A 71,736-nucleotide genomic window follows, 5' to 3' on the forward strand; every position below is an offset into this window, starting at 1 on the left:
TATATTTTTTACATATTTTCTGATTATGTTGATTTTTTATATGGCTTGAAAGATTCCAACACCTCCTCTAAGCAGAATGCATCCATGCTGTTGTTATCATAAATTTTCCCTGCAAAATGTATATTTTTGTGGTGGAGGGGTACCCCATTGCCTTAAAAAATATGGCCGCTCCCCTCGGGGACATACAGTCTCCTTTCTTCCTTGTCTATCTCTTTCTCTTTTTAGTGCTGCACATTATACCTCATAACGCGAAGTTCCTTAGCTGTTACTTTAGTCAGACTGTAGCTGCAGTCAGTAAACACAAGCATGTTCTTTTCGTATCTACACGTACTCAAAGAACACGCCAACATTTTATTTTAATTTTATTTTTCCATCTAAACAAATTAGATGGGTTATGTTGGAAATTTATATAGTAATGGAGATTAATGTTTCAGATGAACTACCATGAAAGCTTAAATAATATTTGGAGTTGTGGAGTTGTAAATATTATTTTAGTTTGGTAGAAAGTTAAGAAAAATACTGTGAGAAATTTATATAGCTAATATGCTTGTGATATATAGCTAATATGCTTGAGAGTTATAATATGCTTGAGAGTATATAGCTATATGCTTGTGATATATAGCTAATATGCTTAAGAGTTATAGCTAATATGCTTGAGAGTGTTAATGCATGTTTGGATATTTTCATTCGTAAGATTTTGGGGCATTTTGAAGTTATATGCTTCAAAACTACACTTAACGTGCTTGGAATATGCTCTTCTATTTATGCATTTTGAAGCTATATGCTTCAAAATTACACTTAACATGCTTGGTATATGTAGCTGTATGCTTGAGATTATTGAACTACATATATGTATATTATTTATATTTATTCCTTGCATGTTTCCATGCGTAAGGAATATATAAATATATATATGTATATAATTTTGCATACAGTTACTGACTCAATATATATTTTCTCCAGTGATAGATATATCAATCAGGATATATCTTATCTTTTGGAAGTTGAGTTTTAAATTACAGCAACTTCCATGTAACTTCTCCAAACAGATATATTTTGCATCTATATATACTTGGAGAAATGTCTGAAAAAGGAACATGCAAAAACTTGCATTTTAACTGAGATTTTCACAGTACTGCAATTCTACAGGAAGTTCTTAAACAAAGCAACTTAAGAGTTTCATCATCTTCTTGTATCCCATAAGATTAAATCTTGAACCTTGTTGCTTTATATAAGGGAGATTTAAAGCTTATAGGAAAATGATCACACGCATGAAGATCCTGTTTCCTCAGTTCCCTATCTTCAAACACTCCATAAATCTAACAATCTATAAGCTTTAAAATCTGTTTCTGAGGAAGGATGAGTTCTGGACTTCTGGACTTTGCAACCAACTTCCCTAAGTTGGAGCAGTTTGAAGGCGTGGGCTTCCGTAGGTGGCAGAAGAAGATGAAGTTCCTCCTTGCGGCTCTGAACGTTGCATACGTACTAAGCACCCCAAAGCCGGAGGAACGGGAGGATGAGACTCTCGAAGCTACTCACCGGAGACTCAAATGGGAGAATGATGACCTTTCTTGCCGCGGCCATATTCTAAACGGTATGTCTGACACCCTCTTTGATATTTATCAATATGAAGAATCCTCAAAGGACCTCTGGGATGTACTTGAGGCAAAGTACATATCTGAGGATGCCTCCAGTAAGAAATTCCTGGTAAGTGAGTTCAATGATTATAAAATGGTGGACAATCGTCCGGTCATGGAACAATTCCATGAGATTGTCAGGATACTTGGACAAATGAGGCAACATGATATGAATATAGATGATTCCATTGTCATTGCCAGTATCATTGATAAGTTGCCCCCTTCCTGGAAAAAGGTACAACGTACCTTAAAGCATAAAAAGGAAGCTCTTACCATGGAACAGTTGGAGGTTGACCTTCGGGTTGAGGAGGGAATCAGACTGCAGGAAAGTAAGAATGCAGGCAATGCAAAAGTCACTGGGCTTCAGGTTTTGTTATAAACTTTGTTGATGAAGGCAAATCAAGTGGGAACCATAAAGGGAAAGGGAAGCCAGGAAAAGCCACAAATTCTTCAAAGTTTAAGAAGAAAGGAAAAGGAAAAGGAAAGGCATCTGTATCATGCTGGATGTGCAACGGTCCACACTTTAAAAAAAAAACTGTGAAATCTTGAAGAAAAGAAAGGCACAAATGGAAGGTAAAAATTCTGGTGATCATGACCAGGGAAGTGGCCAATGGAAACAAGGTAAAACAATTAATCTTGTTTCTGATAGTACTGAACATTTCATTGCTATGATATCTGAAATTTGTGTCATGCAGACTGATGACTCGTGGTGGGTTGACACTGGGGCAACCAGACATGTCTGCAAGGATATAAATCTATATAAGATTTATAAAGGTCTGAATGATGGTCCGAGCCTGTACATGGGAAATGATTCCATGGTAAAAGTCAAAGGCATTAGACAAGTTGAATTATTGCTTACTTCAGGAAAGAAGTTAACGCTCACAGATGTGTATCATGCCCCAGATGTTAGAAAAAATTTAGTTTCTGGCATTGTATTGAACAAGTGTGGTTTTAAGCTTGTGTTTGAAGCAGATAGATTTATTTTATCTAAGGCCGGTACCTTTGTAGGCCAAGGCTTCCTATGTAACAATATGTTTAAGTTGAATATCAATAATATTGTTGGTTCTGTGTATTCAGTTTGTACATCTTCATTATGGCATTTTCGTTTATGTCATGTAAACTATAAACGCTTATGTGAGATGGCGAAAGATGGATTAATTCCATCCTTTGATTTGAACATTGAACAATGCAGTGCGTGCATGTTGAATAAAATAACTAGGAATCCTTTTCCTAGTATAAAAAGGAATTCAATCTTACTTGAATTAATTCACAGTGACTTGTGTGATTTTCATAGCACCCCATCTCTGGAAATAAAAAATATATAGTCACATTCATTGATGACTATTCAAGACTCTGCTATGTGTACCTCCTGCATTCTAAAGATGAAGCGTTAGAAAAATTTAAAATATTTAAATTGGAGGTAGAATTGCAAACTAGTCAGTTAGTAAAAATATTACGTATTGACAGAGGTGGTGAATATTATGACCCATTATTTTTCCAATCTGTTGGTATCATTCATGAGACCATAGCTCCTTAGCTCCTTATACACCACAACAAAATGGTGTAGCAGAAAGGAAAAATAGAGTACTCAAAGAAATGGTAAACTGCATGTTATCAGTTTCCGGTCTGAGTGAAGGTTTCTGGGGAGAAGCCATGCTAACTGCATGTTATATTCTCAACAGAGTTCCTAACAAAAGAAATAGGGTAACTCCCTATGAACTTTGGCACAAAAGAAAACCAAACTTGAATTATTTGAAAGTTTGGGGATGCAGGGCCGTGGTACGGTTGCCGGAACCTAAACGGAAGGCTCTGGGAGAAAAAGGCATAGACTGTATTTTTATAGGATATGCAGAACACAGCAAAGCATACTGGTTCTATGTTATAGAACCAAATGACTTTATTTCGGTTCATACCGTAATAGAGTCCCGGGATGCTATCTTTGATGAAAATCGTTTTTCTAACTAATGATTTAATTCCTAGTTCTAGTGGGTCCAAAGTTAATGATCAAATTTATGATCATGCAGTTCTACATGAACCTGAGCTTAGAAAAAGTAAAAGAACAAGAAAAGGAAAAACATTTGGACCAGATTTCCAAATGTACTTGATAGAAGGATCAAGGGAGTCTACAGAGACTAAAAATCTATATTATTTTAATATAGAGGATGATCCTAATACTTTTGAGGAAGCCATGAATTCTCAAGATGTTGCTTTCTGGAAAGAAGCAATAAATGATGAGATGGATTCTATAATGTGGAATAATACGTGGATTTTAACTAATCCACCAAATGGTTGTAAACCAATAGGCTGCAAGTGGATTTTCAAAAAGAAAATGAAAGTTGATGGTACCATTGATAAATTTAAAGCCAGACTTGTCGCACAGGGCTTTAAGCAGAAAGAAGGAGTTGACTTCTTTGAATTGACACTTATGCTCCGGTGGCAAGAATTGCTACTATTAGATTGTTAATTGCCATTTCGGCTATACACAATCTAGTGGTTCACCAAATGGATGTTAAGACTGCATTTTTAAATGGTGAATTGGAGGAGGAGGTTTACATGAAGCAACCAGAAGGATTCATGGTTGCAGGCCAGGAAAATAAAGTTTGCAAATTGATTAAGTCACTTTATGGCTTAAAACAAGCCCCTAAGCAATGGCATGATCGGTTTGATCAAGTGGTGCTAGCTAATGGGTACAGAATAAATCAGTCAGATAAATGCATCTACAGCAAATTTAATAACCAGGGACAAGGGGTTATTATTTGCTTATATGTAGATGACATGTTGATTTTTGGTACTGATTTGGAAAAAGTTAAGGAAACTAAGAATTTTCTTAGTTCCAGTTTCTCCATGAAAGATTTGGGAGAAGCAGAAGTTATTCTTGGAATAAGAATAATTAAAATTCAGGATGGTGTTAGTTTAACACAATCTCATTACATTGAGAAAGTGTTAAAAAGATTTAATCACTTTAGTGGTTCCCCAGTTTCTACTCCAATGGATCCTTCATTGAAGTTAATACCAAATGAAGGTGATCCAGTCCTACAATTGGAGTATTCTAAAGTGATAGGATGCCTGATGTATGCAATGACAAGTACTCGGCCAGATATTGCTTTTGCAGTAGGGAAACTGAGTAGATACACTAGTAATCCTAGTGCAGTACATTGGATGGCATTAAAAAGAATTTTAAAATATCTGAATAAAACCATTAATTATGGTTTAAAATATTCAAAGGATATTTCCATCCTTGAAGGATATTCTGATGCCAGTTGAATATCAAATCAGGAAGATTATTCCTCAACTAGTGGATGGATATTTCTGCTTGGAGGAGGTGCTATCTCCTGGGCTTCTAAAAAGCAAAGTTGTATTTCAGACTCAACTATGGCATCTGAATTTATTGCATTGGCAGCAGCATGCAAAGAAGCTGATTGGCTAAGGAATTTAATTCTTGAAATTCCAGTTTGGCCAAAACCGATGTCACCTGTTTTAGTACATTGTGACAGTGCTACTACACTGGCCAAAGCATATAACAGTGTTTATAATGGCAAGTCAAGACACATAGGCTTGCGACATAGCTATGTGAAAGAGCTCTTAAGTAATGGTGTTGTAGCACTAGACTTTGTACGGTCCCGGTTCAATCTAGCGGATCCGTTTACAAAAGCCTTGGCAAGGGACATGGTTTTAAAAACATCGGAAGGGATAGGTTTGAAACCTGTTGATAGTCATGAGATGAAGGAAAGCTCAACTCACGCCTAAGTTATCACGTTAGGCCTTGAGTTCAATGTAGATGATTACTTCATTTATTGGTGGCAAGTACTATATTAAAAGGTATCCCTAAAGTAAGTACTTTGTCTGCATTGTAGTAGAGATGAGTTTTACTCTTAACTGATCTTTTGAAAAAATGCTTGGTGCAGGGCATGAAATAAAGGATCAGCCTATGTGAGCATGAAGTGTGGCCACTTCAACAAGTTTGGGTTTAGCTTGGAATTCTTATGAATGGATACGGACACATGACCTTTAATAGTGTCAAGTTATTTTGAGTTGTAGTTACTGTAAAGCTTGTGTGTATTATATCTACGTTTGTTCAAAGAGACTGCGTGATTCAAGGTTCGTCCATTACTGCAATCCGAATTTATGTACCAAATATAATACTATGTGAAAGTTCAATCTCTAAGACACTTTCATTTATGCATGAGTTTTGGATTTATCTTGGTAAAGTATTAGTCTTTACTATATAAATGGAGGAGGAATGTTGGAAATTTATATAGTAATGGAGATTAATGTTTCAGATGAACTACCATGAAAGCTTAAATAATATTTGGAGTTGTGGAGTTGTAAATATTATTTTAGTTTGGTAGAAAGTTAAGTAAAATACTGTGAGAAATTTATATAGCTAATATGCTTGTGATATATAGCTAATATACTTGAGAGTTATAATATGCTTGAGAGTATATAGCTATATGCTTGTGATATATAGCTAATATGCTTAAGAGTTATTGCTAATATGCTTGAGGGTGTTAATGCATGTTTGGATATTTTCATGCGTAAGGTTTTGGGGCATTTTGAAGCTATATGCTTCAAAACTACACTTAACGTGCTTGGAATATGCACTTAACCTGCTTGGAATATGCTCTTCTATTTATACATTTTGAAGCTATATGCTTCAAAATTACACTTAACATGCTTGGTATATGTAGCTGTATGCTTGAGATTATTGAACTACATATATGTATATTATTTATATTTATTCCTTGCATGTTTCCATGCGTAAGGAATATATAAATATATATGTGTATATAATTTTGCATACAGTTACTGACTCAATATATATTTTCTCCAGTGATAGATATATCAATCAGGATATATCTTATCTTTTGGAAGTTGAGTTTTAAATTACAGCAACTTCCATGTAACTTCTCCAAACAGATATATTTTGCATCTATATATACTTGGAGAAATGTCTGAAAAAGGAACATGCAAAAACTTGCATTTTAATTGAGATTTTCACAGTACTGCAATTCTACAGGAAGTTCTTAAACAAAGCAACTTAAGAGTTTCATCATCTTCTTGTATCCCATAAGATTAAATCTTGAACCTTGTTGCTTTATATAAGGGAGATTTAAAGCTTATAGGAAAGTGATCACACGCATGAAGATCATGTTTCCTCACTTCCCTATCTTCAAACACTCCATAAATCTAACAAGTTACTTGTTAGAAACTTACTAAAAATGCTAAGATGAAAAATAATTGAGAGTATAATGACTTAAATAAACCATATTTTAATTCATGGTGCTAGATGAACAATCAATATCAGTACATGTATTTAATTTCTGCCTAAGTTAAAAGTCAGACATTAGGGGCAACTCAGTTTCTGGCTCCACACGGTTTTATTTAGACGACTCAATCCAGACGCAACTCATCATCCTTTTTTTTTTATATGCTTATGCATGAACAACAAACAACATAACTCGATCTGCTAATAAAATGAGGATTCTCATGTTTACCATTATGCTTCTTCTCTTCTCAAATTTATTCAGAATAAATAATGTCATGCATGCGTTGGGTCGATCAGTGTCTTCCGGACCAAAAGTCTGTGCTTCTCCAGATACGAAGTGAAATCACTTACGATTCTTCAATTTCGATATTTAGGATTAGCCTCGTGCAATCTTCAGAAATTTCCGAGTTTTCTAAAAACCCAACCTAATTTGCGGTTCTTAGATCTTTCCAACAATGCTATTAGTGGAGAAATTCCTAGCTGGATATGGGGAATCATATCGGTAATGGGCAACTCCTTGTCCTCAATCTTTCTCACAATCATTTGACACATATGAATTGAAAGAACCAATGGAATACAATTCTCTTCATGGCCTTGATCTAAACTCTAATATGTTCAGTGGAATGATTCCACGACTACCACCCGAGGCTCAGTATTTAGACCTCTCCAACAACAATTTCTTTATGATTCCTCTTGATATTGCTGATCAAATCCCACATGTCCATTTCTTTTCCATTGCAAAAAAATAGAATTGGTGGAAGGATCTCAACTTCCTGGTGCCGAGCAGCCAATCTTGAAGTGCTTGACTTGTCCTACAACGCTTTGCATGGAACAATACCACCATGTCTGGTTCATTGGATCTTAGTCAAAATATGTTGGAAGGGCAACTTCCTCCCTCCTTGGTGAACTGCACAGAGCTTAAGGTTTTGAATCTTGGAAACAACAGATTGACTGATACCTTTCCTTGCTGGCTAAATATATTGTCAAATCTACACATTCTTGTGTTGCATTCCAATCATTTTCATGGGAACATATCTTGCACCAAGCTTGGGTAAACAACAGTTGGCCAAGCTTACAAGTCATTGACCTATCCTCCAATAATTTCAGTGGAAATCTACCAGCTGAACTATTCTTGGAACTAAAAGCTATTCTGGTTGATAGGAATGAAGAAGCAAATTCAGAGGTTGACTACTTGTACTTCGAATCTCGAGGATATAACATTTACTATCAAGACTCGGTCTTACTTTCTCTGAAAGGACAAGGTTACACTATAGAGAAAATTCTGTCTATCTTCACCTCTATTGATTTCTCAGGTAACCAATTTGAAGGGGATATACCAGAGACTGTTGGAGAGCTTAAACTGCTTCATCTTCTTAACATCTCTCTCCTCAATCTCTTGGAAACTTGAAAGCTTTGGAAGCATTAGACCTCTCATTCAACAAACTAGCAGGAAGTATCCCAGAGCAACTAGAGAGCCTAACCTTCCTATCCTTCTTAAACTTGTCATACAACCATCTGGTTGGAAGGATCCCACAAGGCAAACAATTTAGCAATATTGAAAAAATCGCTAGGCGCCTGGGGACCGCCTAGAGCGCCTAGGCGGGCGCCTAGAACGCCTAGGCGGGCGCCTAGGTCACCTAGGAGGCTGGGCGCCTAGGCGCGATTTTTGCAACAGTGCAATTTAGTACCTTTGACACGATCTCATTCATGGGAAACAAGGGATTCCAACTTAACGTATCTTGCAATCGCATTAACAAACCAGCATCTTCACTACCAAAATCGGAAGAGAAAGAGTCAACTTACCATGGTGATATCTACGCAAGCATTGCATTAGGATTTGTCGTGGTGGGTCTAGGAGGAATATTTTTGCCATTTCTGTTGTCCAATAAATGGATATTATATTATAACAAGAAGATTGATGAAGTACTTTTGAAGGTTTTCTTTCGGAGAGGTTAGGGGAGAAGAAAGAACTCTCGTTAACAAAATCAATCAAGTCCAATGGCTTCATCCAAGTTACTTTGTTTTTATGTATTAAGTGTGATTGTTAAACTTAGTGTGTAATCATGGATGTCTAGTGACTAGTGTGGTGACTAGTATTTGGTTTTATTGGGTCAAATGTGATCATTGTAGTAATTTGGATTGATTTGTGACATCGTGTATAATGTTTTCACTCCTAAATTTACATGTCTCATGTTTCTTTAATGACAACCTATGAAAGAATGAATTGTATGTAACAAAATGTTATGGGAAAGAATGAAGTTCAAACAAGTTACTTAAACATAGAATACATGCAGTAAAAGGTAAAAATCGAATATGCCTCCTTGCCAATAAAAGGTAATTCGTTTAGTAAACCTCATCAATACCTAATGGTGCGTTGTTACATTATCTAATCTAAAAAACCTCATTGATGTAGCAGAATACAGTACATGAGAAAAGAAAAAAAAATAAAAAAAATAAAAAAAATTTGCCATTGCAGAATAAAATACACCAATTTGCACAGAAACACTATATGACCTTTCCGTATCTGCATCACTAAAACTAAAACATTTGTTGATGAAGCTCAGCATCCTGCTGTGCTAGTTCTACCATCATGGCCTCATCGAAGAACTTGTTGATGGATACGTCCTCGCTCATTCCCTGACAGTAACAAATATTTTTTAAAAGGAGTAATGTGTATTTGTTAATGCGACCAGGTGATTACTATCTATAATGCATATATTGTTCAAATTCTCCGAGGAGTGAGGAGTGAGGACGTGGGATATCAAACAGTAAATTCTCATTAAAATAATACAGTAACAGCTGAACAAGGACCAAATTAGTAAATTGCATAACAGATCCAGCCATGCATGGTTAAGTAGATACCTTTCTACGCCTTGTCTTCACCATGAATTCGCGAGCAAGGTGTTGAATTGGAGCAGGCTCAAGTGGACGAAGAACAATGCTCTTATCCAGAGGATCCCCAGGAACAATACTCCAATGATCAAAAGCGGAGACGCAGAATGCCTGCCCTTGTGTGTGGTACCTCAGGTCCGTCTCAAAACCAAATGATTCAATAACAGGTAAAAATGCCTAGAGCAAAGAGAAGGAAAGACATTACACTTCTGTACCGGTCTAATGCATGCAATAAGTGTCTCCATAGCATCTAAGTATGTATCCCTAAGATTTTTAGAAAGCAAACCTTGACAATGTAGGCAGGAGTTCCTGGTTGAGGAACATCTGCTGTAACGTGTCCACGCCTGCGTGACAAGACTTGGAATATAGCAGAAACGCAATCTATGGGTGTCTGTATCTGAAATAACAATTACCAAAAAAATAGTTTTAGCATAAGACATACAACATATAGACAAGACAAATTTTATAATTTCCATTTCAAAAGATTAAATCCAAACAAGTTCATGCTACATCTATACAAGTAACTGAACTTTGTAGACTATACAGGGACATGACAGAGAGTTTACATGATTTGTGACTGATGTAACATATAAGCTCATTATAGAACCGTTAGATTTTCAACATTCAAGTCCATGATTTCAAAACTTCAGTCTCTATTCAATAAGATGGTGTATATACCATGGAAAGATTTTACAGGTTTTGGTAAATTAAGCAAAGTTATCACATAAGCTAGTAAGTAAAACAAACAAATGATAAGTATATTATATTGTCACTGTTAGGCACTTCAACCACAAAGCTATGGTAGATTTATATACAAAGAGCACCACATAGGCACATAATCTAGAAGTGGATAATGAGAAGGTTTACATGGACTGGCATGCAAATAACAAGCTCTTCCATTGGCAAATACAATTGCTATGCAAACAAATCTAGGAAATAAAGTCATTAAATATTCAGCTTGTTCCTATGCAACATCAAAGTTGTAGTTTTGGTCTAACAAAATATACCTCCACGTAATATACAGGTTCCATAAGCCGTGGGGTAGCCATAAGGAAGGATGAGTAAGCCACCCGTCTTGCTGTTGGAATGATCTGGCCTGTTCCACGGTGCAATGGCTCAGGTGCAATCTTTGCATCAACTATTTTGAATTTGACACCTCTGATGGGCTCATCACAAAGGGGTCCTTCTCGAGCACCCCACTGAAACCTGTTAAAAAGAATTTAGTCCCATTTCGAGGTAAGGACCCAAAATCATGAAATATGAAGATGAAATAGTTTAGGCTACCCTTGTACAACAGAATCCTTAACAGCATTTAATAAGCTCTTGTCAACTTCACTTGAAAGGGTATCATCCAGCAAAATGTTAGGTCCCTGTTAGTGCATTGAACCATCAGCCAGCAACACAAACCTCATCATAAGTGAGATCACATCATATAAATATAATTAAAAGCAATTCCTTACTGAAAGTTAAACTATATTAGAGGGAAGGCAATTCTGAGATCACATTACCTGCCTATCAGGTCCAAATGCCCAAATAGATCGTGCAGCAAGCAGATCCCAGTCATACTTTGTCTGAAAAAAGTCACCAAGTTTCTTTCGCGGCCAATCTATACTCACAACACCATTCTCAATGTCCTCAGCAAGTCCTTTCTCTAGTGGCTCAGCAATCTACGGAATTCCAAGTACAACAAGTGAAGTGGGAACTTAAGTTTTCAAGGATTAATAATCCATATATCAGTGCCAAAGAGTCATACCATAGTGATTTTGTTTTTCTTATTAGGAGTTTCAGCAAAGCACTTCATTGAAGAAGACTCCACCACTGTTTCGCAAAAGGAGACAACTGGATCAGCAACCTACATTTATGGAAGAAGGAACAAATCAAGCCATGAATTAAGGAGACATTCGACACAGCGAACAATCCAATAGAATGGGTTTAAGAAACACCTTCACTTCCACTTCAGAATATAGCTCTCTAAGGTCCTTCATTATGGAATCTAGGTACAGCTCTCCAGTACCCAAAATTGTGTGCTCTCCAGACTCTTCAACCTTGGTGATTGCAAGAGGATAGCTCTTGCTGATTTTCCTGAGGCCCTCCACCATTTTAGGCAATTCGCTCGGATTTAAAGGCTCAGTTGCTGTTTTCACCACTGGAAGAGTGTTGAACTGAAGAGGCCGAAATATGTATACATCGTCATTATAATCAACATTACAAAGTGTTGCAGTTTTCATAATTGAAGCATCAACACCTTCAATCAGAACCCATGAGCCTGGAGGAGCCTTGCTTATAGGTATTCTGTACCGGGCTTGGTATACCCACAACTTTGTTACTTCTTTTATGGTCATATCCTCCTCATCATCTGGTGAATACCCTTCTCCTAGAACACGTAGAGTTTGCCCTGTCATAAGTTCTCCACTATAGACCCTACCAAAAGCATCAAAAACACTGCAATCTGACTTGGGATAAAGTTTAGTCACATTAACCATTAAGGGGCCAGCAGGATCACATTCTTCCATTGCTTGATAAATTACGGAATCCTTTGGACCAGTATATGTGTGCTCGACCTTCCTAGCTGCTGCTGCTTTGGCAGACGGAATGTGACGCACCAGCATATCAGTAAAGCCTGTGGCACTACCAAAAACAGCGCTACAAGCAAGCCTCAGTAAGGGTCTAACATTTAGCCTGTAAGCTGAATTTGGAAGGGTCACACCAAGCTCTGCCAAAGTTGCTTCAACGCTCTTTTTATGCTCTCCAATTACTTGACTGTAAATCTTATAAAGGGGCTCGAGCACAAACTGCACAAAAGATCTTTCCACACCATTAGCAGGTTGTTTCTTCTTGAAACTTCTGCTATCACTATCAAAGTAATAATCTCCCCAAAGCCGAGATGCAAATTTGTCGGCATCAAAAGGTATTCCATGTAGCTTCACATAAAGCTTTGCAAAAGACTGGAGAGTGAAGGACCATCCAGCAGTGGCACTTGCAAAACAAACATTTCCAAGAGCAGGATCAATGAATTGGGCATTTCCAGCTGTGGAAGATGCTGCAGTGATATGGGTATTGATAACTTCAATAGTATGTCTCAGCTTAAAGTAGGCATCCTTGGGGGGTAGTTTTAGCTCAGTTATCAGCCTGTCAACCTGAATGACCAAAATTTTTTGAGAAGAAACTACAGTTATTAGGCAGAGAGAGAGAGAGAGAGAGAGAGAGAGAGAGAGAGAGAGAGAGAGAGAGAGAGAGATCACAATATCATAGAACTTCAAGTGCTACAATGCAGAAAGAATAGCTTCAAATCACAAATCGGCAGAGCATACCTTATTAATTACAACAACTATGGGAAGGCGATCTTGGATTGCATGTTTTATAGCCCTCTCAGTGTTTACCTGTTAACATGTGGAGATAGAAAGATTTATCTAGAATCATTTTCATCAAGACATCAACAAGCAACAACTATGATAATAAGCAAATATGTCAAGTGATAAAACTCACAATTCATCTAACTCATACACAGAACAGACTAGAGCAGCTAACTGGCAACAAGAAAGACAGTGGAGATGAATATAAATGGTTAAGGTCCAAATATATGATCAATCCACCCGGGACTTTAAAAATTCTACTTTCCACCTTAACAAGTTCATGGTAGTTTAGTTTTTGCACCAACTCAAATTTAAATATTGGATGCAACTCCTTAAGATAAATTAAGGCAGTAATTAACCATGTAAAATAAGAAAGAAAATATTTGAGAAATGCAGAAATTAGGGAATAGAATGTGGATAAATTAAATAAAATATACTATTCAACAGAAATTTGAACTATCTGCCATAAGAAACATATGCTCTAGTACTTTCGTGAATGAACAGAAATTACCATCACTCCTTCAACAGCATCAACAATCAAGACTGCACCATCAGCAAGTCTAAGCGCAGCAGTCATTTCATCCGAGAAGTTGACATGACCAGGGGTATCCATGACGTTACAGAGGTATGACTTGGAGTTACTATCTTCAAGCACTAGCGTCATTGGAACAGCCTTGATTGAGATCTTCCTTTCTTGCTCATCTATTCTTGTATCAGTATACCTCATATGCTTCTCACTGTTTTGGTCAAACGTAGATATGTGGTGAGTCTGCTCCACCAGCATATCCATAAACAGTGTCTTCCCATGATGCAAGTGCCCAACCAAAGCAACATTCCGTACCAGCGACGGGTTCGACATGAGACCAAGAAGAAACTGCGTCGAAACATAAGTAGACGAATCTTTGACGCCCAATTCGAACTTCAAGTTCTTAACAGGCTTGATTATTGGTTGCTCAAGGGGCTGTTCATCTTCATCCATCACCAATGTCTCAACTTCTTCCCCATAAACCTCTTCTGCAGTAGGATAATACTTCTTGTCCTCAGCAAGCACAACTTGATTATCCATATCAACATCATCCGGGCTCATTAGCCACCCATTCGAAGCTCCATTTTCGCGCTCACCATCAGACGCAGCCTCGTCAACGTCGTCCCTGTCAGGCAGCTCCTCATCTTCGTCCTCCCGGTCGCTATCCCGGTCGGACTCAATCTCCGGTCCAATATAATTACCGAACTCATCATACAAACTATCATCCATAGCTAACTAAGGAAACCCTACCTAACACAAAGAAGCACTAAAAATGAGGATTGTATAAACATTAAACCATTCATAGCCAATATCTAAATAGATGTAAAATGTGCTACCTGAAAAATGAACCGGCGTACTAGCTCGCCGCAAGCAAGCTTACTTCGCCTTCTTCCGAAGCTGTTTCCGATGCGAAGCGCTTCGAGTATTGCCTGGAATCTTTCACTGAAGATTGCTAGCTGCGGAAACTAGGGCTTGGGTTTTTAGAGGAGATGGCGAACTGTGTAGAGCAGGTACTAGGAAGACAGGGGTTTTAGTATGTATAAATAAAACGTCGTCGTTTTTTCTGGTTAAATAAAATTAAGAAAACATTACATTTTTTGTCCTAGGCTCCTAGCTCCAATTATGTCCATCTACATTATGCTTACTTCTCATATCATCTCATATCACCCATTTTGTGATTCGGTTTTTTTTAAGAGTAAATACCCAAAATGGTCCCTCGACTATAGCTAAATTCATAAATTGGTCCTCAACTTTCAATTTCAACCAATTAAGTCCTTAATTTTGTAATTTTGACACAATTTGGTCCTTTGTCAATTTGACCGTTTGTTGACTGTGATTTTTGAAGATATATATGTAATTTCATGGTACATCGTCGGTTTTTTAAGGTTCTGGTTGCATTTCTAGACCACACTGTTACATTTGAATCCACTGCCGAAAGCAATCTACCAAATCCGGTCGCCTTTCTTCATCCTCCCTTTGGATTCAATGTAGTTGAGTTCGTACCAGAGCGAAGAAGACGACGTGTTTCCGAACCAGTGCAACGTCATCCTGGAGGCCTCCACGTGCTCCAACGAGAGCTGAAAAATCTTCTAGAGATCGTCGATCACGGTCAACAAACGGTCAAATAGATGGAGGACCAAATCGTATCAAAATTACAAAGTTAAGGACTTAATTGGTTGAAATTGAAAGTCGATGACCAATTTGTGAAGTTAGCTATAGTCGAGGGACCATTTTGGGTATTTACTCTTTTTTTTTTATGTGGTTTGTGATAAGTCGGTATTAACTATTTAACCACGTCACTGTATCACGTCTCAAATCGAGTAGGGAAACTCGATCTGGACATCCGACTAACGTCTAACAATACATATTTAATGCTAAGTTATATATGTGATCATCTCTAACCCTTAGTTATGTGTAAAATAATGAGTTTAGTCTTTTAAGGATCAAATTCATCATTTTATAAGGTGATATATTAGTCGTAGAAATAATCTTTGTGGGACTAAAATCATCACTTCACTTATAAATGAGGGGTTAAAAGATACGAAATAATAATACATACGAAGTATAACTTAACATTGAGGTTGTGTAGGAAACTCGTAAAATGATTTCTGAAAATTATTTTTCGGATTTCTAGTGTTTGGCAATGGGGCAAAATGATGATCAACGGAAATTGATTTCCGTTTTGGAGAAGACATTTTATGGAAAATCCAAAGCAATTTTTTTTTTCCTATTCTTCATCTTATTCATTGGTTTCCATCGAGAACCAGAAATCTGAAATGCAATCAAACACGGAAAAGAAAAATGTTTTATGAAAAATGACTCATTTTCTGAAAAACATTTTTCATGTTTTCAAACACACTATAAATTTGAATCACAGGTACAACTGGAGTGCCAAATATATATATATATATATATATATATATATATATATATATATATATATATATATATATACACACACACACACACACACACACACACTAGTATTTGTCCCGTGTGATGCACGGAAAATATGTTATAAAAATATACCATATATGAGGTTTATTCATATATAAAATTTTTGTTATTTAATAATTATTATGTGTGAATTCCTATGAGAAAATTATGAACATAAATATATTTACAATTAAAATAATATTTAAGGTGGGTGATTACTACAAATCTTAAACTATATTAAAAATTTAGTACATAGTATTTAATATTACAAATTTTTAAGAACTTAGTAAACTACAATAGTAATTGAATTACAATTTTAGAGTCACCACGGATCAAATTTTTTAGACCTTTGAGATTTCTAACTCTAGATGTAGCAACATACAATTGACCTTTAAAGACCAAACAATCACAATCTTAGTTCGAACATTGATTTTTTCTTCCAAATACTATCGAATTAAGTGTGTAATCAATAAAAGATGAGAACTAATAGTTCGAAAATATAATCTTAATGTTACTAAGCCTACTTCACGTCAATTAAGTTGGAGAGTGTTGTTGGATAGTATCCGATGAATCTACGAATAACGCATCTTTGTCTCCGTAGTCCTCGATATGCACATCAACAATCTTAAATATTACGCCGCCTAGCTATGCTATATATTAATTTCAAACTTATGGACTTTGGGTTGGACGTGTAGTGTGCATGCATGCTTCTTAAAGTCATATGGTCTTGTGAAAATTAAATGTTGTTAATACCAACATTTAATTTTCACAACACCATATGACTTTATTATAATTAAGATATATATAAATGAAAATGTTATTAACCTACACCTAGTCTGATTAGGGGTCGTTTACTTCATTTCTCTGTTTTTCCATTTCCAGTTTTCCATTTCTCCATTTCTCCAGTTTTCCTTCTCCATTCTTCCAGTTTTCCATTTCTCCATTCCTTCAATTTTCCTTCTCCATTCTTCCAGTTTTTCATTTCTCCATTCCTCCCGTTTTTAATTTCTTAAATTTTTATTTTATTACTAGTATTTTTTATGCACGATGCACAAAAAATAGGGACCAAATATTAGTACATTATATTAAAATTGTAAATGTATTTAAATTTTAAATATTTAAATTATTGTAAATAATAATAATAATAATAATAATAATAATGTAAAATATTTTTATAAATTTGATATTTATATGTTAGGAAATAATTAACATATAATTTCAATATATATATATATATATATATATATATATATATATATATATATATATATATATGTATGTATGTATGTATGTATGTATGTATGTATGTATGTATGTATGTATGTATGTATGTATGTATATATATATATATATATATATATTGTTGAAGAATATAAGAAAATATATAGTAGATGCATGTACATAGTAACAATAATGAAAAAAATAACGGAAGTTATAACGGTAATGGTATTTTTTAGGGAAAAAAAAAAGAAAAAGAAAAAATGATAATAATAATTTAATTAGTAATAAAAATAAGGATGAGGTGAAAAAAAAATAGAAAAAGAAAAAAATGATAATAATAATTTATTGATAACAAAAATTTAATTAGTAATAAAAATAAGGATGAGGGGAAAAAAGAAAAAGAAAAAAAAATAATAATTAGTAATGCGGAGCAACAATAATTAAAGGGGGAGGGGAATGCATCATGCATGACTAACAGTGGGCAACTCAAAAAGGAGAAGAGGGACGCCGCGCATGCACCTAGCAAGAATCAATCCCTAGATCTCAACACAAGCATTGTTCACGCATGTCTTTCCATTCCTCCAAATGGAGAAGTTGGTTTTTTCTTTCTCCAAAATCCTTAAGAAATATGGAGAATGGAGATAGAGTAAGAATTTGGAAGAATGATTTTAGTAAACAAGTTTTCCAATTTTCATTTTTTCACTTCTTCAATTCTCCATTTTTCTGGAAAATCCTCCATTTTTCCAAGTTAGTAAACGATCTATGTTTGTGACTCGGCACCCCTGATTGTATTTTACACTTTATTCGTTAATATATCCGTGTTTGGTTGGCTTTTAAACAAAAATGAGAATATTATTTCAACAAAAACATATGAGCCACAGTTTTTTTTAGGGCATCCTCAGTAGTGTAAAGATTTTGAGTTGATTTTACATGTGTGATTAGAAAATAAAAAATGGGAGGTGAGGAAAAAAAGAAAGAAAGAAAAAAAAAAAACAAAATCTAAAAAAAAAAAAAAGAAGAAGAAGAAGAATTCACTCACTTGCAAAGTCTCCATTTTTGCAGGAGCAACTCTCCATCTCTTTATCTTCTCTCTCTTTCCTCCACTTCACCTCAACATTTTAAAAAGGGAAAATGACACTTTTTACCGCTGAGTTATATACTTATAGCACTTTTCCCCCTCAATTATTTAGGTAAGCACATTAGCCCCCTCAATTATTCTAAAAGTGGTGCATTTTCCCCCTAATATATTAAATTGACATTTATACCCTTAAAGTAAACATTTTATTTATTTTATTACTCCAACAAATTATTGAGTATACGTAGGGATGACTACGGTTCGGTTTGAATTGAACTGGATACTAAAGCAATCGAATTAATAGTTGAAGGTTATATCTAGAACCCAATATTTAAATGTCAATTTATTAAAATTATGTATCAAAAAAATTGAATCTTGAACCGTGAACCGGCGGTTCCGGATCTGATTCGCGATTTTGAACCGTCTTTATTTTAAAATTTTATTTTTTATTTTAAAATAGTCTAAATTCAACAATAAATGTATTTTATTTTTTCAGTTCGGAACATGAACCGTCCGTTCCGGTTCACGATTTTAATAAACTCTAAATATCGAATTTCGATTCTAAATTGTAATTGGAATATTTCGGTTTGGTTGCTATAGTGTTTGTTTAGTTTGAACCAAATTATGGTCATAATTTGTTGGAAAAAAATAAATTAAATATTTAGTTTAAGGGTAAATATGTCCATTTAACATTTTAGGGGGAAAAATAACCACTTCAATAATTTAGGAGGAAAAAATACTATAGGTATATAACTCAGGGGGAAAAAGTGTCTTTTTCCCTTTTAAAAATTTAGTCTAAAATTTTCCTTTTGGGGATACTCTTAATTTCTCTTCTTCTCTCTCCAATAAATTTAAGACATGTGACAAAATTTTTCTTGCTTAAAGTCATTTATCATTTTCCTATTTCACACTCACTTTCAAAAAAAAAAAAAAAAAAAAGAAGAAGAAGTTATTTTACACCACTGCCCCATATTATTTTTAATTGCATTTGAACCCACATAAGTTATGCGTAATTGTGCAAACGCTTGTTTTAAAGTTTGAACCCGCAAAAGGAGAAATGGAGATGTGTGTTTGATGCCACCCAGAGACACCTCTGTTTCGCCATCAGCACCATTCCATCTCCCGCCACCCCGGGCCCCCGCGGCCCTCCTATCCGCCACCGCCGTCGACTAGAAGAAGAGGATCACAGACACGGAGGGTGTTGGGTCCGATGGGTTCGAGCCAGAGCCGTCTTGGCTCGCGCCCGCGTCGTCCTAGTGGCAGCCGCACCCCCAAACGCTCATTATCCTCTATTTTTATCTGCGGCGCATCCCTTCCTCACTCATCTTCCAATGAGGTATATCTATTTGTTTCTGCACCTATTTGCTGCATATGGAATTTGATTCTTCTAAGGTTTTGAAGATCTTTGACGGATTACCCATTTCATGTATTTTCTTTGTTTGTTTGTTTGTTTGGATATGAATTATTGCATTTCGGGATGGACCTATAAATGGGATTTGCTTTCTTTAATATCGTGAGTGCTTGAAATGACAATGGGACTTAGACAAGGATTGTTTGTATTGCATGAAGTTCTTGGGTTAGATAATTGCACAATGTGACGAGCTTTGTTGGCGTGAGTGGCCGTGCGCTCTAGTCCCTTAATAGAGGTCGGGAGTTCGAACCCCCTCTCGTATGGAAAAACCAATCTGGCTAGCCTTTGCCTCTTAATTGGCCGGCCCTGTGCGAATGGGGATTAGTCTGAGTAGCGTACGGGCTTAAAGGCCCCTCCTACAGCTAGGGCTTGCTCAGGTCTGACCCAAAAAAAAAGAAGAAAACAATGTTGCAGAAGTTATGGTGGTAGTCGGTTTTAGCTGATACAATTGGTATTAGTAAGAAAAATACAAACTTTGGGAGTTTGGGGTATGGTAGTGTGATGTTTTCGCTCCAAAGGATAACAATGCGATTTAGAAGATGAGTTGAATGGAATGGGTGCATATTGCTGAAGGTAAAGTGTATTGTTTAGGGATGATTGACTAGGTGATGTTTGAATAAGTGTTTGTTTAGGGATGATTGGCTAGGTGATGTTTGAATAAGTGTACTATTGATAGTTCTGACCTGTAAGTTGCAAGTGAATTTGTATTTTAGACCAAAAGATTGGGAACTAGTAAAAATCATATTATGCCGGTTCATAATTTGTTGGCTTTAAGGGACTACCATAAGCTGTGGTGGAGAACTTAGTAAGATGCTAAGAACTTGAGTAAAAACGATGTGCCAATTAGTCATTGCATTTGGTTTGAGAGTAAGTTTGGAGCTGCATACAAGAAGGTATCCATAATTGTCACTTAGAATTCATAACCAAACTGTTACACGAGCAAGTTTTATGCACATCATGTTTGGACCTTCTATTGAGTTTGAATAACACAGAGTTTTCAAGTTAGAGCCTAAAGTTCTATACCATGAGAAGTCTGTTTCTTTTATATTTTTCAAGATTGCTCCTAACTTCGTTAAACACCAGTGTACATTGGCTTTTGTCTTCAAGTAGGTAATTTAGACCTTTTAGTCTGAATTCATATAGCATTTGTGCACTCTGTAGACAGAAGATTTTCCAGATGGATTGCCAGTGAATTCTGCAAAACATATTGACCAACAAAAGCTGCAAAATCCAACGAAAAGAGTTGCTTCCACATTTAATTACTCTGGAACTGAAACTGGAGTTTCATCTGGGGAAAATGAGGTTAATTTTGAGGGCTCTTTATTTGATGACGATTCAAGAAGTGTTGAGGGAGATAATAAAGGAGAAAGACTGCCTGAGAATATGGAAGTAGTTGCTCCTGATAATATTGGTACTGGAAGCTCCGGTACAATAGTGGTGGATCAACCATTTTATTTTCCAACCTCTTCAAATACTATGATAAATACAGAAAGCTCTGGAACTCAAATTCGTTCAGGGAATGAATATATGCATCAGATTTATGGTGATTCCATCCAACCTAGCAGTGCATCACCCCATGGGATTCTAGAGTCTTCAAGTAATGGGGATTTAATTGGAAACCAAGCAAGTGCATTTTTCGTCTTCAATAATTCCGGTTCTTCTTCTATATCTGCTTTGTCGGATTCCTCACAAGCTTCGTATTCACCTGGATATGATACATGTCAAGATATAATTCCTTCAGGTCTAGAGTTCCTGATGTCGGAGAGGGAACAGACCCCAAGACTCGGAGGCATGTTTCAAGTTGGAATGTCGGGTATCTCTTCCAATGTCCATCCTAGTAGTTCTGCTGAGATAAATAGTCGTGGAGCAAGACACAACAGTAGAAGACTATTTTGGGATTCTTTTTCAAGGAGTAATGCTGATTCCAGCACATTCATCTTTGTAAATGACAATTCAGATGATGTAGGGTCTCGTGAGAGATTGCTGCTTGGATTTCATGATGATTCATTAGGTGCAGGGGCGGGAAGGGACTTCGGGTGGCCTCGAAGTCAAGCTCCTGCTAATAGTGATCAACAACGACAATCAAGATCAGAGGTGATGTTCGATATCCAATCTAAATAATCTCGAATCCTTTCAAGAGCTTATTTGGGATAATTCTTGATTGTTTTAACAAGTTTGAGTTATTTTTATCCTTGCAGATGTTGGAAAGACTTTCCGGTGATCTTAGTGCTAGAAGTCATCGAACTACAAGCTGTCCAACTGGTATTCATCTTCGTGGCCCATGTTCATGTGAGTCAATGTCGGTGGCTCAGGAATCTGGCTCTGGTCGTGTTTCTGGAATGTTCATGCTCGCTGAAGCATTATTTGAGGTAATCATTGTTGGCTAAGCATTTCCCTTTTCTCCTTGGGATCTGAATTCATTCTTCCATATTATCTGACTCTTCTCTAAACTCGAAGCCTGTTTGACAATGTTCTTGGAATGTTGTAAAAAAATGTCGGAAAATCTTATCCTATTTTTCATATACAGCCTCATGTGTTAAAAATAAATAAATATTGTATTTGAGAGAATGTGCTCAAAATATTTTTACCTTAATTGCTTATTAGTTTTGAGAGTTAATACCTCCAATGGTCCCTCGAGTATTGTGCTTTTACCAGCAAACGTCCTCCGAGTATAAAATGACTAGCAAACGTCTTCCGAGTATCAAAAAGTGACTACCCATAGTCTTCCGTTAGCAAATGTGTGAAAGTGGCGTTAAATTGAAGGGTAAACTGGTGAGTCGTAAATGTAACGCCACTTTCATGCCTTTGCTAACGGAAGACCACATGTGGTCATTTTTTATACTCGGAGGACATTTATTGGTCACTTTTTGATAATTGGATGACGTTTGCTGGTCATTTTATACTCGGAGGACGTTTGCTGGTAAAAGCACAATACTTGAAGGACCATTGGAGGTATTAACTCTTAGTTTTGATGTAATATGGAACATATAAATATTTGTCATTTCTAGAAACTGCCATATTTCTCATTAGTAAATATGGAGCGAATAAATCACTAAATTTAAATTATTTATTAAAAAAACAGCTAAACAAAGACCTTTTTTTTTTTTTTTTTTTTTTTTGGAATAGTAACTATTGTATATGAGTTTAGCTAGTCATCAAGAAGTATCCAACTGTTCGGTGCTTGATATGCAGGTACTGAATGAAATGGATCCCTTGTCACTTTCTTTATCTATGGTTTCACTTCCTGCCCCAGAGGCAGTTGTTGATTCTTTACAAGTGAAAAGTTACTCGAAGAAAGAGGGATTAGCTATTGGGAATGATGTAACACAGTGAGTTTATCTTTTCCTTTAACCATCTGCTCGGTCTAGTTTGAAAGGCAAGCAAACACGTAATTAGTGTGGTGCAAGTAGTTTAGTATGCGATTCTGTATTGTGCTTCTGTCAGGTCGAAAATCAGTGGATGTTAGCATATGATTTTACCCGTAAATTTTCTGTATAGGTGCAACATATGCTTGGCTGATTATGAGGAAGGAGACGAGATACGAGTACTCCCATGTCACCATGAGTTTCACATGGAATGCGTTGACAAATGGCTGAAAGAGATACATGGGTAGCGCTTTCTTTAACTCTCGATAAACTTTTCATTCTGCAGTTTGTGTTTCTTTCATTTTGCCATTAAGGGAAAGTACACTTATGGTCTTGTAATGCGTTCGTTATTCTTTTACATGTTCATGCTTCAGCGTGTGCCCACTCTGTCGTGGAGATGTTCGTTTGCAGGGTTCTACTTCAAACTGAGAAGGCGTTCATTCCCTGTAAACTGTATTCTTGATAGCAAGCAAGGTTGGGAGAGCAAAGGGGGCGCCAAAATACAACTCATTTCTTCATCGTTATTGGTAAATAGTTTGTGGAATGGAAGGAAATGAAGCGGCTTTTACTTGGCATTGTAGTAGAGAACGGAAGGAAAATATAGCCAAACCGAGATCTATTATCATCGCCTTTATGAAGTCGAGGCTTTCTTGAGTTCAATATCTGCAATGACTTTCATGACTCTGGTTTGGTGCTTTTCTTCCTTTCCGCGGTCCCCTCAAAACCAAGGACTAGCGCTTCCCTGCGGCTCCATCGGGCACAATGTTGAGATCAATTTAGTAAAATAAGGCGGATTTGCTCTTGTATACAAGATTCAAGAAGTGTATTTCAATATTTCAATCAAGTGAAAGAATTGAAGTACATGTCTTTTTATCATATCGTTTATATATATATATATATATATATATATATATATATATATATGTGAAAATTATATGTTATTATACGATTTAGTGTCATAATCTAAAAATAGCAGTTATGGTAAAGAATCTGTGCCTTCATTTGATAGAAATGTTATTCATTTGAGAGGATGTAAATCACCGAAATTTAGTGGCTCAGCAGACAGGGTTAGATGTTGGTGTGCAGAAGGGATCTGTTCATTTTGAGGATAATCTTCACACTGCCGCTATCGAGTTTCAAACATTGGTCTCTTCTCTCAAATATTATCTACTGAACCAATGAGTTAAGCCACAATTTATCTGTTGTCATCCATCTACAAACTACACTGAAGACAACAAACGCCGAAACTTCCATTACTGACTTAACAAACTCGCAATACAACTAGGTGGGATACCAGTCCACACCCCTGAAACAGACATTGAAACGGTTGCCCGAGCTAACTCACGAGCTACACGATTCGCTGACCTCTTGACATGGGAGACACTAACATTCCCAATGTCTTTAGCAATCGACAGACATTGCTTCACAACTAAACCAACACACGAATGATCGGAAATACATGAATTAAACGCATTACAAAAATTTAAACAGTCAGATTCTAAAATAATGTTACTATGATGCTGCATTTTAAGCCATGCCAAGGCTTCTTTGGCCCCAAGAACCTCGGCCATATACGGATCCTCTTCGCCAACCAAGCGACCGCACTTAGCTGCAACAAAACGCCCATCATGATCCCGCACCACGATGCCAAAGCTAGCGCCATTCCCTGACACTGCAGCATCAACATTACATTTGATTGTGTTTCTCGGCGGCGGAATCCACTCGACCGGAGGCCTAGTGGATCCATTCGAACCATCTGGGCCGGCGTAAGCTTCTTTCCAGGCAACCTGCATCCTCCTCATCTGGTCACTAGCCATTTCGATTGACGGAGTCTTATTGTGCCAAACTACATTGTTCCGTGTTAACCAAATGGTCTAGAAAACTGCGGCCAAATTCACCACTTCCTCCACAGATGGTTTGTCGATCAAAGTTGTCATGAGATTAAGAATGTCACGACCCTGTCATACATCCGCATGGCCCCAGATCTGTTGCGCAAAATCGCAGTCACAAAAAAGGTGCTCAGTTGTTTCCGAAATAAAGCCGCACATCGGACAACCACCCCCAATCCAAATCCTCTTGGAGTGCAGATTATCACAAACCGGCAGAACGCTACGTGCACAACGCCATAAAAAATTCTTTACCTTTGGAGGGATTAGCAATGCCCATAACGCCTTCCACGCATGGAAGCCACCGGTGGTACCGTTCAAAGCCGCCTCACCCGTGAGCAAGGGGTAACCATGCTTGACTGTGTAGCAACCGCGGATGTCACCTATCCACCGCCAACAATCGCGAAATTGAGTGTTCACTGGAGTTGCAAGAATTTTGGGTATATCTTCAGGGAGGAAGATGTCTCGGATTATGTCTTCATCCCATCGACCATGTTCGTTCAACAGGCCTTGCGCTCTGGCTTCACTCAGAGATTCGACACATGGGGTGCTTAATTGTACAGGGGAAGAACCCGCAAGCCAGTTCCATCCCCAGATCTTCGTGTTATGACCATCACCAATTCGTTGGGCAACGCCCAACTGTAATACTCTCCTCTCGACGAGAATACTGCGCCAAATGAAACTGGGGTTCCCCCCTAGTTGTGCATCCATAAACCCCGTCGTGGGGAAGTATTTTGCCTTCAAAATGCGACTTACTAAGGATTCGGGATGGATTAAAAGCCGCACCCTTGCTTGGCCAGAAGAGCGATGCTGAACTCGTGCAGTTTCTTAAACCCGAGGCCACCTTTTGCTTTCAGAGTACACATCTTATCCCAGCTCAGCCAATGTATCCCGCGATTACATGTGCCTCCACCACCCCACCAGTAACGGTTGAACATCTTTTCTAGAGTATCACAAACCCGCAAAGGTAGCAAGAAAATCGACATGGTAAAGATAGGTAGGGATTGTGCTATGCTTTTAAGAAGAACCTCTTTACCTGCGCGGGAGAGTAATTTATTTTGCCACGCCCCAATTCTTGCCCTGATATTCTCTTCGATATACCGAAAGACTGCAGTTTTATTCCGCCCTAAGGCCGAAGGAAGGCCTAGATAGCGCCCCAAGTCCACTGCTTCGGGAACCCCGATGAGCCCGGAGACCAGATTCCAGATTGGAACGGCCGTATTGTAGCTAAAAACGGCAATTGACTTCTCAAAGTTAATGAGCTGTCCCGAGGCCATGCTGTAGATGTCTAAGCACTCTTTGATTTTTAGTGCTTCCCGTTCATTTGCCCTGAAAAACAGTAAACTGTCGTTAGCAAAAAACAGGTGAGTGATGGTCGAAGCTCCCCGGGCCACCCTCACACCGTGAATGTCCCCCCGAGCCTCCGCCTGTTGCAAAAGGATAGATAATCCATCGGCACAAATAATAAAAAGGTAAGGTGACAAAGGGTCCCCTTGCCGAATACCCCGGGTAGGCCGTACTTGCCCCGTAACCTCCCCGTTTACCAAGATAAAATAATTTACAGAAGTGACGCACAACATTAACAACTCCACCCAGTCCCTCTCAAAACCCAACGCCCCCAACATTCCCTCCAAAAACGGCCACTCCATCCTATCGTACGCCTTAGCCATATCTAGCTTCAGCGCAGCCCACCCCTGAGCCCCCCTGTTTTCCTCCGTAAGAAATGACCAACCTCACCGGCCACGATAATGTTGTCCGTGATTAACCGGTCGGGTACAAACGCACTTTGCGACTGGGATACGACCTGAGCCAATCTCCCCTTCAATCTATTGGCAAGCATTTTGGCTAACACTTTGTAAATCACATTACAAAGCGCTATCAGACGTAAGTCCGACACTTTTTCCGGGACAGGCTTCTTAGGAATTAGAACGATATTAGAATCGTTCAATCCCGGCGGAAACTGCTTTTGTTCCACACAATTGATGATGAACACGGACAAGTTGTGTCCGAGCACCGGCCAGAAATGCTAGAAAAAAGCCGGCGACAAACCATCCGGGCCGGGCGCCTTTTCCGGTTGCATATCGAATAAGGCCGTTTTTACATCAGCCATCGTGAAAGGGTGAGACAGTGAGGCTTGCATCTCGGCTATCACCTGTTCCCGAACCCGATCAAAAATATTAGCACTGCAAGTGCCGGAACAAAAAATGTGCTCAAAATACCTTATTATCTCCGCCTTCATTGCCACCCCTCTGCCCAGTCACCATTTTGATCCTTGACACGAGTTAAAAGATTGTTCCTACGGCGGGTTGTAGCCGTCCTGTGAAAATATTTCGTATTAGCATCCCCGTGTTTTAGCCAGAGTTGCTTAGAACGTTGTTTCCAGAAGAGTTCCTCAGTTTTCAGAACGGCCTCCAACTCCCTCTCCGTTGCCAAGAAGGTTTCCACTACATTAGGCGTACGATCCTCTTTTAATTGGGCGAGGATTCGCCTAAGCTTATTGCTGCGAACACCAAAATTACGATGATGTTCCCCACCCCACTTCTGGAGACGCTCACCACAAACAGCTAACCGATCTTGAAAACTCAAGCCAGAAGGCAGGCGCCAAGCTTCATCAACCACCTTCGCACATCCTGCTTACAACAGCCAAGCAGATTCAAATTTGAAGGCTCGAATGGCTGACCGTACAGGTTCTGCATGAAGATCTACCAAGAGAGCACAATGGTCGGAAGAAAGAGTGTAGATATTCCTAACCAGAGCCCCCTCGTGTAACTCCAACCAGTCCACCGTTGCCACAACCCTGTCCAACCTCTCCTCCACCCATGCTTCAGTTCCTCGGCCCTTTTCCCAAGTATACCGGCCCCCCGTCATACCCAAATCAATAAGTTCACAGTCACCCAACACATCATTGAAGCCCTCAATGAGGGCCGACGGGTGATGATGAGTACCCCTCTTCTCCGAAAGACATGCTATATCATTGAAGTCTCCCACGACAACCCAAGGGAGATGAGACCTTTCCTTGAGCTTCCGCAAGAGGTCCCATGTGACATACCGTCTACTCCTATATGACTCCCCGTAGAAGCCCGTCAGTCTCCACACAGGACGACCTGGAAGAGTTATCTCCATATCGATGTGATTGTTGGAGTAACTCATCAGCGACGCCACATTCATGTCCCTCCAGAGGAAAACCATGCCCCCTCCGATGCCTATACGTTCCACGCAAAACTTACCTTCAAAGCCTAAATTCACATGCACCTGCTCCAATTGATTATCCGTCGCCTTTGTCTCCATTAAGAAGACAAATTGGGGCCGCTGCTTGGACACAATGCCCAATAGTTCACGAACTGACCGGGTGCTACCCAATCCCCGGCAGTTCCAGCTAAGTAGACTCATTGGACCCGGTGAGCCTGGTCCACCAGACCCGCCATCACGTTATGTTTTACACTTTTTGCCATCAGCACATCATCTCTACTCACCTCGTCTGCCGTCTCAAGACCTTCTCTACGCCGTTTCAGATCACCATGCAATCCATCTGATTCTTCCATCGCCACGAGCGTTACCGGGGAAGGTCCAGCTGGAAGGGTAGGCGACATCGCCGCATGGGTCATTGTAGACGACAATAACTATTTCGCCCCCACCAGCTTCACATGTCGTCTGGGGCCTGCCCGTAACCAAGCACCGAACGGGAATTCCTCTGGTAGAATTCCTTCCTCGTAGGCAGTCTTGCAAAATTTATCTAAATGCCCAAGCAGCTCACAACAGTAGCAAAACGTGTTGAGTCTCTCATATTTGAAGGTGATCCACTGCATCGTGCCATCACGCCGAGTCAATTTCATTTGTCTCTTAAGCGGAGACGACACACCCAGCCGCACTCTGATTTTGTAAAAGCTCTTCCAAGCCCCTCTAAAATTGAACGGATCAGATGCAATGAACGACTCGATGTAATCCCCTATCTTGGTAATGAAATCTGGTGAAGCATACATTGCAGGCAAACCATGGATCTGAACCCAAAAGGGAATGGAATCTAGCAGAACGTCCTCCGGCCGAGTCCCTGTCGACACCTGTTCACAAACTAACAGGTGATTCTCGAACGACCAAGGCCCATCGTCGATTATCCTCTGAAGATCCTTCGGATGGGGAAACTGGAAAAGGAAAAGATCGTCAGCCAGAGAGAATGCGTACATGCCCATCACCGGCCGCCACACCGATGCTAAGACGTGTTGCATGTGTTCAAATCGGATTGGACGATCGGTGAGAAGTCTCCCGACCAGATTATTTTGGATCGTCGCATTTGGGATGGACTGCGCCTCTGGCGCCTCCAGCCCGCCACCATCCTCCTCGGCCAACGCCAGATAGGCACAACGTTTCTCTAATTGGTGGATGTCCATACGAAGAAGCGGTGATTGACGGGGATGCCACAGCAGAAAAACGAAGAACAAGATTAACGATACGATTGCCATTGAACCAACAGAAATAAGAGCCTTAGAAACCTAGGGAGATCACTCCCTCAGATCACGATCGAGAGAGATGTCCACTATCGGAAAGATGATCGGAAACATGATCAGAAATTACGGGAATTGCGGAGCATTTTCTCTAGTGCGGTACACTGAAGACTTCATAGTACATGCTCGATCAAAAAAATATTAACAAAAGTCAAACTCGTGACCTTTAGATATAGAATTATGCTCAATCACTTGATTACCCATTTTGGGGGATGTTGATGACCTTTGAAGAAATGAATAGTGATGTAGTGATAAGGAACGTTAATGAGTTTATCAAGAGATGTATATACTTTTATTACGCACTTCTCATTGATTGAGTAAAATGTTATTTTTTAAAAATATTACTTCCCTTGTCCCATTTTATATATCGTACTTACTATTCCTTGGTCAAATCAACTCTTTTTTCTTTGTTTAATTTCTTTAGTATTTTTTACTTATTTTTAAATTTAATTTTTTGTGTTTAATAGTACTTTTAGTATAGTTTCTAAATATATAAATTTTGTATACTAATACTAAACTTAATATTATGAAATATTAAATTAAAAATAACTTCAGTCAAGCTTCAAAAACCGAACCAGACACATAAAATGAGACGCATGGATTAATAATTGTTAACAATCAATGGTTATTTTTAATGTCAAAAAATATTTTAAAATATAAATACAATTTTGAAATGTATAAGTGAAAATTTAATAATATGAAATTTATATAAAAAGCTATCTATGACTATTTCTCAAGGTTTCTCAAGTCAATGCCTTTAATGACATTTAACAAACAAAAAAAAAAAAAAAAGTTATTGTGATATAATGACAAGGAAAATGTTAATGAACATCTCATGAGATATATATACTTTTGTCACGCATCTCTCATTGATTGAGTAGGAGGTGATGAAGAAACAAAGAAAAATAATAACTCATAACAATTAATGGTGAATTGTCACGTTAACAAGAGAAGAAGAAATATAAAATACTCCGTATAATTTTACAATGCATAGTGCAATTCTAATAGGAATGAAAATTATATAAAAAGTTATTACTAGTTCACTCTTGTTCATAAATAAATAGAGATATAGCAAACAATAATGTCATGCTATGCATGTTAAAAATAAAACAAGTTTTGAGGGAGTTGTACGCACGGATTTAGTTCACTGGTTTAGTAGGTAATATTTGAGAGAAAAGAATTTTGGTAGCGACAGTGTGGAGATTATGTCCAAAGTGGACAGATTCTTTGTGCACATCGACATTTAGCTCTGTTTGATGAGCCATTGAATATTTACATTATCCCAAATGTTTTGTCAGATCGGAATGTGTAGAGCCCTTGAAGATTCAACCTTTTGAGAGAAAAATCTTGAGGAAGTTAAAATTAGGGAAATTCTATTTGCACCACCCTATTTGCTATTTACACCACCCATTTAATAGGTGTAATAACATTATAGGTGGTGTAAATAAAAAGTGATATTTGCACCACCTCATTAAATGTAATCAAACATTAATATTTATTATTTATTTTACTTTTCAGATTTTTTTTTTGTTTTTGTTTTTGTTTTTTTTTTTTGTTTTCTTTTTTCTCCTCTTTTCCATTTTCTCTTTCTATGGCCCCTTGAGAAAGTAAACTTTTGTAGCACAGGATGAGGCAATGGAAGACACTCTATACAACAAAATTAAACTTTATATAGTTTGATGGATCATTCTCATTTTTTTTTTTTTTTGTATCAAAAAATGTTATTTATAATATTTTTAAAGTAATTAGGTTCGACTTATTTTTTTAAGTAATTATGTTAAACTCATGTTTAGTCACTAGTACATAATATACATGTGAACAATACAAAATTAAATTTCGTTTAAGTAATAAGCATGCCTATTTATATAATTAAGAAGAAGTTTTAATGGCTACATACTTCAATACCGCACATAATGACTCAGATGTTTCCCGAATAGAGTGAGAACTCGTAACGGTCATAACAGTTGTAACGGATAATAATTGACCACGCTTCTCCGACCTCATATGTTGACTTGAACCGTAACCCAACGCTCCTAGGGCTGACCCTGAGGTCGGCATCCTTGCCATAGATTTGAATTTCTTCGACCTAAATATATACATTCATATTTAAAATATAGTTTTAAGACTCTCATGATATTGTTAGCTAGTGTGACTTTTCAATATATTTGCCCCCGTGCAATGCACGGAATATAATTTAACTTATTGTTGATAATGTTTTTAAAGAACAGTAAAATCAAACACGAATCATGAAAATTTATCCAGAAATATATTTTTCTTTTATAATATTAAATTGATTGTTATATTAAATAGATTTCAAAATTTATTTATACACGAAATAATAACTTCTAAAGGTTGCATCTAATTCTTGAATTTGATGAATATATAAATTTACATATTTATTATTGTTGTAATTCGGCCTATCAACTCGTTAGTTCTCGCGTGATGTTTAAACGGTAATGCTTGGCAATTGTATGTATATGAGTATATAGAATAGATAAGTAAAAGGGAGAGAAAGAACACAATGTATAGAACACAATCACATGAGACCCACTTTTCATTAAGCCTTCACCCTCAATTTATAGGGATGATTACAACCTTTCACATCCTTTAACATAAGTAATGAAATAAGTAAAGGCTAACAAAAGGTCAAAAGTTTAATGGCCATAATAATAAAATATTTATAACACTCCCCCTTGGCCATTAAGTAACTATACTCATGCCTCGTTAAAAACCTTGCTAGAAAAACCCAGTGGGAAAAACCTAGACGAGGAAAAGAGTACACGAAGTATGTTGATCCATGTGTTGCACCGGTTGCCTCATTAAAAAACCTTAGCCTAAGAAAACCCAGTGGGAAAAAACTTAGCCAAGGAAAAGAGTACAATCATAAGCCTTCTGGGCATAATCTTCAAGATTTCAAGGGTCTTCAGGACTATCCACTCAAGTGCACCAACATCGGTTGCTTCATTAAAAACCTTAGTCTAAGAAAACCCTGTGGGGAAAAACTTAGCTAAGGGAAAAATAGTTCAACCATATGCTTTCATAGCATAATCTCCAGGATTTCAAAAGTCCTCTAGATTGCCCATTCTAGCATAGCTAGGGGTTGTCGCTCCCCCTGAAGATAACAATCTTCTAAGCCTACGCATCCCAATTTTATAAACATATTACTCAAAAGTGGATGCAGGCAGAGACTTAGTGAACATATCTGCAAGATTGTTCAGTGGGGCAAACATTCTCAACAAGAATTTTACAACTTTTCTAGAGTTCATGTGTGTAGAAGGACTTAGGTGCAACATGTTTTGTAAGGTTCCCCTTAACAAAACTATTACTTGCTTGTGCAACACAATCTTATTTGTCCTCATATGGGACATTGGGGATAAAAATATAACATAACCAGTTTTGGACTTGGCACCATAGGGATCAAATAAAAGAACCAGTGCTCAAGTAGCCCATCAAAACCACATATGGGTTTCTCACATAAACGTCAAAAACTTTGTACATCGAAGGTGTTGGAGGATATGTTAAATACCATTCCAATTTTCATTGTAGGGGGAACACTAAATGTTGCTAGCAATTTCATCGCAAATTCAATATCAGGCCTGATGCGATTATGGAACTTCTAGTTCAATAATAGTGCTCCAATAGGAATGAAGTAATGGACTTTCAGTCCCTAAATATCCTCATTATCATCTTTGAGTCTAAATGGTCCTTTATCTACTTCAAGAGATTATTAGACAACCGTTTGTGTGATAAGTAAATAATACTTATCCATATAAAACATCTTCATGACATTTTTCAAGTAGGCTAACAGGTGTATAAAACTTCTTCAAGGAGAAGCTCGATCTTCAGGTCGAGACAATACTTGGATTTCCAAGTCTTTTATTTTAAAACTCCATCCTTCGGCATGAGCTAATATCACCAAGCTCTCTATGTGTTTCAATGATATTTAAACCGTCAATATCGACTGAGATGATAAATAAATAACTCCATTAGCAATTCTTTAACGAACACATAATGGTACATATTATTTATACATTCCTTCTTCGGGAGGAAAACACTCAGTCAATAATATTCAAGTCATACAAAGACTTTAGTAATTTAATGATACACGTTGCGATTTTCACTTTCCACATTCCAAAAGTGTTGAATCCATTGGGGATTTACAAATAAATATTAGCGTCTAATGACCAGTAAATTACGGTCATGACGTTCATCAACTGCATATCTAAATTCATAATTCACTACCAATAATGTTAATTTGCGGAACGTAATGCCATATGTTGTGGGAGAGAATATTTGATCAAAATCAATTCAGGGTCTCTGCGTAAACCCTTAAGCTACAAGTCTCGCTTTATATCATACCACCATATTGTTTGTATTTCTCTTTCATACAAACACCCATTTGTAACCTACAGGGTTAACATTAAATGGTGTACGTGTTATAAAGAGAATACATTTTTAGCGAGCTGAGCTGTACATGCCTTAATTGCTCTTTTATACATAAAAAAAAATCAGGACACTACTGGTGCCTAGCTCTGGATCCAGATTCTCATATACTAAGAGCAATTTATAAGGCAATTGTGTTGTCGACAACTATAACATTTTTCATAAATTTCTCCCATAAAATAATGGCGATTTCTAATTCAACCAGACTCTAGCCATTTCCCAAAGATATTTTTATCTGGTCGTTCCGCATCCCAGTATTATGATTCTGGGTGCACCTATAAATTTACTGGGGTTTTTCGCCTTCTGGACGAATGTCTTCACGACATACTTCTTTAAGCGATTTCAAGAGTGACACCATTTTCTACTAGATTTAGCTTTCCGTGGATTATACCAACATGTCCCCACGTTTCTGGCGTCAAGGAGCATTGGTAGATACATATGGTCCAAGTTGGGGAAGATATATAGGACCTAGTCACTCTTTTATGATCAATATATATATTGGCAGATTAATTATCTTCTGAACTTCCAGTTCAGTTTACTTCTTCTGAACTTCTAGTTCAGTCTACCTAGTACGTGGATTCAAATATTGAAGATCAATCATTCATAGAATTTCCGGACATTTTATAAAATTTGAGCTCTTATCTCCCCCTAATGCCGTGAAATGATCTTCATAAAATGTGCAGTCAGCGTACCTAATTTATATATTGATCCCTTATCATGAGCTCTAAGGATTTAAATAACAGACGGAGGTTTATAATCAACATATACATGCCCACAAAGGTACGCTATGGTGGTGATATAGGAAAAAGACTGCACACTGTGAATAAAACGCAGATGGGAAATGTTGGTTTTATACCACGTACTAGGTTCTAGGGGGGGGGGGGGGTGGGGGGGGGGGATAATTATGATATGCAGTAGGTTAGATTGCGATAACCACAATACCATATAAAACTGATGTCCCCAACAAGAAAATATATAATTTCACAAAGCGACGCACTATAGCTCATGCCATACTATAAAATAATATGGGTCTTTAAAGCCTTTAAAAATGTATCGCAACATATGAAGTACCCAAAACATATATGTAATCATCTAAGAGTAACATATATAACCAGATATGAAAGCGTACATATATCAAATGATATTATAAGGGTACACAACAATCATAAGGAAGTTAGAAGCTTGTCAAATAAAATAGATCTTCAAGATCTTCCAAAAATCCTTATCCTCAACTTTAAATTAGTTCACTCACTGGTTTGGGAATTGCTTCGTGCAAATTCACATGATATAATTCACTCCCTCATTTGCTTCGGGCAAACTGATATGAAATAATTCATTCCCTCGTTTGCTTCGGGCAAACTGATATGATATCATTTTCTTCTATCTTTCAAATTAATAACATATAAATCAATCATATCATTTATGGCATAAGTCAAAGATCATTCGTATAAAGGGATATAGTATACCACCCCTTAAATAATACAGAATTGCACTAAGCCATATCCGGAGAGAGATTTGACATTTTGACATTTCAAATTTAGTCAAAAGATGATTACCATAATTTCTTGATAATAGCAATCCTTTCGGGATTGGTATATGATTTATGTAACAAATAATAATTCAATTTTGAATTAGCAACCAGTCAATTGCATACGAGAGTCATGTTGCATGCATGAGAAAAATTTCCATAAATAAGCGTGCAAACTAAGAGAAGTAACTCCGAGAAGTAAACTTCCTCCGAAAAATAAAGTCCAAGAAGTAAACATCATTCGAAAAGTAAAAATTTCTAGGCTTACCACTCCATGTTAAAGCTTAGATGGATAAGCTTAGAGAAGTAAACTTTCAGAATAGTCAATTCGAGTAGTAAAATCACTTTGCACTCATAATAATTTGCGTCCAAAATAACTTTTGGAATATATATACTTCTCGACCATGCAATAAATATTGCAGCAATGAATTAACTTTTCGGGTGCTTCAGGCATAAACTAACTTCTCGGATGCTTCAAGCATGAGCTAACTTCTCGGATGCATCATGCTTCAGGCATGAGCTAACTTTTTGGTCATGAATATATTTTCATGTATTACTCAAAACATTTTCATGACATCAATCATTTGTTCATCAATACCTCATCATTTCATTATCATCATTAATCGCAATATTTGCTTCAGGCAAATTAAAATCATCAAGATGAAACTCATTCTTCGATGACCAAATGCTTTAATTTGGTGTGCGACACATAGGGGCAAATGCCCTTCACACCCATATTGATAGCAAACTTGCTTTTGGTTAGAATTTTGCCTCGATAAGTTTGGTCGTCCTTGACTATTTTGACCACTTTGCTTCTTATTTTGTGCTCGAAACTCAAACCACCTCAGTTATAACCCCGAACGCAACCCCTTATAAAGTTGCTCAACTGGGTAACATTATGTGCTTCAGGAACCAGTGCAGAACCAACCAGACATGCAATTACATTTTCATGACATCAATCATTTGTTCATCAATACCTCATCATTTCATTATCATCATTAATCGCAATATTTGCTTCAGGCAAATTAAAATCATCAAGATGAAACTCATTCTTCGATGACCAAATGCTTTAATTTGGTGTGCGGCACATAGGGGCAAATGCCCTTCACACCCATATTGATAGCAAACTTGCTTCTGGTTAGAATTTTGCCTCGATAAGTTTGGTCATCCTTGACTATTTTGACCACTTTGCTTCTTATTTTGTGCTCGAAACTCAAACCACCTCAGTTATAACCCCGAACGCAACCCCTTATAAAGTTGCTCAACTGGGCAACATTATGTGCTTCAGGCACCAATGCAGAACCAACCAGACATGCAATATGATTCTTCATCAACAACTGGTTGTGGAGTGCTAAAATTATCATAGAATGTTTCTCATAACTTGTTGTTCTGTACTGCTGCTGGAGTACAAGATTACTCGCATGAAAAGTTGGCGAGGTCTTTTCAATTAAATCTTTCTCTGAAACTTCTTGTTTGCAGAGCTTTAGTTGTGAAACTATTTTATGAAGGGCCGAATTATAATCAATCACTGAGTTATAATCTTGAAACCTAAGATTAAGCCAGTCAAATTGGAATTGAGGAAAGACAATCGATGATTGCTGGTCAAAACGGTTCTTCAAGGACTTCCATAATGCAAAAGGGTCCTTTTTAGTGAAGTATTCATTTTCAGGTTGTGGTTCAAGTGGTGATGAGAGCCTGCGCCTTCTGGGCATTAGTACACTGTGACTTAGCAACAATGGTTTGGCTCAGTTCTTTAAACGCGAGATGAATCTCGATGTCTAGAGCCCAAGTCAAATAGTTGCTTTCGTCAAGTACAAGCTTATTAAATTCTCGTTTGGTGATAGAAGACATGATCTACAAAACATATTTCATATGTTCTCATATACATTCATACTTGTCCATGTAAACATAATAATATCACGTGTTCATATCAAGGAAATAATTTAAAAGGATCTTTAGATGCAAAGCAAACTTCAAGAGATGAAATCGAAAGGTAAAAACTGAAAAACAATTTGACCTTTCAGATACACACAGGAAACCATAAAGTTGACCTTTCAGATACTCAACCTTTCAGATACATGCAAGAGAAATGTTCTTCCAAAATAATATTTGAAGCATTGTAACATTTCGAATAACATGCTAATTTTTGCAGCAATAAATTACAAAATAACCATGATCAACGTAATTTAGCAACAACATCCATACAATTTAATTTGGATGTTCTTATGCGGCAACATGCATTATCAAAATGGTGTGCATATAACCGCACCGAATTGATGCATAAAGCAACGAGCCATGCTACTCCTTAATTCTAAATTAAGCTTTACAAAGTTTTACATATTTAAGCTTAATTAGGTGACAATACTAATGATGCCACCTTCCGATTAATCGTAATTAGCACTAATTAGGTACTTAATCTGCACAACTCAGTGCATACAACAACAACAACAACAAAGACATATAAAATATGTACAATGTATGACAAAAATAAATTATTATTCTTATATAGGAGTATTCCATTCCTTAAATAACATTTAAACAAATTACATGCTTTCTTCCGATTCAAAAATCAAAATAAAATCGGAAATCCATATTCAAGAATTTGTGAGCATATATTCGAATCATATGAACATGTGTAATATAAAACCATGTATTATACGAATCTTATGAACATGCTTGCCTAATATAAAAACATGTATTGTAACATATCCAGGCATACCGTTCACCGAAGATTACAATAGAGACTCGTGTTGATAACGTGTTGTAGTTCGGCCTATCAACTCGTTAGTTCTCGCGTGATGTTTGCACGGTAATGCTTGGCAATTGTATGTATATGAGTATATAGAATAGATAAGTAAAAGGGAGAGAAAGAACACAATGTATAGAACACAATCACATGAGACCTGCTTTTCATTAAGCCTTCACCCTCAATTTATAGGGATGATTATAACATTTCACATCCTTTAACATAAGTAACGAAATAAGTAAAGGCTAACAAAAGGTCACAAGTTTAATTGCCATAATAATAAAATATTTATAACAATTATGTCATTTTTTTAATAAATTTGAAAAAAGCACAAAAACATTTTTATACGTTAATTAATACAAAGTAACTTTTAATAATTTCATATAATTTGTTTAATTAATACATTCAAAAAAATATCAGCATTTTTGTTGACTCTTGTTTAGCAGTTTAGAGTAGCACCCAATATATTTATACGTTAGTTAATATTTCTTTTCTTTTTTTAATGTTTTAATTAATTAAATTTTGAATAAAAAAATTATTAATTACACCTCATAAATGAGGTTTGACCAAGGTAGTGCAAATAACAAAATGAACTCTCATTTGGCTATTTACATCACCTATATAGTTATTGAAAGTTTCACCTTTTTACAATTTCAAGAATACTTTATACCACTTTTGTTCAAATGATGGTGCAAATTGCAATAACTATTTCTCGAGACCTCTTAGAGCATCCACAATGGTTGGGAAGAATTATGGGATAATGTAAGAGTGATTAGGAGAGAGAATGTGAGAAGGGGAGAAAAAAAAACAAAAAAATCAAAATCAGAAAAAAAAAAAAAAAAGCAGAAGTGTTAGGCGCCTGACGCGCAGCCGGGCGCGTGCAGTTCACGCGCCTGGCTGTGGACTTGCTGTGCGCCAAACGCGCATAGCAAGTCAGATCCCTTTTTTTTCTTTTTTCTTGGTTTTCGCAATATTTTCAACCCTTGCAGATGATTTCTTCTTGAATTAATTCTCCCCTACATTAGCTTTGCTTCCCACTGAGAAGAATTCATTCTGAAATCTCACCATATTATCCACAAGTGTGGATGCTCTTAAGTCAATGACTTTATTATTGCCTCATTAATGACACTAGTATTTGAACCCGTGCGATGCACGGTATAATAATATGATGAGAACAATTATATGTCAATAGTGTATTATAGACAGAGATGTAATTATAAAATAGAAAATACAATTGGGCATATGCACATTAACTATAATAAAATAAAAATTACGTTTATTCCAATATTTATAAATTATTAAATACTTTCTTATATACAACATTTGTATATAAGGTGTCATAGGAATGATATAAACATTCAGACTATTTGAGCAATTCGTTTGAGATAATTCCACGTTGCAACATATTGTACTATTAACAACATTATCTACAAAACAAATATATAAATACATCAAATATATCAATACTCACAAACAACAATAAATTGTACATTATCAAAAATACAAATACATGTACTATTTCTCAAAATACGAAGTGGCTTACTAATTGAATCCCCAAAAACTCCAACAATAAATTGTACATTATCAAAAATACAAATACATGTACTATTTCTCAAAATACGAAGTGGCTTACTAATTGAATCCCCAAAAACTCCAACCAACACTTGCCTATTCATTTGTAACCCCTGTATATTTCATTTTTTTGGGATAAATTTCATTGCATAAAACTACTCCAAAGTTTTCTACATTTAAAAAAAATAGCAGAAAAAAATAATAAAAAAAACAGAATTTAAATAAATTTCATTTCAAATCTGTATTATTTTTTTTTTAAAACCAAATATTGATTTTTCATTCAAAATTATATTTAATTGATTAATAATCATATATTTATCTAAATATAATTTAAAATTTATTTTAATTTAATACTTCAAAAAATTAAAAAAAAAATACCAATACATGAAATAAATTTTAAAAAATTACAGAACAACTCTACTAATATAAATCATTTCAAAAAAATTATAAATAAGCTGTACAAATAAAAATAAATTACAATATGAAATAATTATTAATTATTAAAAATAATAACAATAATATCTACCCAAATTATTTCAAAAATTAAAAATAAAAACTAATGTTATTCAATAACATTTCCATAATCAAATCTTATAAAATATAACTTATACAAAAATAATATATATATATATATATATATATATATATATATATATATATATATATATATATATATATATATATATATATATATATATATATATATAAACTAAAACACCCCAACCAGCCCAACTAACCCATCTGTATATATAAATATATATGGCCCATAATACTAATCCAGCCCACAAGCCCATACCCGATCCAAACCATAAACAAATAAAATCATACCGCCTCACATCAGACCCCAAGTTCCCCTCTCCCATTCCCATCGCCTTCTTAGTCACTCTGCCTGAACACTTCCAAGCTCATCAAAAATGGAAACCGTGCCAAATCACTAACAACTACCTACAATCGAAGCTATAACTACACCAAAACAGCGCAAATATGATCGCAATTTCATCATTTCTAACTCTAAAACCCATAACTCAGCAGATCCAAACTCTTTTACCACAAAGAGTTCAACGGAGAAAGAAGATGTTCAACGATAGCGAATGAAAGAACCTACCTTATTAGGTAATCTTTATTTCATTCTTCAATCTACTCATCTATTTATACCTATCTTCACACAAACTCTAATTTTTTTCTTAATACAATTTGTGGATAAAAACACAGTGAAACCATATGCAAAAAGCTCAACGATTATGTAGTAGAACACGAATTGGAAGAGAAAGAAACATACCAACAGAGATAAGTATCTTATTCGTATTTTTTTTTATTTAGCGAAAATATGAAAAATCAGCAACTATAATTTCTATATGATGTTTAGGTTTTTCAATTTTGATGGTTTTTATGGCATGCAGGTATATTTCTCTGCAATTTTAATTGAATAATTGCTTCGATTATTTCATTGAGATATAGTCCTAATTTGTTCAATTTTTTAACTGTTCTAGGTTCACTCTCAGCATGTTTAATAATTTCATGATTTTTTTATTCTAATTTTTAACAACATATTATTATTGTTTGATATCAATTTGGTATTTCAATCTCAGTCTACTATAATCATTTGGTATGGTTGATTCTGATAAATTAAAATCTCATGCATACCTATATCTATTTTGTACTCTATTAATCTAAGATGATTATGGAAACTTGACCTTGTAAGTGGCCCAACAATCTGATACACTAAAGATGTGTGATTTGCCTAGAGCAGAGGTGAACTTAAATTAAAGCATTTTTACTTTTTTTTTTTAATCAATTTACTAATTACTCCCATATTTTACTGGGAATATTCACAGGTATTAGTCAGTGTTATTCATTTATATTGTATGTTTATATTTTGTGGCTCAGAATAGATTGACTTGAGCTTCTCTGTTTGTTAGGAGAACTCTCGTTAACTTATGCTTTATATATTCTGTAATTTCATTCTGTTATAATTTAATCAATGAAATTAATATTCTAATTTGGTATTAGATAGGTAACGATCTCTTCGTTTATCTCTCCACCTTACCCCCTCAATTCGCATCGCAACAAACCTCTTCCCGAAACTATGTCGCAATCATCCGAGCGCACAGTTTCTGCCGGTGGCACATCTTCACCGGCGACTTCCAATCAACTCTCCGGCGCACATCATCACGTATCCATCAAGCTCAACAGCAGGAATTTTCTTTTTTGGAGGACTCAGTTAATTCCCTTCCTAAGAGGACAAGACCTGCTGGGCTACGTTGATGGCTCCACGCCATGTCCTCCTGCCACAATTGCCGCGATCGCGGCTGGTGACTCCGGCTCAGGTGCAACGCCGGCGTCCGGCGTCTCTCCCAATCCAGTGTACAAGGCCTGGATTCTCCAAGATCAATCCATCCTCTCGATGTTGATCTCCTCCATGTCCGACGAGGTGCTGCACCTTGCGATCGGACGAGAGACTGCCGCGGCACTCTGGACATCCATCAACACGGCATTGGGTTCTTCCACGCAGGCGCGCTGTCTAAGCCTTCTTGGACAATTTCAGTCACTGAGGCAGGGCGGTTCGTCGACCGCTGAGTATCTGGGGCGTGCCGGGGTGATCGCGGAGGCGCTAGCTCAAGCTGGAAGACCCCTCTCCTCCTCCGAGCAAATGTTGTATGTGATGCGTGGTTTGCGGCAAGACTTGCGGATTATGGCAGCTTCTTTGACTGCCACCACCGCTGCTGTGTCTCTCCCGCAATTGGCAGACTTCCTCCAAGCCCAGGAATTTATCATCTCTGATGATTTCAGCGTTGGGGGTGACAACAATGCAGGGCCGACTGCCATGCTGTTGGGCGAGGCCGAGGGCAGTCCGGCAATGGCCAGCAGTGGCGGGGCGGACGCGGCGGCAATAGGCGGAACAATCGGGGTAGAGGCAACCGGAACGGGCGCGGGACTCCCAAGTGCCAAATTTGCCGTGCTCAGGGACATACGGCAGTGTATTGTTATAAACGATACACGACACAACCACCGGCCGAAGCACATGTAGCCACAACCGGCGAACCTCCCGTGACGCCGTCGGCAACCTCTTCGGATGGCAGGTTTCCGGACACAGGCGCCACCGCCCACGCCACCCCGGATGCGAGCATGTTGACGCGCTCAGATGAATACACCGGGCCCGATGTCCTACGAGTCGGGAACGGCGCAGGTTTGACTATCTCTCGCGTCGGGCATGCATCGATTCCTTCCGAGTCCAAAACTCTTAGTTTGTCCAATGTGTTACATGTCCCCACTTTATCCGTTCCATTATTGTCAGTTAATAGATTTACAAAAGAAAACGGAGTTTATTTTGAATTTCACAGTGATTTTTTTTTTTTTTTTGTGAAGGATTCCAAAACTAGGGTCACTCTGCTTAAAGGGCCAACCTCTGGGGGATTGTACAAGCTTCCGCTCTCTCACTCCCACATTGCCTTTGTCAGTTCCCGGGCCACTCCTGAAATATGGCACTGCAGACTAGGACATCCGCATGGTGTTGTCCAAGATAGAATTCTAAAGAGCTGTCCAGTTTCTACCAATAACAAAAATTCATTAAAGTCGTGCGAGTCGTGTCATCTCGGCAAATCATGTCGGTTCAAATTAGATAATGTCACGCATACTAGTACGAATGTGTTAGACTTAATATTCACGGATGCATGGGGCCTAGCTCCTGTAGTTTCGAGTACTGGTTACCGTTATTTTCTTCTGTTTGTAGACGACCACTCCCGTTTTTGCTGGTTTTATCCTTTACGGGTAAAATCAGACGTTTATAAAATATTTGAATTGTTTCGTGTGATGGTAGAGCGACAATTTTCGCGCTCTATCAAAAGTATACAATCTGACCTGGGGGGTGAATATCAAAAGTTAAACACACGTTTCCAAACACTGGGTATTAATCATCGTAAATCATGTGCCTACACACATGAACAGAACGGACGAGTTGAGCGCCGTAACCGACATATAGTCGAAAAGGGTCTTGCTTTACTCGCCGAAGGGTCCGTACCAATGGAGTATTGGGACTTTGCGTTTGAAACCGCAACGTGTCTGATTAATTATCTACCGACTCCCGTACTAAACTATGAAAGTCCCTACTCTCTTCTACACAAAGTGTCTCCACCATACACGTTTCTTCGAGTCTTCGGGTGCCTGTGCTATCCTTATCTGCGGCCTTACAATCGCCATAAGATAGAATATCGCTCAGCACCCTGTGTCTTCCTTGGATACTTTAGGGGATATCGATGCATGGATCGTACAACAGGGAAAGTTTATATCTGTCGTCACGTCCGGTTTGACGAGATGGTGTTCCCTTTCTCCATTGGGACCCCCGCCCCGTCTGCTACTCCGGAGCCTACACCGTGGGCCTCTGGGCCCATAGTCCCGAGGCTTGCCCAGATGGTCCCACGTCCGGATGTTACACCGGAGGCCTCAGCGTCTGAACCTATGCCGTTAGCCTTTGAGCCTGGGCCGTTAGCTATTACCAGGCCACCTCGGCGCAGGGCTAAACGGCAACGCACTGAACCTCAAGAACGGGGTCACACTATGCGTCTTCGGCATCAGACTAGGGGCACGAATGAGTCCTTTCAGGTCCTTAATGTAACTACTGATCCTACATGTTATTCCCAGGCTGTAGGACATCCCGAGTGGCGAGACGCCATGGATCAGGAATTCAACGCCTTGCTACACAACAGCACCTGGCGTTTGGTTCCACCAGCCCCAACATGAATATCATTGGCTGTAAGTGGGTGTTCCGCACCAAACGCAGGGCAGATGGCACAGTTGAGCGCTTCAAGGCGCGCCTGGTGGCCAAAGGCTTCAACCAGGTAGCTGGCGAGGATTTTTTTGACACCTACAGCCCGGTGGTAAAACCGACTACGGTTCGGCTGCTGTTTTCTCTTGCTATCTCCTCCAGTTGGACGATGCGTCAGCTGGATATCCATAACACCTTTCTGAATGGGCATCTAGCTGAGACAGTCTACATGAAGCAGCCACCAGGGTATGAAGATCCGACACACCCGGGTGATGTGTGTCACCTGCAGCGCTCGTTATACGGGCTAAAACAGGCCCCGAGGGCCTGGTTTAAGAGATTACATGACTTCTTGATTCTTGCAGGGTTCAAGTCATAAAAAACTGATGTCTCTTTATTTCACTACACTGCCGCTACATCTCGGGTATATCTACTTGTCTATGTAGATGATATCATCATGATGGGCAATGATGAGATGTTGATGCACACCTTACTACACCGGCTTGCCTCGGCTTTCAAGATCCGTGATCTTGGTGAACCGGGTTTCTTTTTAGGGATCGAGACCATATCAGTAACTGGCGGGATGATTTTGTCTCAGAGGCGATACATGACGGATCTACTTAATCGTGCCGGGATGCTTGACTGTAAGCCGCTTACCACTCCAGCAGCTGTCACGGTGTCAGTGTCTTCAGATGCCGCTCCCTACGCCAACCCCACTCAATACAGACGCATTGTGGGGGCACTCCAGTATTTGACGATTACGAGGCCAGACTTGTCCTACTCGGTAAATCGTTTGTGTCAGTTTATGCATGCGCCGACAGACGACCACTGGGGTTTGGCTAAACGAGTGTTACGTTATATCAAGGGCACTCTAGACTACGGCTTACGTATTTCTCCGTCCACGTCCACGACTATCCAGGCGTTCTCCGACTCTGACTGGGCAGGTTGTCCGATTGAACGAAAGAGCACAAGTGGTTATGCTGTTTTTCTTGGGACTAACTTAATTTCGTGGCTATCCAGAAAGCAGCGTACGGTTGCACGTTCCTCCACCGAGGCAGAGTACAAAGCCCTAGCCGATGTGTCCGCAGAAGTGACTTGGGTAGTTTCTTTACTGAAGGAGCTTGGACTGCATTCCTCCCATCCGGCCACTTTGTGGTGTGATAACCTAGAAGCGACGTATTTATGTGCAAACCCTGTCTTCCATGCGCGAACAAAGCATGTCGAGATTGACTATCACTTTGTTCGGGACAAGGTTGCCTCCGGAGACTTTGTCGTTAATTTTGTGTCAACCAAAGACCAGCTTGCAGACATCTTCACCAAGCCGCTGACAGGACCACGGTTCACTCAACTTCGTGACAAGCTCAATGTTGTCTCGCACCAACCTTGTGCTTGAGGGGGTGTATTAGTCAGTGTTATTTATTTATATTGTATGTTTATATTTTGTGGCTCAGAATAGATTGACTTGAGCTTCTCTGTCTGTTAGGAGAACTCTCGTTAACTTATGCTTTATATATTCTGTAATTTCATTCTGTTATAATTTAATCAATGAAATTAATATTCTAATTACAGGTAGTTGTTTCTTCAAACCCTAAACTCCTACACTTGTGCAGTTTTGATTTGTTTATCATATTTCAGGATACAATGGGGGTTGAACATAAAATAGCTGCACATCATAAGAGAAAGAAGTGCTACTCTCATGTTGTCAAGATTTCTCTTTTTAACAACAAATAATCGGCATTCAGTGATGTGCATTTTGTAATCATACTACAACACATCTTATGTGTTGTAAGCTTTGGAAACCATATTTACAAATTTTTAAGTTATAGAAACTTTTCTGTTCATTGATTTCAGCTTCATAGAGCACATTGGTCAAGATGTGAATGTTTTAGTTGATATCACTCTCAATTTGTATATGTTAATTGGTTCAATAATAAAAATTTCTAATTATGTGAAGCAAGATTAGTTGACTGGAAATAGAAACATAATGTTTCAATGGTATCTGATGATATTTACAAAGTTGTTTTGTCTTTCTAAGATAACAGCATGTACAAATGACTATTTGCTGGTTTTGCATAGCTATATTCTTTTGTCTGAGTAAGGTCTAATACCATATTAGTGTGACATATCTGCTAGATATATGACTGGTCTATTTCAACTCATATAGCAGAATCTGTAACACTCCATTTCACTTTGTTTTTGGTAGATCACAATCAACCAACACATGAAGCCAAAGAGGTTATAAAAAAAAAAAAAAAAAGAAAGAAAGAGAGAATTTGCTATACGAAAAATTACATTTGCTGTGATGGAGATGTTGAACACCCTTATGTTCCTGATGTCTTTATTGCATTCACCTTATTAAAATGCACCATTTGAGAGAGAAAGGCATCAGTAGAGGATGGAAGCCATCAATTTGTCTGGATTCTCAGGTGGGCAATTCAATTACCACTTATCAACTATTACATCCAAACCTTTAGAATAATTAAATCAAATCTTACATTTACACTGTATTTTTTATTAGAAAACTTATTTGATTTTTGTGATTGTGTGAGGCACATCTAAATGAAGATCACTGGACTATCAAAGGCATGAGCATGGCAAAAAAAGGGAGGAAAATAAGGAATAATGACTTCAAGATGCTGGTAGGTAACAACTGTACTCTTCGCTGTGGTATTTTGAAACCTAGACAATAATTCCAAATATAAGCTACACTTACTATCTCCTTTATAATACCAGAATTAACAACATGTTCTTTTTTTTTTTTTTCATATAAGTTACATGTTTATCAAGAACACTGGAATCCAGAAGTTAAATAGCCAGCTAAAAAATGAAAGGGGAAAAATAATAAGTTAAGAATTTGACTCCCTTCATGACTATGTATATCGTATTTCAAGTAGAGGATTAACATTACAGACAAAAATGAATGCTTTTAGAACTAACTTTTTTTTTTTTTTGGGGAATGTAGGGCAATCCCAAAGAACATTGAAGTAAGAAGGGCAACCACACTTAAATCAAAAAGGTTAAAGGAAGAAGGGGATCCCACCAAACAAAACATTGAAGAAGCAGACGCAAGGTAACCCTTACAATTTAAAGATCAGATTTTACTGGTAGCATATTAAACAACTTGTTGACACATAAACTATCCTAGGCACAGAAACATTAGGTAAATACCATTAGATAGGAACAAAATACAGCTGCTAAAGAACAACAACAACAAACATAGGTAAAAAAAAACATAAAGAGTCCATAACAGTCAGGAGCAAACAAAGATGATAATCCCAAAATAACAACCAACACTACATTACACAGTTTCTCACTTCTCCTGCTTAATAGTGACTGCCTTAGACTTCTTAGAAACTCCTTGGTCTTCAAATTCCTCCAGAAGGCTTCTCTTGAGAGGGAGTGAATCAGATGCATTCACTACTTCATTGTCAATACCATCCAGTCCATCACAGTCCTCATCATTCAATACCCAAAAGTCCTAAATCCAGTAAAATAAAATAACATTAACAACCTAGAACCTTAGACAATTAAAGAGTGAACCAAATAATCACATACCTCAGAACCATCACCTTCATCCACCTGAGGACCTAAACCCTGAGGAACCTGTGTCAATGGACTGTCAACCACCACACTTGAGCTGTGCTGGGAAACCACTTCATTATCAATAGAAACACTAAGTACATGGAATGGTGATTGCAAACTCTGGAGCTGGTCCTTAGAAACAGTAACTCGAAACAACAAAACCATTCCAGCAAGTTGTTGAAGCTCAACTGGAACAAAATCAACCATTTGTGAGTACATAGACCTCAACTCCACAGCTGACATGCCAATCAATCGGGAACACTCTCGATCCCACACGAGCATAGGAGCATCCCCACTCTGGTCAGCAACACGCAAGACCACCCTATATCTCATAATACCCTCACCCCAAGACCTTAGACATTTCGGACAATGCATTAAACCATTTTCCAACTTGATAACCTTTTTATTGCAAGAATTATTCTTGCAAGAAAAGTAGAACCAGTCCAAGTAGTTCTCAATACCTAGGACCTTCCCAGCAACCCAGAATTGACCCAACTACACCAACAAATGTAGAGCGAAAGATTAATATTAAAAAAAAAAAAAACAAAAGAGAACACTTTAGCAGAAATTGAGAGTTAAAGTGCAGAAAAAGTAGCATAATACCTGTTGATTCTGGTATAATTCAGCAATAGAAGTAACCACAGTATCACTATCAACCATAGGCACATTCAACCTAAGGCCAAACCTAGAATCAGATTGTTTACACCTAAGGGGTGTGTAGTCACTGCCAACACTGCCCAAAAAAGATTTAAAAAAAAAATAAAGAATAAAGAACATAGTTGCAACACTAAAAAAAAAAAAATGTATAAGAGATTACAAATTAAATAGGAATACCTCTTTCTGAAATCAGCAAACACTTTTGATGAATGGTCAAAAATCAACTGCGTTGCATCAAAAGAGCTAGATATCCTAACCTCTCCATCTAATTGTAAACATAAAATGTAAGTACCCTAATAGAGAAAATATAGAAGTATAGGAAGACACACACTCACTTTGAAGGAACCTAGCACGACATAGTTGCACCAAAACAACAACAGGATCACTGAACTCCAGATTAAAGTAAGGCATAAGAAGCTCCACATGTCCACCCCACATTGTGCACTGCAATTGTTTTTTTCTGGAAAAAAGGGGAAAAAGTAAACTGAGTAAAAAATAAGATAAAAGTCGAAAAAGATAGAGTGTGCTAGAAGAACTTATTCAGCATCTTCTATGACAAAATCTATCAACCTTGTAGCTTTCCCACCAATAACCTTATCTACCGGAGAATATATCTCCACAACCCTTCCAATTACATCTAAAAAACAAACATAGAACCATTATAACACAGAAATATAGGTATTGTAATCAGGGAAAGAGAAAAGGAAAAAAAGAAACTTACCAAACAGTTCATTCTCATTCACACCATCCTTCTCCAAAACAGCCCTGAAACTTTTAATACGAAACATACAATCTGGGAAATCAATACGCCTATACTGCTTAACAGCAGTATCAAACTTAAACTTGGTCATATACTTGTGATCACTTGTTTTATATTTGAAGTAGTTGGTGATGCATAAGAAGTTCCTAATCCCATAGACATTGCCCTCTTGAAAGTAAGAGCTGTACTTTTGAACTTGATCCTTAGGTATTTGAACATGTATGAAACTCCCCTTAGATTTACAGAAGCAAAAGAAAGGGAAGAACATTAGAAACTAATAGCAACTACTAAAGATATTATTGCTTTGAACAAAAGGAAAAAAAAAAATACTTACTGCCGAATCATGAAACACACATTCACGACTTCTAATGACTTTCTCATCTGTTCCTTCAAATACCAAATAGGTATGCACCAGACGCAAACGCATTGCCTTAGAAGTCTGCTGAGGATGGATTTCAGAGCAAAGAATAAACTGGCCAGGCATGGTTAACGCTAAGAAGCTTTTGGAGTGGTTTACAGGGAAGAAGAAGATCGGAAGTGGAAGAACATTAGCACAACCTACCTATTTATACTATTAAAGAGTTGTATTACAGATGAAAAACCCATGATTAAAAGTTAGGCATGCGCCGGCAAGCAGTAGAAGGACTCTTCGAAACCAATACAAAATTATTAGAATTAGTCTAGATACACAAAAGATCACATTGGAAATCAACAGCCTAAACACACACGTTTCACAGAGAACAAATGATTACAAAAATCAATCGGTTGTATAAAAAAGAACCAATCAAAAAACAAACAAATCAGAAAAATTCAAAACCCCAAAAATATTAAAAAAACCTAGATATCCTTCCATAAAATAAGAAAAATAAGAAAAAATAAATAAAAGCCAAAATTCCCCCAAAATAGTTTGGGCGGGATTTGGGGGGCAATTTGATTGGCCAAATCTATGGGCTTTATTATATATAAGATTTGACTCTCCCCCCTCAAAAAAAAAAAAAAAAAAAAGAAAAAAGAAAAAAGAAAGAAAGAAAGAAAGTCATAGTGATGTTAATAAGTCTATCAAGAAATATATATATATATATATATATATATATATATATATATATATATATATATATATATATACTTTTCTCAATAGCCTCTCATTATTTTAAATATTCTTATATATACTTAGATGATCTAAACATCGACGGTCTAATTCTAAGTCCACAAGATATTCCTTTCCTCTAAAGCCATTGCAAAAGTAAATCGCAAGTTACGCAATCAGCTCACTAGTCATATCTTAATCTTCATGTGTACACTAGAGATTCAAGTCACACCTTCTATCATCCTGAACTCACACAACCACCTTCAGTCATGACATCAAATCAAGTAACGAACAACTATGCTAAGCCCTAAGAGGCCACTCACTTCTCATTGATTGAGTAGGATGTAGTGAAAAAATAAAAAATAAAGAACGATAATAACTCTCAACAATCAATCCTCACTTTCTCAGTCATACTGTGAATAAATATAAAATATAATTTTGAAGCGTACAATATATACAATTTTAAATAGTGAATTGAAATAGCAATTATATGACATGCTAGACACGTTGAACGGTAAGCAATTTGGATGAGTTAAAATTTTGTCCTAACTATTTCTGAAAATTTCTCAAGTGACTTTATTATTGTCATCGTTAATAACCTTTGGATAAAAGTTTTACAGCACGTTTGGTTCACGGAATGAATTTGGAGGGAATAGGAATGTTATTCCACATGGAATGGAATAGGTAAGGAATAGAATATGAATTGTATCTGTTGTTTGGTTGGCTGAAGGAATAGACTTTAGTAATTGTATTCCAGTGTTTGGTTGGTTAAAGGAATAGAAATGGGATAGGTTTTAAAGACATAAATACCGTTATACATAATAATAATAATAATAATAATAATAATAATAATAATAATAATAATAATAATAATAATAATAATAATAATAATAATAATGAATATGATTATGATATACAGAATGTTATATATATATATATATATATATATATATATATATATATATATATATATATATATTTATTTATTTATTTATTTATATTTATATTTGTATTTATATACATGTATATGCATGTATGTGTGTGAGAGAGAATAACAATAAAAATAATAATAATAATAATAATAATAATAATAATAATAATTATTATTATTATTATTATTATTATTATTATTATTATTATTATTATACAAATACAAATACATATTTATTTTTATATTTATTTTCTCACTTATCCCACATCGGTTGGAGAAGTAAGGAATGGAGCCTTGAGGCTCTTATAAAAGGAGCCTTAAGGCTTCATAATTTTAATTGCAATGCTCATCCGCTAGGCAAGCTTGCAATGCCCATCCGCTAGGCATGCAGATGAGCAGACTACTTAATTTAGGAGCCAAGGCTCCATAACTAAGGAGTCTTATACAATTAATTTTTTTTTATTTACACACACACACACACACACACACACATATATATATATATATATATAAAATAAACTGTCAAGGCCGGTGTTTTGAGAAAGTACTTTTCTTTTCTCAAAATGCCAATTGCAAACGCTACAAAATAGCTATTCCTACGGGCATGGGAATAGCTAATACCAAGGTCCCCCCTAAGAATGACTATTCCCCTTGCAAAGGTAATAGCTCATTCCTAGGCATGCTATTCCCATGGCAAAATGATCCAACCAAACGATGTAATAGGTCTATTCCAAGGAATGTTATTCCATTCCTGACCTATTCCATGAACCAAACATGCCATTAGTGTTTTAGTGATATAATGATAAGAAAAAATGTAAATGCGCTATTCAAAAAATATATTTATGCTATGTTTGATAACATAGTTAGCTTATCAATTAATTTTAGTTTATTTGATCACTGTTAGCTGTTTGACTTGGTTAAACAACAAATATAAGCATTTGATTCATTAGTTTTTAGTAACAACTTACTTTTTTTGTTGAATGTTACTGGCTCTATTACAATGTAGTATCTGTTTATATACTTTTAGTAACAATTTATTACTTCAATATCTTAAAATTTAAAAAAACTGCTCAAAACAATTTTTTCAATCAACTTTTTAAGAAAGTCATTTTGTATGTAACTTAGTTATAAGCTAATTTACCAAACATCTTTTTATAATTCGCTAATGCTATGAACTTATCAAACTCACTAATCTAATTAACTAACAATTATCACATAACATCTATTTACCAATCACCCATTACTTTTGTTGGGTACATCTTATTAATTTAATCACAACGTACCAAAAAAATATAAATTATAATCTCAAAAGTCGAAACACATAATACAATTCTTATAGTACCAAAAATTATATAAAAAGTCATTGCAATTTCACTTTTTGTTCATTAACAAATAGCAATACAACAAAAACATCGCAACTCGATCGAATTAAAATCTAATCCGTCTAAATTATATTGTCATGACTAATGACTATTTCTCGAGGTTGCCCAAGCCTTCAAACCCAGAATTTCTGGCGCAACACAACTTATTGAGGCCAGTATTCTTCAGCCCCAAATCCACCCTCTGCAAAATACCCATTTCTGGCCTTTTCCCATTCCTGCAAAAATTTCAAGAGAGCAGAAAAAGAGAAGATTTCCATTAAAAATTCTGTCTTTATTCTTGTTCTTGGAATGATTCCATTCCTGCTACTTCAACTGAGTATCATTGATACAAAAAAATTCCCATTTTACCTCTTGTGATCTGGTTTCCATCTAGCTCTAAGCTTCTCATCCAATCTCTGCTTGGCTTCTCTGGCAACCTCACCCATCATCTCATCATGGTAGGCCTGTGTTAAACCACTCCCCTGCTAATGATTCACAAAAACATCAGATTTCACAAACCAACCCACCATCCCAACCAAAACACAAGTAGGGAAGAAACCAAAATTTGAAACTCGCCCCAATAGTGTGGGAATTATGTCTAAAGTGAACAGATCTCTTGTGCGCACAATATTTGGTCGGGTCTACTAAGCACCAAAATTTGAAATTCGACCCTGACAGTGTGAAAATTATATCTAAAGTGGACAAATCTCTTGTGCACACTGACATTTGATCATGTCTGTTGAGCTACTGAATTATCGTATTTATCTCATCTCACATTCTGTGTAGAGCCGTGGCGTGAGGCCCTTTAGGTTGGAGATTCAATCTTTTGGAAGAGGAGAAGAAAAATTAAAACAAAAACATCACTAAATCTTGAAAGAGTTGTGGGGATTGGTACCATGGAAGGGGATGAGTTGTTGCTAGTGTACAAACAAAAGAAGGATTTTCTTGTGCTTGAGAAATAGGCAGATGGAGAAGAGGGTGAATCCAACAACACCCTATTGCTCTGATGAAGTCTCCTCCTCCTTGCACACTCAACACCAGGGAGCATGCCAGACATTTTTCAAGAAAATTGTGTGTGGGCAGGATGAAATTTAATTTGTGGAAAAGTTTTGGTCTTTGTATAGTATATGATATGATGTTGGGAAAGTTTTGTGGAGATTGAGGAGAAGTTTGGTTGGTTCTTCTTCAGCTAGAAATTACGTTTGGGGGAATTGAGGATTGCGTGAATACGAAGTTGTTTGGATGTAGAACGCAGAAAACATGATGAAATAGTAGGGAATTACGAGGAAACTTCAGGTTTCAAAAAAAAAAAAAAAAACTGAAAAAAAGGAGAGGAAACTTCAAAGAAGGTGTGGGTGGTATATTTATTAATTGCCCTCCTTCACCTAACTCCCAATCAATTCTTCCCATGTCAGCATTGGGGACAGGTGGATTAAGTTCCGTCTAAATAACACTTTTATCCGAAAAGAGTAAAGAGTTTATGGTATTTAATTAACACCGGCTTAAGTCAATGATTCATTAAGTATTATTTAGGACAAAAATTAAGGTTTGAACTTTAACAGTCACACTGCGAAAATTATGTTTAAAGTGGACAGATTCTTTTGTATGCAACGATATTTAGTCCTGTCTGTTGAGCTATTGAGTCTTGTAATTTACATCCTCCCAAATACTCTGTTGAATTGGAATAGAGCCTTTAAAGTTGGGGATTTAATTTTTTAGGAGAAAAATCATACGGAGGTACTAAAATTTTATCTCTTTCAGTCTGACGTAGGACAGTCAAATGAGGACGCTTGTAATATGATGTTACCCAAAATATATTGATTTGTTTCCTGATGAATATACTTAAACATACATGTCTAGTCTAGATTAATTGACTCCTAAAAAATATTTTATTTATTTATTTGCATGAAGTTTTGCAGTATATTATTTGTTTCACGAATTGATGTATTTTGATGTTTAATTCGTTTAGTATCCCTTTACGGAATAATGTCAAAAAAAAAAAATAACTATATTATCTTTCTTGTTATAAACTATTTAATTTATTGGTGGAAATTAAAGCAGAAGTGTAGGAAGTCGCTAGGAAGGCCGTGAGAAATTTCTCTGTGGGTTCTTCTATTATAATAATTGTTCCCAAATTATTATGATAATAATTCTCTTATGATAATAATAGTAAGGGGAAAGGGGTGAGTGGGTGACGAGTGGATGGAGTGTTTTCATATTAAAAGCACATGAGGAGTATATTTAATGCAAAAATTAGGCACATCTTATTCAAAAAATATTCTTGCCAAGCAGAGAAGGGCAAATTATATCGTGGACGACGGTGCACAATGCACTGTGCTCTCTGGTCCGAAATGATGTCGTACGGTTTTTTTTTTTTTCTTTTTTGAAATCCCAATTAATTTTGGACTAACAATTCATTTTGGACTAACAATTCACATATAAGCAATGAACAATATGGGAATATTAAACAATTCTATGGAAGTGGTAACATTAACAAATCAAAAAACAGTAACAAATTTCATTAACCTCTCTACAAATATTGCATATGGTAGTGAAAAAACAATTATATTGTACAAAATTTTAAATTTGAATTATTCTCCACCACTTGTTAATTTTCCACCAACAAACCTCCAATGATCTTGGGAGTTACTTGCTAGTACACAAACCTCCAATGATCTTAGGAGTTACTTGCTAGTGCCTGGTTGCCTTGTTCTGGTTGCCTTGTTCACCACTTTGCTTGGCTACAACATTTACCATAATAAATTAAAGATAAAAAAAAAAACAGAAGAATAACTTAATTAAGCATACTTTCAAGTAGGGGTAACATGCTAAGCTACCTCGTAATAGAAGAAAATATATCAAATATGTATGTATGTACCTTTCTTATGTACCTTTCTTACGCAGTAGACTCCTCAACAACCTTTAATTTCCTCGTCTGAAATTGAATATCACCACCAAACATGTCGATATCATTCGGACTTATGCTATACTCTTTGGTAGGTTTTATGCCGTCATCAACCTTCTTTAGATAATTGAATAACTCAGAACCCGCGTAAGCATAAGCATTTTGCATAGTGGAGAGAGCAACCATAACCATAAAAAACACTACAACAAGCTTTTGGTTAGTAGCCATTGTTATGATACTCTGTGTATCTCTGGCTTTTTTTGCTTTTATTCCTTTTGCTCAGTAGTGTTTTTGGGTGATTATGGGAGACATGGGAATGGTTATTTATAGTGGCAATCATTGAATTTGATTATCCTAAGATTTGGTCAAAGGTAATCCAATATGTATGGGTTACCTTATGATTTTTCATTGTTTTAAGAGGAGATTTTAATGCTAAGACTACTGTTTAACTAGTGGACATCCTAAACTCAAGCAACAACACAACAAATAAAATAAAACAAAAATAAAAATGATTGATTTTCTTAATAATTTGTATAAGCCCTGAGCCCTATAAAGAGATATACATCATTTTTCTTTTTAAGTGACGAGGAATTCACAAATTAACAAAAGTCAAAATTTAATTTTTTAGAATTTGTAATTTATGATTTTAAAGTATTTCTTCAATAAACTATTGTGTTTTTAACATCTTTTCTTTTTAGGAATTATTATTCAATTTGGGCACTTGAATTATTATTTGTGTACGGCTTGGCAAAACTCTGGTTACGTTAGACTATATAGAATTTAAAAGCTTATTTTAACTACAAATAAGCTAAAAGCTCCGTTTCTAACAAGTTTAAAATAATAACTTATTTTAAAACAATCTTTCAAGTAGTGTTCAAAATTGACTTTTAATTTTAAAACAGTCTTTCAAGTTTGAAAATAATAGCTCATTAATTTACAAAAATAACACAATTTATCCTTATTTAATTTTTTACCGTGCTTGTTCATAAAGGTGAGGAATATTTAATTGAAAAGGAAAATATTTATCTATTTAAATATCTAACAAAGGGATAAGATTAAAACAAATAGATAATATGAAACAATATATTAAAACATTTCATCTTTAATCTATTTCATAACATATTTTAAAATACACAAAAATTAAATTCATCTTTAATCTATTTCATAACATATTTTAAGATACACAAAAATTAAATCCAAACCTTGCTATTTATTATAAGGTGCTAAATCATAAACTAAATGTGATATATATATATATATATATATATATATATATATATATATATATATATATATATATATATATATATATATATATATATATATATATATATATATATATATATATTCAGGTGCGGCGGTGTCTTACGGTGCGGCGATCTCTTACGGTGCGGCATCACCAATAGTTCAACAAATATGCACCATCAACGTTAGGAAAATACACCACAAAAAACAGAGTAGAGCCCTCCATCACTAAACACACATCATTAGGTGTGAGTAAAAACACCCTAAACTATTCGGAAATGCACCATTGGGGGTGGTGAGTTATATGGTATATTTTTTTGAGTCTGTTGTGTATTTTGTGATGTTTTATTGCATTTCATTGTGGTGTTTTTTTTTACACTGTTGGTGCATATTGTTAACACTGTTGGTGTATTCTGGAATTCCGCCGCACCGCCGCACGGGAAGACCCAGCCGCATTTGAACTTTATTCTATATATATATATATATATATATATATATATATATATATATATAGCTGTACTCATATTGATATTTCCATTCATCTAGCTTTCTTGTCTATTTAATTACTCCTAGACTTTGTGTGTGATTTGTTTTTGTGTTTAGCTATGGTTGGTTACTTCATTGGCCAGAAGGTTTAGCCGTTTAACTAACTGATTTAAACCAGACAGCACTAAACAAATCAAAGATATGCATGGCATCAGTCAGATGTTTGGCTGATCTAGTTAGGTAATTCACATATATAACTAATTAAGCCACTGATCGGGTTAGTTACGTTGTGTAATTGTATTGCTGTTGAATGAAGTATGGCTGAAATTATTTCTTTTAAAAAATACATCAGTCTACTAGCAGATGAAGAAGCTTGAATAAGGTCAAACAGTACAGTGTGCTGCATTATATTATTTGTTCCAGTTTATTGGAATTGTTCGTTTTGGTAGCAACTCATATAATGATTGTTTATGAATAGATGACTTTTTAGTTAATGATCGAGTTGTTTGTTGCAGTTTTAGTTGTTTCTTTCGTGTTGCAACTCAATCATTTCCTTAACTACAGAATACGTATCTTCACATCTAATTAATTTTTTTTTTTATTATTATTATAAGGAAGGGGATACCCTACATATACACAATATTGCCTCAACTGAGGTTCGAACCTTACACCTCTCACTTAGGTATTTAATTAATTTTATTGGTTTGTCCTTGTATTGTATTGTATTTTAATATATATATATATATATATATATATATATATATATATATATATATATATATATATATAATTTGCGTATCTTGACTTTTTTTTTTTTTTTTTTTTTTGTATATAATACGGTATATATGTATATATAATTTTCATTATAAATAAAATGGTAACTTAGCTTTCCGCTAGACACGCTCTGTAGCGGGTGTAGCGGAAAGTGTTTATTAAAAAAAATATGTGTATGCATGGCACTTTCACCGACACTGGAATGGGGAAACTCTTTTATAGATGTAGTGGATATGTTTTTTTTTTTTTTTTTTTATTTTACTTGTGATAAATAAATATATTTCTTATGCATTGATTTTTTGTGTAGTTGAACAAAAATACAAAAAAAAAAAATAAAAAATTAAACATAAATATCTACAACTTAATTATAATAGTACGTTCACATTTTTTTTTTTTTTGAAAAGTACGTTCACATGAATATTGTAAAATCATGTTTTCTTTCGATTGTAAAATATATAATAAAGTCAAACATTTTCTTAAAGTTAAGAATTGAAGTTAGGCTTCATGACCGAGGCTTAAAGATCTGGATGGCTCCTCCAATGGGGTGAGTAATTCTACATTAACTCTCAAATTATATTCCCATTTTACACTCCTGACATGATATGTATTGATTGCTTTATTTAGTAGGGGTTATGATGTTTATTTATTTATTTTTTCTCCAATCAAATTTGAACACGAACAAGAATACAAATTGGGAGTATAATTTGAAAGTATATGCACATGAAATATTTTTGAGGGCGATATAGTGTTCGGAGGTGGGCTAACATGTGGTGTTTTTGACATAGAGAGCTGAGCTTTCATTGGGTAGGCCCAGTGGCGGATCCAGAAAATTATTTGAGTGAGTAGGGGCGACTATTAAATGACGTTAGAAATGTCAATGACAAAATATCAAACAACCATAAATATATTTATGAGAAAATATAAAACATAATCAATTAGATAAAATAATTTGAATAAAAATATATTCATAAATACTTTTAAATTTTAATTTCTTTTAGTTAGATCGATTTTTCTAAATTAATTCGAATACAATAAGTATATTATAAACTTGTATACTACATTAATTAAATGATTTATAAAAACTAGACTAAAAGAGCATTTAATTTGTTAATTAAATGATTCATAAAAAGTAGACTAAAAATATTTAATTTATCTTGTTAAGAAATGAAAGATAAAAGATAATTAAGAGTGTTGCTAATGAGATTTGAACTCATGACATAAGCCTTTTAAAATATAAAATATGGAGTTCAACAAACTAAGTTACTCAAACTACTAATAGTTTCAACATAAATATAGATTTTATATAACATTTCAGCCTCTATATATATATATAGAACTGCCAAAAAAATACACACACACACATAAGGGGTGGGGTGGGGGGAATGGGGGCAGCTGTCCCACTGCCCCCACACTAGATCCGCACCTGGGTAGTCCTCGCCTTTTCACATATATTTTAGTTCATTGTATGTGGTGTTGCTTGAGTTTTGGATGTCGAATAATTTTTCATTCATTAATGAAAAGTAAAAAAAATTAAGTCTCATCCTAAACAACTCATAACCATAAGTTAATCCACACATGTTGGATAGCCTTCAAATTAATTGACCAATGCAAATCCACAGAATAACATATCCTTTGATCTCCACAAATATAATACTATAAATAACAATCCCCACACCTCTAAAGTATCGCCCACCTAAAACACTACAAAGCAAGCCAAGAAATAAAACAGAGTAAAAGCCATAAAAAAAATATATAAAAACATATTATAGAAATGGCTGTCAATCAAAAGCTTGTTACAGTGTTTTTTATGTTCATGGTTGTCTTCTCCTCTATGCATAATGTTTATGTTTACGCAGACTCTGATATATTTGGCGGTTGGTTAAAGAAGGTTGAAGAAAACGTAAAGCCTATTCAATTTCATTTGAAGAAATTAATGGTGGTTTATGATAAATCCACCACTATTAAACCCATTGATGCTCATGCTTTCCATGCAAACAAGATGAAGACAGACTCCGACATATTTGGGGATTGGTAACCAACTAACCAGACGTATATAATTTAGACTTAAGCGACAGGACAATCAGATACTAAAGAGTAACTCCCAAAATCATTGGGCTTGGTCAGATACTAAAGAGTAACTCCCAAAATCATTGGGCTTCGTCTGTGAGAAAACAATAGAGTAATGGAGTGATTCAAATCTTACATTTTATACAATATAATATATTCTTTTTTGTTTCACCACCAAATATAATATTTGTACGGATCATTAATGAAATTTGATATTCCCATTGCATTTTAATTTGATTTGTTACCTTCAACTTCTTAATTACCTAATGCATATATGCTCAATCTTTTACCCCAAAATTTTTGTGTATGAAACGAACAAATAGACCATAGAATTATTTAATTTCTCCCTTGTATCCTTACTAGCTAGTTTTACATTGATTTAATGCCCACCGTTTATATTTAATTAAGTAATTTAAAGTATATCAATGCAAGATTATTTAAGAGAAGTTCATTATAGATGACATTAAAATTAATATTTAATTTTCACTTTTCTAAATACTTAGGTAGTATAGTATTAGGTAGTAGTTTTGTTAATTCACTTTTGGATAGGTTTATCATTATTCCAAAAAGGCTGAACCCCAACCCTAAGGGCATTTGGGAGGATGTAAATCATGGTGACTCAACTGAGCGCACAAGAAGCCCCCTCACTTTGAGAGGTTGCTCCCACACTGTCGCTGGTGAGACTCAATCCCTGGTCATTATTCCAAAGTTTCACCTCTATGACCAGTTGAGCTACCCATGCGGGCTGGATAGGTTTATCATTGTTTCATTGCTTGTTGACCTTTTTTTTTTTTTTTTTTTTTTTTTTTGTAGTTGTGCTAATTTGTAAAAGGAATAAATTTAGTCTAGTCTAATTAGTTTTGTTACATTACATAAATAAATGCATGGAATCCCAAGTTCCCTTGACTGATATTTATTAAATTGTCATTTTTATGAATTGGACCCACTCACTATTACAAATAACACATTTAACATTGGTTTTTTGACACATTTAACGTTGATTTTTTTTCTGACGCCAAACTAGCAAACGTAATAAACAAAAGACACGATATTGGTTATTAAAACTAATGCCGCATATTTTGTTTTTAAAATTTTAAAAATAACATACGGTGTCGATTTTATTAAAATCCAAAGTTGTATATTATTTTAATTTTTTTAAACACGTCAGTTCTTAGTAAAAATTGACGTCATATATATATTTTTTTAAAAATTAAAATAATATACGATGTCGGTTTTTAGTAAAGTAATTTTTAATTTTTTAAAAAAAAAATAAACAACATCCTCTTTTATGTTTTTTATTTTATTTTTTTTTTAAAACTAACCTCATTTTTTATTTTTGTTTTTAATTATTAAATATATTTTATGATTTCCCACCCAAACCTGAACAATTTTACAATTCACGTCAATTTTCAGAACTTGTCCAACAATTTGACATTCAAAATCTCACAATTGATCAAACTAATAAATATCACAATTAATCTCAATAAGCGGTTTCAAAAAAATCTCAATAAGGAACTTAGACCATCAACTAAAGAAGTTAAATTAATAGTAATTCTACAATTGATAGTAATTAATAATAATAATTTCAAACTGAAATTATCAACATCAACTAAACATCATCAAGCATTGTTTTAACCCATTCATCAATAAGATACTTAGACCATAGGTCTCAAACTTCATCAATCTCATGTCAATTGTAGGTCTCTTGTCTCTTTAAATTCTACAAAGCTGAAAAGAGATAAGTATAATAAATAAGCTAGTATTTTAAAAAATTTGAAGGAGAAATATATTTTATTAAATTACTTGCCTTATTCATTCTTTTGTAATGTTGGTTGAAAACAATATTCAACATGAATTTCATCACATAATAACCACATTTGGTAGTTCCTCTTTGTAAGGCACACTACATTTGAATTACAATACAATTAAGAATTTTTATTTTTTTATAAAAAAACAAAAAGATATCTGTAGTTTTACAAAGTATATGAAATATTTACCAAACATATACTCCATTTTGGTTCACGACTTTGTTTACACAACAATTCCTAAAATGTGAAATATATAAACAATAATTTATAAAATCAAAATATATACATAGTAATTCATATGATTTGAAATATATGCATAATAATTTATAAAATTTAACATATATACATAATAGTTCATAAAATTTAATATATACACAAGACTCAACACATTAAATACAAAACTCACGCACATTAACATTACATACTCACGCACATTAAGTACAAAGCTCAGGCACATTAAGTACAAAGCTCACGCACATTAATCAACCGCACAACATCACGGGAAGCACCCAATCGCACTGGAACCCCACACACACACATACACACACACACACATATATATATATATATATATATATATATATATTACAACAATTACTAAGAAATTTAAAATTTTTTTAATTATATATTTTAGTTCTTTGTATGTGGTGTTGCTTGAGTTTTGGATGCCGAATAATTTTCCATTCATTAATGAAAAGTAAAAAAGATAAAGTCTCATCCCCTAAACAACTCATAACCACAAGTTAATCCACACATGTTGGATAGCCTTCAAATTAATTGACCAAATCCACAGAATAACATATCCTTTGATCTCCACTAACACTATAAATAACAATGGCCACACCTCTAAACAATCGCCCACCAAAAACACTACAAAGCAAGCCAAGAAATAAAACAGAGTAAAAGCCATAAAAAATATATAAAAACATATTATAGAAATGGCTGTCAATCAAAAGCTTGTTCTAGTGTTTTTTATGTTCATGGTTGTCTTCTCCTCTATGCATAATGTTTATGTTTACGCAGACTCTGATATATTTGGCGGTTGGTTAAAGAAGGTTGAAGAAAACGTAAAGCCTATTCAATTTCATTCGAGGAAATTAATGGTGATTTATGATAAATCCACCACTATTAAACCCATTGATGCTCGTGCTTTTCATGCAAACAAGATGAAGGCAATAAGCGAAATATATAATTCAGACTTTTCTATCATTAAGCGACATGTGCAATAAAGGCAACCAGATACTAAAGAGTAACTCCCAAAATCATTGGGCATGGTCTATGAGAAAATAATAGAGTAATGGAGTGATCCAAATCTTACATTTTGTACAATATAATATATTCTTTTTTTGTTTCACCACCAAATATAATATTTGTACGGATCATTAATGAAATTTGATATTCCCATTGCATTTTAATTGGATTTGTTACCTTCAACTTCTTAATTACCTAATGCATATATGGTCAATCTTTTACTCCAAAATTTTTGTGTATGAAACGAACAAATAGAGCATAGAATTATTTAATTTCTCCATTATATCCTTACTAGCTAGTTTTACATTGATTTAATGAGCACTGTTTATATTTAATTAAGTAATTTAAAGTACATTAATGCAAGATTATTTAAGAGAAGTTTATTATAGATGACATTAAAATTAATATTTAATTTGCATTTTTCTAAATACTTAGGTAGTATGGTATTAGGCAGTAGTTTTGTTAATTCACTTTTGGATAGGTTTATCATTGTTTCATTGCTTGTTCACCTTTTTTTTGTTTGTTTGTAGTTGTGCTAATTTGTAAAAGAAATAAATTTAGTCTAGTCTAATTAGTTTTGTTACATTACATAAATAAATGCATGGAATCCCCAGTTCCTTTGATTGATATTTATAAAATTGTAATTTTTATGAAATGGACCCACTCACTACTACAAATAACACTTTGAACGTCGGTTTTTTTTTTTTTTGACACATTTAAAGTTGATTTTTTTTTCTGACGCCAAACTAGCAAATGTAATAAACAAAAGACACGATATTTGTTATAAAAACTGATGTCGTATATATTTTTTTTAATTTTAAAAATAACATACGGTGTCGGTTTTATTAAAATCCAAAGTTGTATGTTATTTTAATTTTTTAAAACTAAATACGACGTCAGTTCTTAGTAAAAATTGACGTCATATATTTTTTTAAAAAAAATTAAAATAATATACAATGTCGATTTTTAGTAAAGTTATTTTTAAATTTTTTTAAAAAATAAACAGCACCCTCGTTTATGTTTTTTATTTAATTTTTTTTTGTAAAAAAAAACTGACCTCATTTTTTGTTTTTGTTTTTAATTATTAAATATATTTTATGATTTCCCACCCAAACATGAACAATTTTACAATTCACGTCAATTTTCAGAACTTGTCCAACAATTTGACATTCAAAATCTCACAATTGATCAAACTAATAAATATCACTATTAATCTCAATAAGCAACTTAAACCATCAACTAAAGAAGTTAAATTAATAGTAATTAATATTAATAATTTGAAACTGAAATTATCAACAACAACTAAACATCAAGCATTGTTTTAACACATTCATCAATAAGATACTTAGACCATAGGTCTCAAACTTCATCAATCTCTTGTCGATTGTAGGTCTCTTGTCTTTCTAAATTTTACAAAGTTGAAAGGAGATAAGTAATAAATAAGCTAGTATTTTAAAAAAATTGAAGGAGAAATATATTTTATTAAATTACTTGCCTTATTCATTCTTTTGTAATGTTGGTTGGAAACAATATTCAACATGAATTTCATCACATAATAACCACATTTGGTAGTTCCTCTTTGTAAGACACACTACATTTGAATTACAATACAATTAATAAATTTTTTTATAATAAAACAAAAATATATCTATAGTTTTACAAAGTATATGAAGTATTTACCAAACATGTACTCCATTTTGGTGCACGACTTTGTTTACACAACAATTCCTAAAATGTGAAATATATAAACAATAATTTATATAATCAAAATCTATCTATCAATATAATAAAGCAGTAACTTTCTACCAAAAATAGTTTCCCGCATATGCTATACTGCGTCGTTTTAAGCATTTAGTTATATGTGTCGAATTAATTGTGTCCACATGACTTTTGGGTTTCCAATGTGCATTATCCGGCTACTATGTTCGGATACCAAGTAAAATAGATAGACTTCTACTAATTGAAGAGTTCTAATGATAACATAAACCTAAATAAGTAAATATAAATTGATTTAAATATATACACCTACAGACATACAGATAGACACATACATATTTTACATCTGTATATATAGCATTAAATGCTTCGAAATAATCAGCTATTGATTGTGCTCTTGGAAAGTGAAAGGTTTCCAGCAGCTTCATGCTTCCAAGATAATATTCAAATTTCGAAATCTAATTTTACAGTCTATATAAACCTCTGTTGATATACATCTCCACTCCCCATTTGTCTATCTCTTCAGTTCGAAGTACCTGATCTGCAGTACATTTTTATTAAAGCCTCTAGATATTGAAGAGCAATACGAGTGAGTTGTGTTAGAGTTTATGAAACACCTGAAAGTAGAGGCTCTACACAGATCAAGAGTAGAGAATGTTTGGTATGCTATGAACAGGTAAACTCATTTTGTATAATTTTTGCTCACTGTTTATGAACAGGTAAACTCATTTTGTATAATTTTTGCTCACTGTTAGACTAATATTTGATGCTATGATGTTACCAAACTGTATTTGAATGCCTCTTATCAGGAAGTCGATGATTAAAGGTCAAAGTAAGTGTATATAATTTATTTTTTATCTGCAGTATTTATTAGCTACACTATTCAATATGGTTTCAGACTAAAGTATGGTACAGTATACACACTTAACATTTTGTATTTTATTTATAGTAGGTAAATCTGAATTTCATATTATTTGTTTATGTAGGATAACTGCTGTTCATAGTCCTTTAAGAAGTATCAGTACTGCAACAGTTATTGAATAGTCTAGATGGTATTTTTAATTTTTTTAAATTTTGGCTGCAGTTTGGAGACTACTGGGAGGCCTGTAAGATTGTTGGTATTAAATCTAACATATATGACTGGTACTATGACTCTTGCAAGTCTCAAGGATGTAACAAAGAACTGGATTTTAAAGATTGAATGTATTTGTGCAAAAAATGTAGTAGAAGTTGACTTGAGGATGTTTTAAGATTTAGGGTCAAAGTTCTGTGTCATTGGATGTTAATGGTAATGCAACTTTGTTAATTTGGGATTGTTAATGTGTTGAGCTTTTAGGTATGAAAGACGAAGAGATCAAATCTACTCAGCAAAAGGTGAGTACAGTGCTATTTTTCACTATATCTTAATTGATCTATACCTCTATACATAAATTGTATCTGTACTGTTAACTAAATTTGTTCTCATTTTTTAGGTGGTTAGAAAAATCCCCATAGAGCTTGAAAGTTTGGTAGGTCTTTGAATGTTATTTAAAATTGCTGTGAGGAAAGATCAATTTGTCAATCTACTTAATGCTTTTACTGTAATGCAAATTAAGATTGACTCATCTCTATTTGCTGTTTTCTGCCCTGGACTTCTTGATAGTAAGGATAAAGATTTGACTTCAAAGTTGGAACTTAAAGACGGTGATGTGGTGAGTTAAGTATTCAGTTTTGATAAAAATGTTTTATGTATATATGTTTAAGATTGCATTTTCTAACTCATTTTATGTTACATATTTAGGGATTTTTTTCTGACCATGAGGCATAGTGCCCCATTTTGAATGCTGACCAAGAAAGGACTGTTAAAGGAACCCAAAGTGATGTAGTTAAGAGATGCTTACTAGATTAATTTTCCAGTACAAAGTTCAATAAATTATTGATAAAGATGAAGTTCCTGTGGATGAATCAAAAATTTGATAACCATTTTTGTTTATCTGTGTTTCTTTGGAGGACAGTGCTTCTACATTGTTTGAGACTATTTGCTTTATTTCTACATGTTTGGGACTGTTTTAAACTTTTCTAAGTTGCTATTTTCTATTTTATTTAGGTTGGATTTTATATTTTATATTATCTGTTCTATTTTTTTCTTTGTTGGAAATCATTGAAAGGTAGAAGACAATCACAAGTGAAGACCTGTAGAAGTTTTTTTTTTTTTTTTTTTTTTTTTTTTTTTTTAAATAATGATGTATATCATCCAATATAGATTGTATTTAGGAATAGATTTGAGTAACACACTTAATCTAATAAAAACAAAAGTTACATAACAAAGGTCCCAAAACACTATAATGTTAGTAATGTTTAAGAACACTTACTTGACATTTCAAGGTGCCAAAGCATTTAAGCATACTTCCTATAATCGTTGTAGTCATATACTTAATGAAATTGTACCGTGATACTTGAAATATAAACGTTATGTGTTTTTATATGATAATTGAATAATGTACCAATTTAGTTAATTAATTAAGCTCGTTTATGCAAGTATAAATAATAACTGCAGAAAGCATAAATAAAATAAAAACACAAGGAAATTGTTACGCAGTTCGGAGCTCCTTCTCCTACGTCTGCGGGGCAACCCACGTCTGCCCAATCCACTATAGATGTTCACCAAAGGAGTATTACAAGAGGTAAATGAATACGGCCTCCAGCCTTTTACCACTACCACTCTTTCTAACACCTATCCAGGACTGACATACGAATACCCGAACAATCTTCACAAGTTGCTTCAGCAGTACCACGTACTGATCATGCAGTACAATATAAATATTCTTACGAATTAAATCAGAAATTACATTCAAAGTATAAATTGCTTTGTAAAATCAAGAGAGCTCTAGCAGTATATAATTCTCAAAGTTGGAAAATGCTTCCTTCGAACCGTGTGAATTTATAGCACTTCTTGAACCATTAGTTAGGATCCTTAGCAATAGCCTTTTCTGTAGCCACCACTTGTTCGAATGAATCTCCACCACTTATTCTTGTCCTTTTGAAAGCTTCTTCACAGATTAATTATACAAAGTATGCTAATCACTCATTTCATACTCACATGGTCCGTAAATAACTAAAACTAATTACACTCATTTATTTTTTACAACTAGTAAAACCAATTAAAATAGCCAACAGTGTAATTTTTATTTTACACTTACACTTAACATGACACAACATTAGTACCTGAAAATATACTGTTACAAAACATTATAAAAAGTAAGTAATTAAAAACAATTTAAGCCATAGCATTAGAAAACATCATAACTTAATCAGTCTAAATTAAATAAACAAATTAAAATGAAATTCTACCGGAAAATTTAATATTCAAAAAAGTTTAGAGTAACAAAATTCATCATTATTATGAAAGGCAATTCTTTAAAGCATCATATATATATAATTCGACTATATATTGAAAAAATCATTTACATGGTTAACTATTGCAGAGCTAAAAGAAAAAAATTAACTATACTAAATTAGATAATAAATTCATATACTACTTGAATACAATGTTCAGCTTAATAATCACATGGGACTATGATTACAAAAAGCGTATATCAACATCTTAAAAAATCAATACAAATATCAACTAAATCATATTAAGCTTTTAATTTTAGTTTTTCAAAAAAAAAAAAAAGCTTTTAATTTTAGAAGGGTGTCATAAATAGTCATGAGCCTGTTATATTTCCCAGGAAGAATTAACTATAACAACAGCTAATTAATAATAGCAATTCTAAATGCCAAGCTATAAAAGGAAAAACTACTCAAACAGTTCTAATCAAATAGCAGCAATAATCAGCTCAAAGTATGCTATACTGCAACAGTTCAAGAAATAAATAAATTGACAAGATCCTATGTTATAGGAAGCAATTGGAAATTTCAAATGAAAACAAAGCTAAATATAACTTTACTTTTATTTTCTTTTTACATCTATCAGTAGACATCATATGAATACGAAATCTACTTATTGAACAAATCACACACAAAATACTTAGCTTTCTTCAAATGCCTCTTTGAAGCTACTCATTCTGCAAAAAGTAAAAACAAAACCAAAAAGAAACAGTTAGAAACATTTGTGGGTAAAGAGAATAAAGAAAAAATTCATAGATCTACAACAATCAAGAAAAATAATCCCCATCCAAGTACGCCACCGTGAAATAAATTAGGCTACCAACGCATGCATTTCTAAATTTAAAGAAAAAAAATCATAGAGAGACGATTAAGTGAACCTACTGCTCATATCGTTTAATCTATTCAAAGATTATGTCTTTCTTAGACTTAAAATTGAAAAAATTCATAAAGATAATCTACAAATGCTTGGCTAAATTAAACGAATTAGATAGATTTGATAGATGGATTATACTTACAATGATTATTATCCCAGCATTCGTCTTCACTATTAGCTTAGATTTACGATAGTATGGTTGCCAGATTTGTGATGCTTTGAGAGTGGTTGCATAAAAAATCTGATAATAGAGAGAGAGAGAGAGAGAGAGAGAGAAAGAGAGAGCGACGGTGAGGATGCGAGATGAGTAGAAGAGGATGTGATAAACTTCCAGATCCGGTGAGGATGAGAGATGAGAAGAAGAGGATGAGGGATGAGTAGAAGAGGATGGGATAAACTTCCAGATCCGGTGAGGATGAGAGATGAGAAGAAGAGGATGAGGGATGAGTAGAAGAGGATGTGATAAACTTCCAGATCCTTCATCTGATTTTTATTATATATATATATATATATATATATATATATATATATATATATATATATATATATATATATATATATATATATATATATATATATATATATATATATATAGAGAGAGAGAGAGAGAGAGAGAGAGAGAGAGAGATTTTTCTATATATTTTATATCATAGGTACACTAGATTGTCTTTGAAGTTTAACATAAGACAATTTCCGTTAAGCTGTCATATGCAATGATCATAAATAAGAGTCAAGATAAACATTGTTGAAGGTTGGATTGCTATTAAAAGAAATCAGTATTTGTTCATGGTCATTTATATCATATATGTGACTGCATCAAGAATAAGTAATCTAGACGACCTAAAAAATATTACTTTGTTGTGAATCATAAAATAATTATACTTCTACTACTATTGTAGTTTACAAATAAGTTTTTAATAATTTGTAATTTAATCTTTCTTTCAATAATATTTCCTTTTTTTTTTTACAACAACAATTTATTTTTATTAAAATTGTATTTACCCCACTCAATAAAAGTTGGGTTCTATTTCTAATCTACTATAAAATATGTATTATAGTAAATTATATCTTGGTTTGGTGATAGCCCTTTCGTAGTATCTTGATTTTTTTGTTTTTTTGTTTTTTTTTTGTTTTTTTTTTTGTTTTGTTTTGTTTTGTTTTGTTTTGTTTGTTTGTTTGTTTGTTTTTTTTTTTTTTTTTTTTTTTTTTTTTTTTTTTTTTTTTTTTGCAGGAATCAAGCTATGTGAGTGCAGTTGAAGAGACCTAAAGAATATTAAAAAAAAAAAAAAAAGACAAGTTGTGCATCAAATTAATCAAAACAATGAAGAAATCAAGATTTATCAGATAAAAGAACAGTCTTGGTTCAACAAGAACAGGACAGTTAATAACACGAGATGTACCTTAGACTCGACAAACTAAATTCTAAGTCCAAAGTTCACAGTACAAGAACTATGGAGCTTTTAGTTGACGTGGAACTTAACTTTGTAAGTAAAAGTTAAGTGAGGAGCATGTAGATTGTACCAGATTGTAGATATCTCAAGCTTATGGTTAATCAACTGATAAAACTAATTATATCAAACTGCTCTAAGTATGAATTAAACTTACATGCCATTTCGGTGGTATGTCAGTCTTATTGATTAACCACCATACAACACTACTTAAAACACAAAACAAAAGTTAACACTAAATTAAATGATCAGAATTGCAATTTAAACAGTCAGAAAAAAAAAACTTTGTGATTCAAAATTATAGTAAAAGAAGTAAATTAACTCTAATTTAATTAGTAGTAACCTAATTTAAAGCATAAAGATGAAAACTTGCTGGTGGGGTGTGTAAGAATTCCTGTGATGGTTGTTTCCTGCCATAGTTCATTCAAAACCATAATTATGCTCCATAGGAGAAAGCAAAATACTAAGTACATACCACCAAAGTTAAAAAAAAAATATGAAAAAAATGTGATTCAAAAGGCATAGTAAAATAATGATATTATATCCCAAAAAAAAATGTGATTCAAAAGGCATAGAAAAATAATGATTTAAGGAACGGAATCATTTAAACCCTTTTGTTAAATAGAAAGTCTACTTTAAATAAATAAATAAAAAAAATCAAACCACCAAAATCAAAGTATTTTGGCGGATGTATGATTGCAGATAATGGAGACAATTCATCATTAACAAATATTGCAACTGAACTCTCACAATATGATAGTTCTAACATTTTTAGAAGATACTCGGTTAGATGCTATTCT

At 35.0% G+C, this 71,736-nt stretch overlaps 7 protein-coding genes and 2 long non-coding RNA genes across 11 annotated transcripts; 2 read left to right on the forward strand and 7 right to left on the reverse strand.

Annotated features, from left to right (window-relative positions):
- Nucleotides 1–9,157: 9,157 nt before the first annotated feature.
- LOC109176605 (110 kDa U5 small nuclear ribonucleoprotein component CLO) lies at nt 9,158–14,688 on the reverse strand. Of its 2 annotated transcripts, none has more exons than XM_019326064.1 (12): nt 14,511–14,688; nt 13,660–14,424; nt 13,107–13,175; nt 11,739–12,932; nt 11,549–11,647; nt 11,304–11,462; nt 11,080–11,165; nt 10,803–11,001; nt 10,082–10,192; nt 9,766–9,972; nt 9,375–9,540; nt 9,158–9,314 (listed from the first exon to the last, which is right to left on the reverse strand). In XM_019326064.1, the coding sequence occupies exons 2-11, from the start codon at nt 14,401–14,403 to the stop codon at nt 9,442–9,444; spliced, it is 2,967 nt and encodes a 988-aa protein (XP_019181609.1). In that variant the 5' UTR covers nt 14,404–14,424; nt 14,511–14,688; the 3' UTR covers nt 9,158–9,314; nt 9,375–9,441. The 2 variants fall into 2 exon arrangements, with proteins under 2 accessions (XP_019181609.1, XP_019181606.1); XM_019326061.1 differs by having other exon boundaries at nt 13,660–14,422; nt 14,507–14,688.
- A 4,769-nt stretch (nt 14,689–19,457) lies between these two features.
- Nucleotides 19,458–24,059, forward strand: LOC109176614 (E3 ubiquitin-protein ligase RLIM-like). Its single transcript, XM_019326066.1, has 6 exons — nt 19,458–19,742; nt 20,979–21,911; nt 22,016–22,186; nt 23,010–23,146; nt 23,316–23,426; nt 23,557–24,059. The coding sequence occupies exons 1-6, from the start codon at nt 19,617–19,619 to the stop codon at nt 23,609–23,611; spliced, it is 1,533 nt and encodes a 510-aa protein (XP_019181611.1). The 5' UTR covers nt 19,458–19,616; the 3' UTR covers nt 23,612–24,059.
- A 376-nt stretch (nt 24,060–24,435) lies between these two features.
- LOC109177579 lies at nt 24,436–24,999 on the reverse strand. The gene has a single exon (XM_019326965.1). The coding sequence runs from the start codon at nt 24,997–24,999 to the stop codon at nt 24,436–24,438; it is 564 nt and encodes a 187-aa protein (XP_019182510.1).
- A 3,689-nt stretch (nt 25,000–28,688) lies between these two features.
- Nucleotides 28,689–29,525, reverse strand: LOC109177592. Its single transcript, XM_019326988.1, has one exon. It carries the CDS (start codon nt 29,523–29,525, stop codon nt 28,689–28,691), a length of 837 nt encoding a protein of 278 aa, XP_019182533.1.
- Nucleotides 29,526–45,075: 15,550 nt separating this feature from the next.
- On the forward strand, nt 45,076–47,689 carry LOC109177599 (uncharacterized mitochondrial protein AtMg00810-like). Its single transcript, XM_019327001.1, has 3 exons — nt 45,076–45,953; nt 46,467–46,523; nt 47,578–47,689. Exons 1-3 carry the CDS (start codon nt 45,076–45,078, stop codon nt 47,687–47,689), a joined length of 1,047 nt encoding a protein of 348 aa, XP_019182546.1.
- A 236-nt stretch (nt 47,690–47,925) lies between these two features.
- Nucleotides 47,926–50,098, reverse strand: LOC109177606 (replication protein A 70 kDa DNA-binding subunit C-like). Its single transcript, XM_019327013.1, has 8 exons — nt 49,949–50,098; nt 49,576–49,846; nt 49,425–49,491; nt 49,190–49,314; nt 49,032–49,119; nt 48,801–48,930; nt 48,171–48,692; nt 47,926–48,093 (listed from the first exon to the last, which is right to left on the reverse strand). Exons 1-8 carry the CDS (start codon nt 50,096–50,098, stop codon nt 47,926–47,928), a joined length of 1,521 nt encoding a protein of 506 aa, XP_019182558.1.
- Nucleotides 50,099–52,947: 2,849 nt separating this feature from the next.
- On the reverse strand, nt 52,948–54,293 carry LOC109176630. Of its 2 annotated transcripts, none has more exons than XM_019326068.1 (3): nt 53,889–54,293; nt 53,363–53,475; nt 52,948–53,229 (listed from the first exon to the last, which is right to left on the reverse strand). In XM_019326068.1, exons 1-3 carry the CDS (start codon nt 54,048–54,050, stop codon nt 53,103–53,105), a joined length of 402 nt encoding a protein of 133 aa, XP_019181613.1. In that variant the 5' UTR covers nt 54,051–54,293; the 3' UTR covers nt 52,948–53,102. The 2 variants fall into 2 exon arrangements, with proteins under 2 accessions (XP_019181613.1, XP_019181612.1); XM_019326067.1 differs by having other exon boundaries at nt 52,955–53,229; nt 53,363–53,478; nt 53,889–54,286.
- A 1,171-nt stretch (nt 54,294–55,464) lies between these two features.
- Nucleotides 55,465–56,180, reverse strand: LOC109178235. The gene is made up of 2 exons (XR_002053686.1): nt 55,885–56,180; nt 55,465–55,734 (listed from the first exon to the last, which is right to left on the reverse strand). It is a non-coding gene; the product is annotated as an uncharacterized LOC109178235 (long non-coding RNA).
- Nucleotides 56,181–65,563: 9,383 nt separating this feature from the next.
- On the reverse strand, nt 65,564–67,656 carry LOC109178261. Its single transcript, XR_002053689.1, has 2 exons — nt 67,597–67,656; nt 65,564–65,786 (listed from the first exon to the last, which is right to left on the reverse strand). It is a non-coding gene; the product is annotated as an uncharacterized LOC109178261 (long non-coding RNA).
- Nucleotides 67,657–71,736: the final 4,080 nt, after the last annotated feature.

This window comes from Ipomoea nil, unplaced genomic scaffold (genome assembly GCF_001879475.1).
Source record: "Ipomoea nil cultivar Tokyo-kokei standard unplaced genomic scaffold, Asagao_1.1 scaffold0176, whole genome shotgun sequence".
Lineage (NCBI taxonomy): Eukaryota > Viridiplantae > Streptophyta > Magnoliopsida > Solanales > Convolvulaceae > Ipomoea > Ipomoea nil.

Bases quoted from the DNA above. Each gene is read 5' to 3' on its own strand.
- LOC109177579 (XM_019326965.1), bottom strand. From the start codon at position 24,999: ATGGCTAGTGACCAGATGAGGAGGATGCAGGTTGCCTGGAAAGAAGCT.
- LOC109177599 (XM_019327001.1), top strand. From the start codon at position 45,076: ATGGGCAATGATGAGATGTTGATGCACACCTTACTACACCGGCTTGCC. The intron at 45,954-46,466 runs GTTCACTCAACT...CATTGATTTCAG, and splicing joins AAGCCGCTGACAGGACCACG to CTTCATAGAGCACATTGGTC. The intron at 46,524-47,577 runs GTATATGTTAAT...TGGGGAATGTAG, and splicing joins GTTGATATCACTCTCAATTT to GGCAATCCCAAAGAACATTG.
- LOC109176630 (XM_019326067.1), bottom strand. From the start codon at position 54,050: ATGTCTGGCATGCTCCCTGGTGTTGAGTGTGCAAGGAGGAGGAGACTT. The intron at 53,479-53,888 runs GTACCAATCCCC...GTGAATCATTAG, and splicing joins ACAACTCATCCCCTTCCATG to CAGGGGAGTGGTTTAACACA. The intron at 53,230-53,362 runs GTAAAATGGGAA...AAATTTTTGCAG, and splicing joins TGGAAACCAGATCACAAGAG to GAATGGGAAAAGGCCAGAAA.
- LOC109176614 (XM_019326066.1), top strand. From the start codon at position 19,617: ATGGGTTCGAGCCAGAGCCGTCTTGGCTCGCGCCCGCGTCGTCCTAGT. The intron at 23,147-23,315 runs GTGAGTTTATCT...TTTTCTGTATAG, and splicing joins ATTGGGAATGATGTAACACA to GTGCAACATATGCTTGGCTG. The intron at 23,427-23,556 runs GTAGCGCTTTCT...TTCATGCTTCAG, and splicing joins TGGCTGAAAGAGATACATGG to CGTGTGCCCACTCTGTCGTG.
- LOC109177592 (XM_019326988.1), bottom strand. From the start codon at position 29,525: ATGGCAATCGTATCGTTAATCTTGTTCTTCGTTTTTCTGCTGTGGCAT.
- LOC109177606 (XM_019327013.1), bottom strand. From the start codon at position 50,098: ATGCCTGGCCAGTTTATTCTTTGCTCTGAAATCCATCCTCAGCAGACT. The intron at 49,492-49,575 runs GTAAGTTTCTTT...TTTGTTTTTTAG, and splicing joins GAATGAGAATGAACTGTTTG to ATGTAATTGGAAGGGTTGTG. The intron at 49,120-49,189 runs GTGAGTGTGTGT...GTTTACAATTAG, and splicing joins TCGTGCTAGGTTCCTTCAAA to ATGGAGAGGTTAGGATATCT.
- LOC109176605 (XM_019326064.1), bottom strand. From the start codon at position 14,403: ATGGATGATAGTTTGTATGATGAGTTCGGTAATTATATTGGACCGGAG. The intron at 9,973-10,081 runs GTTTGCTTTCTA...TCTTTGCTCTAG, and splicing joins CTCCTGCCTACATTGTCAAG to GCATTTTTACCTGTTATTGA. The intron at 9,541-9,765 runs GTATCTACTTAA...TGTTACTGTCAG, and splicing joins TGAAGACAAGGCGTAGAAAG to GGAATGAGCGAGGACGTATC.